At 34.6% G+C, this 72,089-nt stretch overlaps 3 protein-coding genes, 1 non-coding gene and 1 pseudogene across 10 annotated transcripts in view; 3 read left to right on the top strand and 2 right to left on the bottom strand.

The window, feature by feature from the left end:
- Positions 1-5,529: 5,529 nt before the first annotated feature.
- LOC102620518 (cyclic nucleotide-gated ion channel 1-like) lies at positions 5,530-10,399 on the bottom strand (annotated as a pseudogene).
- Positions 10,400-20,054: 9,655 nt separating this feature from the next.
- On the top strand, positions 20,055-41,372 carry LOC127900439 (uncharacterized). 5 transcript variants are annotated; one of them, XM_052435523.1, is made up of 12 exons: positions 20,055-20,520; positions 37,569-37,846; positions 37,939-38,151; positions 38,244-38,335; positions 38,442-38,558; positions 38,678-39,028; positions 39,121-39,180; positions 39,273-39,693; positions 39,790-39,968; positions 40,636-40,756; positions 40,845-40,943; positions 41,041-41,372. In XM_052435523.1, exons 5-9 carry the CDS (start codon positions 38,496-38,498, stop codon positions 39,849-39,851), a joined length of 957 nt encoding a protein of 318 aa, XP_052291483.1. In that variant the 5' UTR covers positions 20,055-20,520; positions 37,569-37,846; positions 37,939-38,151; positions 38,244-38,335; positions 38,442-38,495; the 3' UTR covers positions 39,852-39,968; positions 40,636-40,756; positions 40,845-40,943; positions 41,041-41,372. The 5 variants fall into 5 exon arrangements, with proteins under 5 accessions (XP_052291483.1, XP_052291484.1, XP_052291485.1 ...); XM_052435524.1 differs by lacking the exon at positions 20,055-20,520 and adding an exon at positions 21,088-21,278 and having other exon boundaries at positions 40,845-40,910; XM_052435525.1 differs by lacking the exon at positions 20,055-20,520 and adding an exon at positions 21,088-21,278 and having other exon boundaries at positions 40,845-40,914.
- Positions 23,699-29,887, bottom strand: LOC127900438 (uncharacterized). Its single transcript, XM_052435521.1, has 2 exons — positions 28,906-29,887; positions 23,699-28,499 (listed from the first exon to the last, which is right to left on the bottom strand). Exon 2 carries the CDS (start codon positions 28,488-28,490, stop codon positions 24,222-24,224), a length of 4,269 nt encoding a protein of 1,422 aa, XP_052291481.1. The 5' UTR covers positions 28,491-28,499; positions 28,906-29,887; the 3' UTR covers positions 23,699-24,221.
- Positions 41,373-55,141: 13,769 nt separating the features above from the next.
- On the top strand, positions 55,142-55,248 carry LOC112497413 (small nucleolar RNA R71). Its single transcript, XR_003064209.1, has one exon. It is a non-coding gene; the product is annotated as a small nucleolar RNA R71 (small nucleolar RNA).
- Positions 55,249-69,938: 14,690 nt separating this feature from the next.
- Positions 69,939-72,089, top strand: part of LOC112497270 (uncharacterized) — a 5,118-nt gene continuing 2,967 nt past the window's right edge. For 2 of the 3 annotated variants that reach the window (XM_052432999.1, XM_052432997.1), the window contains exons 1-2: positions 69,942-70,256; positions 71,038-72,089. The exon at positions 71,038-72,089 is cut by the window's right edge and continues 1,621 nt beyond it. In XM_052432999.1, coding sequence (XP_052288959.1) covers positions 71,473-72,089 — 617 coding nt within the window. In that variant the 5' untranslated portion in view covers positions 69,942-70,256; positions 71,038-71,472. Of the gene's footprint in view, positions 70,257-71,037 lie in introns of all 3 variants that reach the window. The other variant, XM_052433000.1, reaches the window with a different exon arrangement.

Genomic DNA, 72,089 nt, shown 5'->3' with positions numbered 1-72,089 from the left:
TGACAAGGGTAGAGTGGTAATGGGAAATAATGCTATGTGTAGACCATAAGGATTGGTAATGTCAGACTTAAACTACATGATGGGTCCATAAGGGAGCTAAAACGAGTTAGGTTTGTGCATGATCTTAAAAGCAACTTGATTTTCTTGGGTATGCTTGACCAAATGGGGTATAATGTTGAGATTGAATATGGCGAAATGATGATAGTCAAAGGCACTGAAACCATCATGAAAGGCTTAAGGAAAAATGAAGTATTTGTCTTAGATGAGGAAGTAGTTACAAGTGAAGTTGGTATGTCAACAAATACCAACAATGACAAAATCATGTGATGGCATTTAAGAAGGGCTTAAGGAAAAATAGAGTATTTGTCTTAGATGAAGAAATAGTTACAGGTAAAGTTGGTATGTCAACAAATACCAACAGTGACAGAACCATATTATGGCATTTAAGGTTAGAACACATAGGGGAAAAAGGGCTAAAAGAAGTAGATAAATAAAGATAGAAAACAAGGGCTAGCTTTAAAAGATCAATTCACAAGTTCAAGGCTAAGTTAGAATGTATTTATTCTGATTTGTAGGGGTCTACATAGCAAGTGTCTCTAGGTGGTAACAATTACTTATCAATTATTGATGACTTCTTAAAAAAGGTATGGGCATATGTCTTAAAGAGAAAGGACCAAACCTTTGAAAAGTTTATAGAATGAAACAGCTTGGTAAAGAATCAATGTGGAAAGAAGGTGAAGAAGCTCAAAACAGACAATGCCTTAGAATTTTACAATTAAAGATTCGATAGTTTCTGTGCAAATGAAGGGATTGTAAGACATAGATTAGTAAGGTTGACTCCTCAACAGAATGGCTTGACTGAAAAGATGAACAAGACTCTCATAAATAAGGTGAAAAGCATGTTGGTTCGGTCCAAGCTTCCCAAGGCTTTGTGAGCTAAAACACTAATGGCTCATTGTTATTTGGTTAATATATTTCCTTTGCAGCCATCGATTTCAAAATACCTCATGAGAAGTGGATTGATCAACCTGTAAACTATAAAGACCTGAGCGCATTTGGCTATCTAGCATATGTTCATACAAGCCAAAGAAAGCTAGCTTTTAAGGCTTTAAAAGGTTTCTTTATAGGGTATCCAGAGGGGGTAAAAGGTTACAAATAAATTCTGATGTACAAATTTAAATCCTCACCTATGTATAAAAAGTAGAGATGTAATCTTCAATGAAGAGGAATTGCTTAGTCAGAAGTCAATTTAAAAGCCAACTAAGAGTGATTCTAAAGCTATTGTTAAGCAACAGTTTGAGGTGGAGCTACTAAACCATGATGATTCACTTAAAGGTACATAGTTCTCGCTAAGGGATTCTGAAACCTCATAGCGAGAACTATAATCAGAGGCACAAGAGCAAGGTTGCTAATTAGCCAGAGATAGAGCTAAAAGGCACATTAAACCACCTAAAAGGTATGGATATGTCAATCTTATTGCTTGTACATTAGCAGCTGCATAAGAAATTAATAATGAAGAACAAAAAAACCTTGAAAAGGCATTCTAAAGCAAGTTTAAAAAGGAGTGGCAAGAAGCCATGAATGAAGAAATGTTATCTCTGGATAAAAACAACTCATGGGAACTAGTCATAAGACATGAAAATAGAAGAGTTGTGAGCTATAAATGGATTTTTAGGATAAAAGAAGGGTTGGCAAGTTTTGAACCAAGGAGATTTAAAACAAGACTAGTAGCTAAGGGTTATACACAAAAAGAAGGCATTGATTTCAAAGAGGTTTTAGCTCCAGTTGTCAAGCATAATTTAATAAGAGTGCTTTTAGCACTAACAGCAGTTCAAGACATAGAGCTTGATCAATTTGATTTTAAGACTGCATTTTTGCATAGAAGCCTTTAAGAAGAGATATTCATGGCTCAACTTGAAGCGTATGTAGATCCTAAGAAACCTTGACATGTGTGCTTGCTTAAGAAATCACTTTATAGTTTAAAACAATGGTATATTGGGTTTGATGAATTCATGTTACCACATCAATTCATGATATGCAATTATGATTGTTGTGTATGTTGTGTATATTTCAAATTATTAAAGGATAACTCTACATATATCTCCTTTTTTATGTAGATGACATGTTAATAACTTATGTTAATAGCTCATAAAAGAAGAGAAAAAAGCAAAGGAATTGAAGCTAATGTTGAATTCTGAATTTGACAATGAGGATTTAAGGTTTGTTAAGAAGATTTTGGGTGTAGAGATCAAGAGAAATAGAACCCAAGGAGAAATATTTCTTACTTAAGAGAAATATTTGACTAAAGTTCTCGATACTTATAAGATGCTGGATTCAAAGCTTGTTCAAACTCCCTTAGTAGCTCATTGCAGTTTGAATAATTTGTTATGTCCAAAAATGGAAGAAGAGAAACTTGACATGGAAAACGTATCTTATGCAAATGTTGTTGGATCCTTTATGTATGTTATGGTGTTAACAAGACCAGATATATCTCATGTAGTGAGTGTAGTTAGCAAATATATAGCTTTACCAGGGAAACAACATTAGAAAGTTGTTAAATGGATTATGAGGTACTTAAATGGTTTATTGAACTGCGGTTTGGTGTATGGAAGATCCAAGAGAAAATGTGATAGCTTGTTAGGTTGTGTAGACTCAGATTATGCAGGAGTCTTGGATAGAAGGAGATTATTGGCAAGATATATGTTCATATATAATGAATGTCTCATTATATGGAAAGTTACCTTGCAACATGTGGTTGCCCTCTCAACCACAGAGGCTAAATATATAGCTTCAACAGAAGCTGCAAAGGAAGCTTTATGGTTACAAGGGTTAATGAGTGAATTAAGAATGAAGAAGAAGTCTGTAACAGTCTATTCTGATAGCTCCAATGATATTCATCTATATGAAAATCCTACTCACCATGAAAGAACTAAGCACATAGATATTAAACTCCATTTCATTAGAAATAAGCTGTCTAAAGGAGCTGTGAAGATGTCCCAGGTGCATACTGATGAGAATTCTGCAGATATACTCACTAAGGTAGTTCATTCAACTAAATTTAGTGTATGTTTGGGCTTGGTTTGGTTGAGCAATCTCTGAATTACGTGTGGATAGAGAAAAAAATCAAAAAGAGGAGTTTTGATTCAAGGTGGAGAAGTGTAGACTAAAGTGCATTGAATTCAAAACTCAAGCACTTGAAACGGTTGTGTTTTGAGTAAGTGATTCCACTTACTAGTCACAAGCTGCCGACGTGATGCTTTCATTTTCATTAAGCATTAAACCGACATGAGTTTCAGCGATTTGGAGCAAAGATTAAGTGATTCACGTGATGAAGCATATGACATAAGAATCTAAGCCATTATAAGTCATTATACACATATCATAACCTGGTGCAATCTGGGTTTCTATATCAAAGATATAAACGCTGAATTTTAAGGCAGTTTTAGCTTGTTATTTGTGAGCTTTTTAGAGAGATTTGAGAGAGGGAGAAAGTATCTTCTTGTTCTTTGTAATCTTATAAGTTGTGTAAATTTAATCTTGAATCATCAATAAAGCTTTTTCTGTGGCTTCTCTCGCGGATGTAGATTATGCCTTCATGCACAGTTGAACCTCGTTAAATTTGTTTCTTGGTGTATTGTTCTGCTTCCAATTTAGTTTAATTTCTTGATGTTAATCTCCATTAACCTAGAGCTAAGAGTTGTGTTAACATTGAAGCATCAAATTGGTTGATTAGTTTATTTTCCAACTTGTATAGATCTTGACAGGGGTTCTTGGGTAATGGTTGATTGCTGGAGGAAGTAAGGCAATCTAATCATTATAGTTTGTTTAGTGTAAAAGTATAAATTACAATATTTATTAGATTTTTAGACAAAGTATACAATTTAATTGTTATCTGTACATTTTAGTCTTTAATTTTCATTCTTAAAAATTATTTCTCTTTTATTGTTGAGTTTTAGAATTCATGATAGATTTAGAGCAGATTTATATTTTAATTTTTTTTAATTAGATTTGGAGCAGAAGTAGATGTTTATTTTTCTTTTGGATCTGGATATAGAGCAAAAAAACATGGACCCATGACTCATGAGAGATTTAGAGCAAATATGGATCGTAATTTTTATTATGGATTGAGATCCAAAGCAGAGTAGATCGAAACCCATATTTGCCCGATTGCCATCCTTAGTTGTAGTTACACTCCAAATTTAATTCAATAATTAAATAAGATTTAATAGTCGGTAGTTACTCGTTTAAAAGTAGTGATTACAAGTGCATTTAATAAGAAATTAAATTTTTCGGTTACAGAATTTATAATAGTTGAATCTTGGGATGAAAATGTTCTCATAGAATTCTATAAATAGAATTCTTCTTCATTTCAGGTAAGTGACAAGGATCGAGACAAGAGACAAGGAGAGATTCTCAATAAGAATAGAAGAATAGGAATAGAAGATCATCAATTCCTCGTTTGTCTTTTATTCAATTTTGATAGAGTTCAAACATAACAAAAGCTCACTATGGAATAACCTAGTGGTGTACCAGAGCTATTCGTTACCATTGTATCTTAGGGAAAATAGATGTTGTTCAAATCCTAAAGCACCCGACAAGAGAAAGGCAAATCTATTTTAATGAAATTGTGGTATCACACATGCCTCGGTTTGCATTCTATTCTTTTGTTCATTATAATTTGTTGTTATTTCAATTTTGTTATTATAAACTTGTGACAAGCTTGTAAGTGGCGCATTCGTAATCTTAGGAACTCTAAGAAGGTTTTGTCACAAAGGCCATATATTGTTTGTGACCCCTCTCGTCTTTTTTGGGGACCTAAGTTGTTGTTTAGTTGTTTTTTTGAGTAGAGTTTTTGAAGATAAAATAAGTTATTTTGTCTTTACTAGCAAAAACTCAATATTTGGGGTTTTGTGAGTAGAGGTTGAAAAGCTTATTTAAAATATTAAAAAGTCTAAAATTTTTTTTATTTATTTGATAATCTTATTTCATTCTTTTTATAATAAACTTTAAAAAACTTGACTATTAAAGAAATTTTATAATTTTTAATATAAATTCTCATTTACAACCAAACAACTAAATTTTTTTAGTGAAACATTTACTTATAAAAGCTCTACTAATAAAATCTCTATTTAAATAAATTTTATTTAAAAAATTATAACAAACAGAGTCTAACTACTGTATTTTTTTATGCGACATGGGCTGTCTCATGTCACTGCTGTTATGTCATTGTTGTAATTATTGTTTCAGCTGTAATGTCTTATATTTTATAAAGTCCCAAATTATGATTTGTAATTTCAGAATTTGTTTCCCGTATATATTGTATACCATGAATTTTCTCCCACAGTTTCCTCATCAACGCGGGAAAGAACCGGAACTAACTTTTCAGTTGACACCAACTGATTTTGAAAGCCCAAGTAGCTACAGAGGAGATATCAACTTCGCCAAGGAAAACCATTTGGTTCCAAGGCAAGCAGGGAGAGCGTGCCTTGATAACATTGACATATATTTTTTTTTTTCCACTTTTAGATATGCAGCAACAACAAAGGTGCAAAGCCAAGCATGCAGATAACTGTTAAATTATGGGGAGTTCGTCTACTGTTCTTCAGCACTCACTTCTGAATTGTCATGGCAGCTACTCTCTCCAGTAAATGCTCTAGTACCAATACGCCGTGTAGCACGAAGCGTTGTGGCAGCGAATCGTGACGCATAAATGGTGGCTCCTAAACTGGGCGATGAATCGGGCAACCTGTTTATTTCTCCACGCATGGATTCTTTAAGCTTTCTCTCTATATAGCGGCGCCAAGCTGCTTGTATGAAACTAGCTGCCCAAGTCCTCCACTCCGGCGCATAAAACCTTAAAATGTGTTCGAGCTGTTCTCCGTTCATTTGCCTGAATCGAGAGGCAGCAAACTTCAAGTCATCTGCCATTAGAGCCAAGCCTTCAACTTCCGTAAGGGTTCTAACAGTCCTAGTCGAAATGGGAAGGTTCTCAGAAGAAGATTGAGTTTCTAGAGCCCACATCAAAAGTTCTTCTCCGAAAAAGTCCCCAGCCTGAAGATAGACTCCTGTTCTTTTACGATTGGTAGTCTTCATGGTCAATAGCTGTCCTCGTGTGATGAAGAACATCTCAGAAACTGGGTCACCTTCCTGTTGAATGTAGCTTTCAGCTGTATACAGCACTTGTTTCAGGCTGTCGCACATTTCACTCAGAATTTGTTCATTCCAGTCACTAAACATTGGCACCTTAATAAGCACATCCAAGAAAATGAGATACAAAAAGCATAATTAGTACGGTGAGAACAAAAACATTAATATTAGGGAAAATGACAAACACACCCCCAACGTTTAACTAAAAAGACAAAAACTCCCTTAATATTTTTAAAAAAATATTTACACCCCAATTTATTGTAATTTTATTATTATACCCTTCTATCATATACAAAAATATTAGATTATCCAATTTGTCTATATATTATTAATAAAATTAAAAATATACCCTCATTAAAAATTATAAATATACCCTCATTACCTCATTCCTCTATTTAAATTTTTATTAATAACCAACTTTCAAAAAAGACATCTACACACTTAAAAAAAATTGTAAATAAATTATAATTTTAAAAATAAAATTGGTTATTAATACCATAATAAATAACATAGAAAATTAGTTATAAATGTACAAGTTTAAATGATTGACATGTGGAGAATTGTTAAATATACAAGTTTAAAGTTTAAATAAAATTGGTTATTAATAACTAATTTTATTTACAATTTTTTTAGGTGTATAGATATCTTTTTTGAAAATTGGTTATTGATAAAAATTTAAATAGAGGAATTGGGCAATGTGGGTATATTTATAATTTTCTTTTGTAATATCCAATTTGTCTATTTATAATTTTATTAACAATATATAGACAAATTAGATAATTTAATAATTTTTTTATATGCTAAAAGGGTAAAATAGTAAAATTATAATAAATCGGGGTGTAAATATCTTTTTTGAAATATTAGGAGAGTTTTTGTCATTTTATTTAAAGGTTGGGAGTGAGTTTGTCCTTTTCCCTTAATATTAAGATAAAAAGAACTCACTCTCTTAAGCACATGTGAGAAGAGTTCACGGTTTATGTTCCTTTTGAGGTTCTAGGGGAGAGTATTCAGAAAATTTTCTACATCAACACCTCTGGTTTCTCGCCATACATATCCTTGGTGTTTCTTTACCTGCTGTTGGAGATCCTTAGAGAGCTTTTGGTAAGGCATCCATTGCTCTATTTCTCGCAACTTCAGTCTCATCTCCTCTGATCTCATTGTTTTCGACTGCAAATATATCTGTCTCATCGGAAGCAATTAATATTCATCTTAAACATATAATTCATAATGTATATTGGTTGCTAAGAAAGAATATATTGCACTATATATTAGACCAACCTGGATGTTTCCAATGAGAAAGAGGAACAACACCAAGCCTGAGATGGTAATAAAAACAGCAAAGATATTTTCCCAAACATAGCTACTTGTTTGTAGGTTCTGACCAAAACCACTACACAGAAAATAATAATAATAATAATCAAATTCAATTTATTACTTTGATATATCATGTTGAGAAACAACAATAATGCAATATTTGCATGTGATTGATGTTATATATACAAGTTAGATAATCACCAACGTAACACACTAACAAAAGAAAAGTTTTTGGCTTAATTATTATATATACCTAAGGTTTTGCAGGCCCCATTGGAAAGAATGAAAGAACTTTTGTGGAAAATCCATCACCTCCACGATACCTGACTGAAGAGCATCCTGGAAGATTCCAAAATTAAAGATCATTGTATTTCCTGTCCTTAGAGAGCAAAGGTCGTTAAGGAACTTGTAGTCTCCTAAATTGTCGTGACAGTAAAAAGAACTATGTTCACATCCATTATGATTCACGCAGAATTTATTCCAGCATGTAGTCAGTCTTGCAATGGCAAAAAAATACCATAAGGCTCCAAATACCTAACACACCAGCAGATCACTTTATCAGATTGGTTATACACTGTTAATGACAATAAAAGAAAAAAATTATTTACAATTTCTTTCTCCAAGTGTGTAAACATATATGGTAAATGGATCGAGCTGGGGTTCATTTGTAATTAATGGTAACTTGAAGAGTTATAATAAATTCCTTCTCCGAATTATTATTTTTAATTATTTTTTGGAACAAAATTTCTAGGGAAAAACCATCAAGACCCCTGAAAGTTTCAAATGTACACATGGTTCCTCATGATCTCAGAAATGGTCACACAATTATGCTAGATGCAATTTAATTGTCACTATAATCAAGGACAAAATTGTCCAAAAAAGGGTCTATCTGACCCACAAAAAGAAAAAAGAAAAAAAGATTGTGTTACCATTTCTGAAATCAAAGGAGTTTATGTATACATTTAAGTAAATCTTCGTGGTTTTTACATATTAGTACAAAAGCTAATTCATAATAGAGATCATTTACATAAATCTATTACATTAAAGTCCGTCAAGCCACTGCTATCAGCCTACCCTCTCGATAGCCAAAAAGAAATTGATGCACCAGAGATACCACAAGTATCTCCAACAAGAGTTGATGTGCACACGACACATGGACTGTTGGATCAAGATTGGCAAATAACCAATCCAGATCCCCCCAAAATTACAAACAAACGCACTGATAATTGATCAAGAATTACAAGCAATCAATCAAAAGAAGCAAATCAAAACTGAACACACACAAAATCAAAACTGTAGCTAGACTTTTGTTTTTATTTTATTTTATTTTAACTGGCTATATCAATGCTATTTAATGTGACAAGTAAATCATGAAAACAAATTTTCAAACATGCATGCATATGGAGAAATAAATGGGAATATAACTTACATGACCTGCAAGCATGTAAAGAAGAAGATTGAACACAGCTTTGGGCCATGTGGCTCCAGGAAGTATGTCTGAATTCCGTCTTACTTTTGTGAAAAATGGGTAGATTCGAATAATCCTTGGCACATATTGGAAAATAACAAAATATTTGAATAAGTTTGTTGCGTTTAAAAATGTTGTGCCTCTCGTAGTTGGAATGATTAAAATCACCACCTGCATATAGCACAATTCAAGAGTACGCTAATTATACCTAATTGTATTATATATATAAATAAGAAAAAAATAAGGGTGGGTAAAGTCTAAATTAATTTTTTTTCCAACCTTTTAAAGTCTCTCAAAATTTGAACTTAATTTCGCTAGTCAAAGAAAATTACTTAAAAATCTGCCAATCAGGCTTATGGGCCGTCTATATTTTTGAAAAATTATCAACGTTTGCACATGATAAAGTCTACTATATGTAAATAATAATAATAATATTGCGATCACCTAAAAGAAGTGAATTACTATTAACAACATAGGTAATTATCAGCTTCTAACAAGACGAACGGATAAAAGAGATTTATGTCTTACTTGTGGGAGCGGAAGAATCGCAACCAGGTCAATTGTGAAGAAGCCCATAAAATATTTGATGGCACTTTCTCTGACAGTCTTGTGTAAATTACCAGCTAATAAGGAACTAATACGCAGTCGCAAAATAATATAGATTATGTAAAACAAGTCCAAGACAGAACGAATGGCAATGATTGTAGTCCCCAAAGCTTTGTCCAATCGAAGGCACTTTTTATCATCGTTGACCACAGGAATGTAGAAGAACAAAGGATCTACTGAGATAGCAATCACACCCAAAATGAAAAATATCAAATTTCTGAAAGGCCTCTGAGGGTCAAGGATTTTCTTCACACGAAAACAAAAGCCACCACAAGTTTTTGGTGACTTTCTCCTGCTTCTAATATTCTCTAAATAGTCAAGTGCAAAACTCGGATCACTTTGGAACTTATTGGAGACTCGGCTCGTTCCAATCTGTCTTGATGTACCTTTCTCCCAATTCAAGTCCTGAAACCTGAATAACAAAACATGAGTAACGTAGTTCAAACTTCAGGTAATTAACGAAGTGTTAAGCCAAGAGATTGGTCATGCGTAGGGCATGCAAAGCTATTATTGTGGCAAGGACTTTGGGATGTTATTGAGTGCAGTTTGTTGACTACGTGTCCACTAGCTTGTTAGCTTAAAATTAGGTTGAGTAGTGATTATTTTATTTTGAATAATCTTTGGCGATTTTGTTGTCATTAACTACCGGTTAATGTTCTATTTCTTAGGGATATTATCTAGGAATTAGGAATAGTTGTTAATTTCTTTTGTATTTAATTTCTTTGATAGTCATTAATTAAAGGAAACTAAATCCAATTAAAATTATTGTGGTCTTTTTCTCACCCTAAGAGAATACTATCGTTACTATATAATTTACGGCTTTGATTGGGACCTATCAATTGGTATCAGAGCTACGTTATCCATGGCAACTAACAGAGAGAGAATTGAGCTCTTGGAAGCTGGACTTGGCAGTTTGCAGGATGGCATGAACCGAATGGAGCTTGGAATAAATGACAGGCTACACCACTTGGCAGAAACACTCAACAAGTTAACGGAAACAATTATGGCATCCAAAAGAGCATCAATTCAAATCGCCCATGATCAAAGTGGCTTATCATGCCCAAATCGTGAGAAGCATGAAGGGGGGCGACGATACTTTTCATCCCAGATGGCAAAACTTGAATTTCCACGGTATTCCGACGACAATCCAACTGAATGGTTTAATCATGTTAATCAATTTTTTGAATTTCAGGGTATCAACAATGAGCAAAAAGTATTTCTAGCCTCATTCCACCTTGAAGGCGAGGCTAATAAATGGTGGCAATGGTTGCGGAGATCATATAAGGAAGAGGGTAAGGAGGTGACATGGGAAATTTTTCATGAAGAACTGTGGGCAAGATTTGGTCCTACTGATTGTGAGGATTTTGATGAAGCATTGTCAAAAGTTGAACAAGTGGGCTCCGTACGTGATTATCAAAAGGAATTTGAGCGGCTGGGAAATCGGGTACAAGGTTGGACACAAAAGGCTTTGGTAGGGACATTCATGGGAGGACTCAAACCTGAATTAGCTGAGGACATTAGAATGTTCAAGCCGAAATTATTGAAAGAAGCTATTAGCCTTGCCCGGATGAGAGTTGAGCAGCTGATGCGCCAAAGGGAAACCACAAGACCCTTCAACCGAACAGTTGTTGATTTCTCTTCATCAACAAAATTCACACTTGCTTTAATTGTGAGGAGAAATTCACACTTGGTCATAGGTGTATGAGTCCACAACTACTACTCTTGGAGGGACGAAATGGGAATTTAGACGAGGTTGGTGAATGTGAACCTTGAGGACAAGGTTCCTATCAAAGGAGGGGCAATGTTAAGCCAAGAGATTGGTCATGCGTGGGGCATGCAAAGCTATTATTGTGGCAAGGACTTTGGGATGTTATTGAGTGCAGTTTGTTGACTACGTGTCCACTAGCTTGTTAGCTTAAAATTAGGTTGAGTAGTGATTATTTTATTTTGAATAATCTTTGGCGATTTTGTTGTCATTAACTACCAGTTAATGTTCTATTTCTTAGGGATATTATCTAGGAATTAGGAATAGTTGTTAATTTCTTTTGTATTTAAATTCTTTGATAGTCATTAATTAAAGGAAGCTAAATCCAATTAAAATTATTGTGGTCTTTTTCTCACCCTAAGAGAATACTATCATTACTATATAATTTACGGCTTTGATTGGGACCTATCACGAAGTTATTAATAAAAATAATTAAATAAATCGTATGCAAAACAGCGCAACCGACGGCTATTAAGAAGTCAAGCTGTAGTAATTTTCCAGAGCTTCTACCCAGGAAGAACTGTTTAAGTACCATTTGACACAGAAGTCACTTACATGATCAACAACGAAAAAAGGAGCAAAGTTTGGATTTCTGCTAATTTGATCGACTAAAATTCCTAAGAAATGAAGGAGGACCTTTCAGAAATCAGATCTACACATGTATGTTTAAAATCTTTGTAAAAGAACTCGAACTTATTTTGTCGGTAACTCAACAAACCAATCATAACTGTTAGTGAATGGAAAGAAAAATATGACAATTATATTTATAATTATTGCTCGACGAAGAATTAGAAAAATGAAGTTATATATTAAATTATCTGGTATCTAAATATTACATTAAATCTCTATTAATTTAGATTCGAGTCCAATAAGACTACTAAGATGGCAAAGCTCTCCCAACAAGTATTTCACGCACTTGCAATCTCAAATCTCGAACCACAAACGTTGTTATAAAATTCAAAAAATTTTATCTGGAGGCAAACATCTTTAGTCAACACTAGATCCGATATCTAGTAAATGTCGTATTTATATGTTTTTGCGTGTGTAAATACATATATAAATAATTTATTAATTTTGTATTATTTATATTACAGAATACAATACAATTACTAATAAATAAAACTCAGAACGCATGCAGGGACGCAGGGGCCTTGAAGCCCAACCTAATTCTTTTCCGAACAATAATGTATGCTGAGATCTATCTTGATATGTCAAATTTAAAGTCTAGATCAAAAATTTAAAAATTTTAAAAATAATAAATAAATAAACTCTCACACTTATGAGTAAAGGTGGCCAATGGGCCGGACGGCACGAGGCACGGCACGTGTCCGTACAGCACGGCACGGCACAAGCACATCTCGGTAGAGCACGCGGCATGGCACGGCACGCACGTGGGCCGTGCCAGGCTTAGATTTTAAGCATGCGGGCCTTAAAAGCACGGCACGATTAGAGATGGGCCAAAGCACGGCACGCGAAAAAGCACGCAATAAGCACGTTTCATTTTTTAATGAAAGTAAACTTAAAATTTTAGAATTTTATAAATAACTTGATATCATGATTTAAATAAATAAAATTATAAATATAATAATTTTATAAATATGTATTAATATTATTATAAACTATGATATATGACTCTAGGTAATTACAAGTTAACAATTAAGTTAACCCTTAAAAAAAAATTGTTATTATTGTTATTGTTAAGTGCTAAAAAAGAATTCTAATACCATAGAATCAAACTTAGCAACTAATATTACATTGTCTTATTATTATTGAATATGGACATGAGTTTTGAATTTTTTATTCTATTAAATTTAAATAAAGGCATATGGATCCAAAAAAGATACATAAGTTTGAAAAAAATAAGACAACAACTTGGCATACACTCTTAAAAAAAGAAAAAAAGAAAAAAGCTTAGTGGGCTATTTTTCCTAGGCACGGCACGACACGGCCCATGGCACGGCACATGTGGGCACGGCACGAGTGGGCACGGCACGAGTGGGCACGAGCACGAGCACGTGTGGGCACGGCACGAGTGGGCACGAGCACGAGCACGTGTGGGCACGGCACGTGTGCCGGGTTGGCACAGCACGACACGACACAAAATGAATAGTGAGCACAGCACGACACGAGCACGAGCACGCGTGAACTTCCTTTGATGGGTTTGGGCCGACACGGCACGGCTCGTTGACCATCTCTACTTATGAGTAGACTTAAAACTTTAATCTTCAAAATATGACCAGATAACTAATCAACTCAAAATTAATTTTTCTTACTTTATTTGTATTTTTTCATTTTAATTCTATACTTTTTCTTTTGTCTTTTCCCTTAGTCGTCACATTAATAAAATGAGTTAGAAAATTACAAAAGTGTATCAATTAACTTTGATCATTAATAACCGAATCTTTCTTCCCTCTAATCGGGACAAAACACTTGAGTGGCGGAAAATTAAAGAGATGAGGCAAGCAAATGGTTCGGGACACATTGTCGGATATTTGAGTGGCCTTATCGTAACACGTGGTACTACGAGTCCTAAAATTTTATATTAAGTTATGAGATATTTATCTGGTAAGATTATTTAATTAGTTTATTTAGAATTATATTTGCTTGTAGGATTACACTGAATTAACTTTGAAGATTCCATTAAATTATATAGGACTGTCTATTGTTTAGTATGTTGTTGGATATAGTTATGTTAAATTTAATTTAACGAATTAAAAATAACTATTTAAATAGTTTAATTATTTTTAAATTATATTCTTAGTCGTTCACATTAATGAATAATATACAATATTATTATAAATGAATAATTTTTGTTTAACATTATTTAATAGTTTATATAAATTATTGAATTAAAATTTTGATATTTAATCTTAAATTGAAAATAAGTTAAAAATAAATTATTGAAGAACGTTTTATTATTGATATCAAATTTGACTTAAAATAAGATATGGGAATTAGTCTCATCTACTAAAACCATGAAAAAATAAGGGCTAATAATCCCAAAATCTTTGGACAAAAAATTAGATTAATTTATTAGTCTAGACAGCCAAACATGACCTTACATACAATAAAAATATTTTATCTTAAAAATTATTCTAGTCCTTCCAAATCCTAGCTGCTAAACATAGCTTTAGAAATTGTGAAAAATAGCTTTAGAAATTATGAGAAAAAAAATCATCATTTAAAAAATAACAAAGCACTCACCACATAATTTATGATATAATTTAAAATAAAAATTTGGGATATGTATTATTATTTTGTTGTTATTGTGCCCCTCAATGACTTTGATTTGGTTAGCCATATCGAAGACTTTGACTTGGTTAGTCATCCAGAAATCTTTCAAACGTGTTAATTTTTTGTAATTACCATTCCAGCTAACTCTGATGCAAAATGATAAAAAGAGGCATCTGACAAAAAGGACTGTGGATGAATAATATATAAATGAAAATATTCCATTTATGATTTATGCTGCATTTACTAATCAATTATTAGAATGGATTGGGATTAGAATAGGTTGAAATCGAAATGAGAAATGAAAATTAGAATAAATTATTTATTTTAATTGTGCATTTATTTCTTGAATTGGAGAATCGAAATTCAGAATGTGGGTGATTAATAGTGCTCATTTGGTAAAATAAAAGTGGGAATTGGAATGAAACATGTGAAACCCACATATATTTTGAGATTAAGGAATGGAAACTTGATTCCATGGGAGTGGTTGGGAATCAAGTTTCCACCCCTTGAACTCTCCATTGTACCCTCAAATTTTATAATTTCATTTTTTTCCTCAATTAAAATGTTATTATATTATTTTTATTTTTAATTAAGGAAAAAATGAAATTATAAAATTTGAGTCACTGTAAAATGGAGAGTTCAAGGAAATGGGAACTTGATTCCCTACCCTCCGTGGGAATTAAGTTCACATCCTTACCTCTATTTTAGCAAGTAAATATCATCGATCATTCTTACTTTAAATTATGATTCTCCAATTTGGGAAGTTAATGCACCGTTATTGTTTATGATTTTTTCAACTAATTAGAAATTATCTACACGAAGATGACAAGTTCCATTGGTTAGAATAGATGCTTCGAATCATTCTGATTTCCTTTATAGAAGTCATTTGTTGAATTGCTTGAGCGATTTCTTACACAATGTGTATGTTGGAAAGAAAAGAGCCAAGGAACTGTGGGAGTCCTTAGAACAAAATTAAAAAAAAAAAACTTAGGATGTTGACACTAAGAAATTTATCGTAGGTCGCTTCCTAAATTATAAGATGGCGAACTTCAAAACTGTTACGAGCAAGTTCAAGACTTACAGATAATTATGTCAAAAATTCATATTGAGGGGATGGATTTGAGTGAGACTTTTCGAGTGGCTGCTATCATTGAGAAGCTGCCTCTAACATAGAAAGATTTCAAGAGTTGGCTTAAGCACAAAAGAAAGGAAATGAATCTTGAAGATCATATTATTAAACCTCAAATTAAAGAAGGAGATGAAAATAATGATAAGAAAAAGTATCATTTCTGCGGGTATGGCCAATGTTTTGGAATATAGTCAAAATAATAAGAACAAAAAGACCGATAAGAACAAGCTGGGTCCAAAAGGAGAGGTCTCTAAAAAGTAAACTAAATTTCAAGGAAATTCTTCAACGTTAACAAAATAGATCACAAGGCTTCGAAATGCAGATTGCCAACAAAAAAGAGAAATCAGGAAGCTAATGTTGTAGAGGACATCTCAAAAGATGTGTCAGACATTAATCTTTCCCTAATGATTTTTGAAGTGAATACGGTAGGCTCAAATGCAAGAGAGTAATGGATTAATACTAGTGCCACTTGACATATATGCTCAACATTTATTTCCTTTGAACCTACTGCAATTGGTGAAAAGCTTATATATGGAATTCAGCCACATCTGAGATAGAAGGTTAAGGAAAAGTGATTTTGAAGATGACTTCTGGGAAAAAGTGGACTCTAAACAATGTAACCAAAAATTCACAAAAATCTCATATCTTGTTTACTTTTTAACAATCATGGACTCCAGATGGTGTTTGAGTCAGATAAAGTAGTTTTGTATAAAAATAGAATGTATGTGGGAAAGAGATATGTATCTGACGGGCTGTTCAAACTAAATGTAAAACCAAACAATAACAAAGCTATTTCTTTTGCTTATTTTCTTGAGTTTTCTAATTTATGGCATGGTAGATTAGGAATGTTAATTATAATGCCTTGTGCAATTAATTAACATGAATCATATATCTACTTTTCAAATTGTTACTAAACATAAGTGTGAATTTTGTGTTGAGGCAAAACTAGCAAGGTCACATTTCATAGAATTGAAAGGAATATTGAACTATTTGACTTAATATATAGTGATATATGTGATTTTAAATCCATACAATAGAGGAGCAGTAACAAATATTTTATTACCTTTATTGATGATTGCACAAAATTTCGTTATGTGTATTTGTTAAAAGGCAGGATGAATCTATAGAGAAATTTGTACTCTATAAAAATGAAATTGAGAATCAAGTAAATAAGAAAATTATGGAGTTGAAAACTAATAGAATTGGTGAGTATGCTGTTCCATTTAAGTCAGTTTGTGAACAATATGGAATTATACATCAAACAATAGCTTCTTATTCACCTCAATCCAATAAGATGGTTGAATGTAAAAATCATACCTAGAAAGAAATTATGAATGCAATGTTGATAGGTTTTGGGCTACCTCATAATATATTGGGAAACTATTCATCAGCTAATTACCTTTTAAATAAGGTATCCCAAAAGGAAGTAGAGAAAACCCCCTTTTGAATAATGGAAACTAGAATACCTTTCTACAAATAATTATGAGTGTGGGATTGTTTTGCTAAAGTGGTTATTCCTTCATTAAAAAAAAAAGTAAAGATAGGACCAAAAACTGTAGATTGCATTTTCTATGGTTATGTACATAATAATAGTGTTTATCGATTTCTTGTGTATGAGTCGAATACCAGATATTCATAAGAATATGATAATTTAATTTATAAATGCATTATTTTTTGAACATGTGTTTCCATATAAATTCAAGGAGTATTCAAGTTTGAATAAACAAATACATGACACTATGACTACAGATAGAGAGGACCAAGAATAAGAAGAAGTTGGAGATAGTGAACAAGAGGTTAATTTTAAGCCGCTATTAGTAAAAGAGCTATAACAAAAAAGTTTTTTAGTCTAGATTCTTTGACCTTTTTGCTAGAAAGTGAATCACAAAGCTTCATAGAAGTTGTAAGTTCACCAGAAGGCACTTTGTAGAAAGATGTTATTAATAATAAGATTGAATCTATCTTACAAAATCATACTTAGGAGCTAGTGGATCTTCCTCTAAGATGCAAACCTCTAGCATCCCAATAGATTTTCATAAGGAAAATGAAAGCTAATAGATCAATTGATAAGTACAAGGCTAGATTTTTAATTAAAAGTTATAAGCAATGGGAATGCCTTTATTACTTTGATACTTATTCTCCGGTAATAAGAATAAATTCCATTAAGATGATATTAGCAATTGCAGTACTGCGCAATTTAAAAGTACATAAAATGGATGTACAAACTTTCTAAATGGAGATTTAAATAAAGAAATCTACATGGAACAGTTTAAAGTTTATAATTCCAAGATAAGAAAAGAAAGTTTGCAAATTAGTTTTAAAATCAATGAATTTCATAAATGTATAGATGTCAAAGAGACAAAAAATGACTATGTCATTTTGTGTCTTTATGTAAATGACATGCTAATTGTTGGGAATGATGACAAGATGGTCAGATTTACCAAGAATATGTTGAAGTCTAGTTTTGACATGAAAGACAAGGGTCCAAAAGTTTTCATTTTGGGAACAAAATTCTCAAGGACATCTAACAAAATTATTCTGAGTCAATCACATTATGTGGATAAAATTCTTGAAAATTTCAACAAAGACAATTTTTCCCTTTAAATACAAGTTTGCTCCTATCTAAGAATAGAAGTCAACTAGAATACTTTAGAGTGATAAGCAATCTAATATATCTAACAAGTTGTACAAGGCTAGACTTAGCTTATTCAATAAGCAAACTTGCTTGATATATGAGTAATCTAGGAGCTGATCACTGGAAAGGTATAGTAAGAGTACTCAGACACGTATGCTATACTCATAATGATGAGTTACACTATACTAGATATTTTGTTGTACTAGAAGGATGGTGTAATGTAAACTAAGTATCTGATGTAAAAGACTCAAGGTCTATCAGTGGTTACATGTTTACATTAATAGGTGCTGCCATTTTATGGAAATAATCTAAACAAACGGTGATAGCCAGGTTAACAATGGAATCTAAATTCATTGCATTGGAAAAATATGGTGAAAAGGTAGAATAAAGGTAGAATTTCTTGGAAGGTATTCCAAAATTGTCAAAGCTTGTGCCAATAACTTGCATACACTGTGATAGTCAATCTACAATTGGAAGGGCAAAAAGCAATATGTATAATGATAAGTCTAGACATATATATCATAGACATAATACCATTAGATAACTAATCCCTACTGGAGTTGTTTATGTTAACTCTGTAAAGTCCAACGATAACTTTGCAAATCCACTAGCCAAAGGGGAAACAATGAGTAAGTAGAAAAATCGTCGAGGGAAATAGGACTAAAGAATAAAAGGCATAATTTTCGAAGGAAAACCCAATCTACCTGACTGAAGATCCCAAGAACTAGGTTCAAAAGGACAAACTAATTGTAAAGTACCTTGTTGGCTTACTATGGGATTACCGTTTCGATAACAAATATAATGATGCTCGTAGAAAGAAAAAGGGTAAGCTATGCTTTTAATGATTTCTTATGCTTTTGGAATCCAAGCAAAGTAAGTAGGTTACCTTTGATTAGGAAATCACCTACGTCATAGGGAAGTGGGGTTGCTTTAAAGGAAATTGTCAAGGGCTCAATTCTCAGAAAGTCTTGGAGAACAAGGCAGATGTTCATGACCAAAATGAACAGAACCATGAGAACTCAAAAGTGTTAGGAAAAATTCATATTTCAAATATATATCATTGGTTACATAAATGATAGAATAGTTCAAATACATCGCATCTACTAATTAGGCAGTAATGTAAATATATTTTACAAGGGATGGTTAAAAGGTTGAGATCAGCCTATTCTATGCAGGTTTTGATCCATTGAATTCTATCACCAAAGTTAAAATAATTTTGATATCAAAACAATCGTATTTTGTGTCTTCCACCAATTTCATTCATGTGGGGAATTGTTAGAAAAAATAGCATAAAATGACTATTTTGAGGCCAATCTTGAGTAAGATAAATATTGAAAAAATATACTCACATAGATGATTCGGAAGCTCCTTCGTTAGTTTTTCGCAAAAAAATATAAAATGCTCAAATTGGTGATTAGGTGAATGAGAAATTGGTTCTTAAAGAGCACCCATTGGTTTGAAAAAAATTAAGAAAAATCCCACATAGGATTTTAAGTAACTAATGCCCTCTTTTGAAAACTACACATATCAGCTTTTCCATGTTCATTTTTAAAACACACCAAAAATCCAAGTGATTTTTACTCTTTTCTCTTAAGCAAACTCTTTTCCTTTAGGCTTTAGTGTGATAGAATTCAAACATCTATTTGAAGTTCACTGGAATAGTCACTAGTAGAAAAATGATGTTCGTTGATACTAAGTTGCTGATAATAAATTAAAAAGGAGTGTCAGCGGTTGTTGATACCTTAGTATCATAACATTGTACTAATTCTAAGGGGTGTATATTTTGATTTTTTATTTAATTTTTTATTATTTTAAACGGCTGCGCTTTTATTTCACTTAAGCTAAACGACAATGTTTTTATTTTATTTTTTATTTCACTTAAGCTAAACGGTAGCGTTTGTTGTTTCTAATAATACAACAGGGACTTTTCATTTCCCTCGCTACCGTTTTCGTTTCCCTCTAGCTTCAGAAAACCTAAACACTTAACCAAAACAAACATGAAGGCAGGAGTCAGAACAAAGCAAAACAAAATTGAAAGCACAACGAAGCAAAACCCACAACATGAAATAAGCAACTTGAGCTGACAAAAAAAGGTAAAAGGCACAAGAAAACCTTGAAGATCGAAGAATATAAAGCCCACATTAAGAAAGAAGAGAACCAAAATTATTGAAGCAGAAAAGAAAGATCGAAGAAAGTCAAAGCAAATAAAAAGTTGTAATCAGGTCAGAACACTCACCCTCTCTCTATATCGGTTCTTGCACTTTCCTCTAATTTTTTGTAAAGCCCTCATTGTCAATTTGTTTCAGATTTTTCTATTTCTTGACTTGATTTTAATTTAGATAGGCTTGCATGCATGAATCATTTGTTTATTTACTTTTTGACTGGCATGCACACATGAATCGATGATTTGCAAATATAACTAAGAAAATTTCATTGGGTGTTTATAAAATATGATTAAGAAGATGTGTTATTTGTTTATTAGTTTTGATTTTAGGAACAATGATTTAAAGTTTTTAAAAATTATGTATTTGTCCTTTTTTGTTATATAGTAGCACATGGTCAGACATGTTGCATAATTTAATATTTTTTAGCATGGAAGTTCCTTAATTTTGTCAAAATTTTATCCTTATGGCAACAAAGTTTTAATTATTTCATGACAAGTTGACCTTAATTATTAAAATTATTTATCATTAGGACGTGCTTTTGTGTGTCTTTATGTGCCGACTTTTAGTAAATAAATAATTTTTTAAATGTGGTAATTGTGTTCATTTGCTGTTTTGCAAAATGTTATTAAAGTAATTATATTATATTTGTATTTTGTTATTTTTTGTGATTTACTAAGTTAGGTTTTGTAGTAATAAAAGTATTAATACTGTTATAAATTAAATGTGGTTGGCATGTTTTTTTATTTGTCTGATTCGATTACTGCTGTGGTTAAAAGTTTTGTTGAGTGGCACAAAAAGGTGTTTGATTGGTTTAGGTACGAATACATTGTCATTTCAACTGTAATCGTGTGGCTTTGTGACATGTTACCTCAACTTTAATGGTTCTTTGAATGCAAATGTGTTGTTTGGTCTATTATTACTTGATTTTGTGAGAACTACATGCACGACTGCTTTTATCATTTGGTTTATGTTGGGAATGGTGCACAACACTAACATTCCTTTGTTTATTGACAATTTTGTTTATTTTCTTATATGTTTACATTTATATAAGTCTGGTTCATGCAAAGATAACCTCCAAAGTCATAGGCCACAACACCATATACTAGATTGCTACTAGTCTATTTTGTTAGTTGTATAATTAATAAGATTTTACTATTAATATGAATTTATTATTAATATTTTGAATTGTATTGGTACAAATAAAGCATTTAAAACTTGAATTAACATGTATAATTATATTAACAGGCATTATTGTTGATATGGATAAATCTTGGATATGGTCTGCTAGTCGATTGTCTGTAGAATATGAAAACGGAGTAGAAGAGTTCTTGAGATTTGCTATGGTTAATTCTGAAAATCGTAGGTTACTTAGATGTCCTTGTACTGACTGTTGCAACATGGAATTTTATGCTCCTGAACAGATAAGAGATCATTTGTTCACATACAGTTTTCTGCCATCATACGTAGTTTGGGACAGGCATGGAGAGGTTGAGCAAAAAATAGCCTCCGTAAGTTGCCATAACTATTATGAGAGTCATCAATTTAGATTCAAAGATCAAAGTAACATTGAGGACATGATCCATGATGCTTACGAACAATGTGATAATAATCCTAAGAATTTTAGGGATATACTTGAGGACGATGAGAAGCCATCGTATGTAGGTTTAAAATATTCTAGGTTGTCAGGGTTAATAAAATTGTATAATGTGAAAGGCAAGTATGGGTTATCTAATCAATTCTTCACAATTTTGTTAGACGTTCTTGCTGACATGTTTCCAGAAAATAACATCATTTCTAAGTCAATGTATGAGGCAAAAAAAATAATGAAAGTGTTGGATTTAGATTATGAAAAAATACATGCTTGTAAGAATGATTGCATTCTCTACCAGAAAGAGTGTGCAAATCTGAACACATGCCCTACTTGTGGAGAGTCTAGGTGGAAGAAAAATAAAAAAGATGTCAAAACAAGTGGTAAACAGGTGCCTACAAAGGTGGTCTGGTATTGTCCTCCTATTCGTAGGTTCAAACGTATGTTTCAATCACCTCAAACTGCCAAAAACTTATCCTGGCATCCTAATCACTGAATTAAAGATGGAAAACTTCGCCATCCAGCAGACTCCCCAGCATGGCATTTAGTTGACAGCAAGTGGCCTGACTTTGGCCAAGAACCTAGAAATCTGCAATTAGCTCTCTCAACTAATGGGGTTAATCCACACAGCACACTTAACACTACTTATAGTTGTTGGCCAGTCATGTTAGTAATTTACAATCTTCCGCCATGAATGTGCATGAAAAGAAAACTCATCATGCTGTCTTTATTAATATCTGGGCCTAAACAACCTGGAAACGATCTAGATGTTTACCTAGCACCCTTGATTGATGATTTGAAAGCCCTTTGGAATGTCGGTATAGAAACTTATGATGCTTATAGAAAGGAAACCTTTAATCTCCAAGCTGTGTTGTTGTGGACTATTAGTGACTTTCCTGCATATGGGAACCTCTCCAAGTGTTATGTTAATGGCCACTATGCTTGTCCAGTTTGTGGCCCAAACAAGCGTTCAAATTGTTGTTGCATGGCTTTGAGCATGATTGATTGGTCTATAGCTTCTTGATCTTTTGACATATTTGTGATCTGAAAAAAAAATTGTTAGCAAAAAGACCTCACAACACTCCCTCACGTATTTCACTCAATTTTGATGTCACTTAACTCTCGTGTTTAACACACAAATTGCCTTTTACCACACTTAATTCTCTCTTTCAGTTCTTTATTGAACTAAATAAACAAAATCAAGAAAAAAAAAAAACCCAAGTGGCACACCAAATATGACAATCCAGCACACTAACAAATAAAAGAAATTAAGAGGACACAAAGAATGAAAAGGAAATTGAAGAAAGGAAAGCAAGCAAGCAAAGCAACACAATTGATATGTGTAAACTATGAAAGTAGAAATACTTGACTCTTTTTTTGTAATCTTTTTTTTTTGTACGTTTTTTTTTCTTTTTTTTTTTGATAATCAAAATAAATAAGACATTCAAACCTGATTAGAAACTAGCTCTGATACCAAATGATACGAATCCCACAATGAAACTTTCAATCCTACAATTAATTTGTAGTTTCAACTTCCCAAGAAAGTTCTAAACAGATTTATGGCAAACAAAAACCTTGACCCAATGCTTAAGAAAACATGAACCAAAGGTATAGAGAAGGGTATTGACGCCACACTCAAGAAAGAGATGAGAAGGTGAGTGATAAGTCTAAATTTGGAACACCACAAGAATGTAAATTCTTGATAAGTTCACTAGTTCTCAAAAGAACCAAAGAAAGAATAATCTTTCAAATTCAAAATAACATTCATCTCCTTACATACCAAGGTTGCTGAATTTAAATAGGCTAAAAGGAACCCAAGATCCTAAAAATACAAATGGAAACATTGGAACAATCCTCCAAGTAAGTTTGTCAAAAGATGTTTCAAAAGTCTTCACCAACCCACCATGATCAATGCTATCTTTGACAAACTTAATGCTAGCCTACTATAATTAATGCTATCATTGACAAACTTGAAACAAAACAAACAAATAAGTTGAAAAACAAAGGATTCGTTGAAAATCCCAAGTCTGAACAAGCTGTAAAGAATTGGTCATAACTCCTTCTAGAGAACTCCAAATCCAGCTCTGTAAAATTTATTGGAAAGCTAACTTAATTATCTTTCCAACGGTATATAGCTTGCATTTTAATTCTGGCTCAATCAATACAGTTTTTATTCCGAATTTGACCTTTCTGCATTTGATACAACTTGTGTATTTGGCTGCCCAATGACTTGAATAATGCCCACAATGCCTTGTCTTCTCTTCAAGCCCAATTCATGATGTCTTGCATCTTGAATTGCATTTTCAATCCATATTTTCTCAATTAATCCATTTAAAGCAGCTTGCATCTTTTTGGCTCTTGCTCTTGTAATTGGGCCTCCATGAATGTGCAAAGGATCACTTGAAGTTTTAATGGTCCCTTGATGGTTCTCATCATTCCCCCTCTCTTCAAAAGGATTCGTCCTCGAATCTTCACCTACATCGAAAGGAGAAAGATCAGAAACATTGAAAGTAGCACTCACATTATACTCACCAGGAAGATCCAATTTGTAGGCATTGTCATTGATCCGTGCAACCACTTGAAATGGACCATCTCCCCTTGGAAGTAACTTGGAACGCCTTTGTGCTGGGAACCTCTCCTTTCTCATATGCACCCAAACCCAATCTCCAGGCTGAAAAACCACTTGCTTACGTCCTTTGTTGGCTTGAGTAGCATATTGTTCAGTTCGCTTTTCTATGTGTTGACGTGTTCTCTCATGCAATTGCTTGACAAATTCAGCTTTCTTTTTACCATCCATACTAGCACGTTCATCAATAGGTAAAGGTAATAAATCCAAAGGAGTTAATGGATTAAAACCATATACAATCTCAAATGGTGAGAATTTAGTAGCTGAATGGACAGTTCTATTGTAAGCAAATTCAACATGTGGCAAACATTCTTCCCAAGTTTTCAAGTTCTTTTGAATAATGGCACGCAACAAAGTAGACAGAGTTCTATTTACAACCTCAGTTTGTCCATCAGTTTGTGGATGACAAGTAGTAGAAAACAAAAGTTTAGTACCCAACTTACCCCACAAAGTTTTCCAAAAGTGGCTCAAGAACTTAGCATCTCGATCTGAAACTATGCTCCTTGGTACTCCATGCAACCTGACTATTTCCTTGAAAAACAAATTAGCTATGCTTGTCGCATCATCAGTTTTATGACATGGAATGAAATGCGCCATCTTTGAAAACCTTCTAGATAATGCATCAGCCACCACATTCTCCTTACCTTGTTTATATTTGATCACATAAGGAAATGGCTCAATAAATTCAACCCATTTGGCATGTCTCTTATGTAACTTACTTTGCCCTTTCAAATGCTTCAAGGACTCATGATCAGTGTGTATAACAAACTCTTTAGGTAGAAGATAATGTTGCCAAGTTTCCAAAGCTCTCACCAATGCATACATCTCCTTGTCATAGGTAGGATAGTTTAGGGCTGCTCCACCCAATTTCTCACTAAAATAAGCAATTGGACGCCCTTCTTGCATCAAAACAGCTCCAATACCTATACCTGAAGCATCACACTCAATTTCAAAAGTTTTAGTAAAATCAAGTAAAGCAAGTAATGGTGCAGAAACTAATTTCTCCTTAATTAGATTAAATGCCTTTTCTTGTTCACTACCCCACTTAAATCCCACATGTTTCTTCACAATTTCAGTTAATGGTGCAGCAAGGGTGCTAAAATCTTTCACAAATCTTCTATAAAAACTAGCCAAACCATGAAAACTTCTTACCTCACTTACACTTTTAGGTGTAGGCCACTCTTTAATAGCCTTTACCTTCTCTTCATCAACCTCAATTCCTTTAGCACTTACAACATAACCAAGAAAAACAATCTGATTTGTACAAAAGGAACACTTCTTCAAATTAGCATACAACTTTTCCTTCCTTAAAACAGTCAATACACTTTGCAAATGTTCAATGTGTTCATCTAAGCCTTTGCTATAGATCAAAATATCATCAAAATAGACAACTACGAATTTGCCAATAAAAGCACGCAAAACATGGTTCATTAACCTCATAAAAGTGCTAGGTGCATTAGATAACCCAAATGGCATCACTAACCACTCATATAAACCATATTTTGTTTTAAAGGCAGTTTTCCACTCATCTCCCTCTCTAATCCTAATTTGATGATACCCACTTTTAAGATCAATTTTACTAAACACACAAGAACCATGCAATTCATCAAGCATGTCATCAAGTCTAGGAATAGGATGTCGATACTTTACAGTGATTTTATTAATTGCACGACAGTCAACACACATCCTCCATGTTCCATCCTTTTTGGGCACTAGTAAAACTGGTACTGCACATGGACTCATGCTCTCCTTCACATATCCTTTTGCCAAGAGTTCTTCAACTTGCCTTTGAAGCTCCTTTGTCTCCTCGGGGTTACTTCTATATGCAGGTCTATTAGGAATGGTAGCTCTAGGGACGAAGTCTATTTGATGCTCAATTCCCCTAATAGGTGGCAAACCGTTAGGGACTTCATTTGGAAACACATCATCAAAGTCCTGCAAAAGAGTCACAATAGCACTAGGCAAAGAAAAGTTAAGCTCATTAGTGTGTAAACAAGCCTCTTTGCACAAAAGTACAACGATAGGCTGTTTTGAAAAAAAAGCCCTCTTAACCTCACTCTCTTTTGCAAACAAGTTCACTTGCTGCCTCTCTTTTCTCTCAACAATATTTTTTTGTATCTTTTCACTTGCTTTTCTCTCAATCTCTCTTTCTTTTGTACTCTCATTTTCATTTTTTGTATCACTCTCTTTTTTTATTGACATTTGATCCTCATACACTTGCCTAGGTGTTAATGGTACAAAAGTGATTTGCCTTTTATTCATTACAAAAGAATATCTATTTAAGTATCCATCATGTGTCACACGCCTATCATATTGCCAAGGTCGACCCAAAAGAATGTGTCCAGCATGCATGGGTACTACATCACATAGAACCTCATCCTTGTATCTCCCAATAGAGAATGAAACCAGCACTTGTTTATTTACTTTAACTTCCCCACAATCATTCAGCCATTGTAGCTTATATGGCCTTGGATGTTTCAAAGTTTTCAAATTTAATTTTTCAACTAAACTAGTGCTAGCTACATTAGTACAACTTCCTCCATCAATTATCATACTACATACCTTATCTTTGATGTGGCATCTAGTATGAAAGATGTTATCACGTTGTACCTCCGCATCCTCTTTAACTTGCATGTTGAGAGCACGCCTAGCAACCATCAACTTACCATCAACAGGATATTCTACACCATCATTAGCATCCTCCAAAGGTGGCATAGGATCATCATCTGATTCACTCTCGGTTTCAACATCACCATTATCCCTCAAGATCATTACTCTTTTATTTGGGCATTGAGATGCAATATGACCTGTCCCCAAACATTTAAAACACTTAATATCTCTATTTCTAGAGTGTTGGGAATCAGATTTACCTTTACTTTGGTTGCCTCCCTCTTTATGATCCTTGATTGGCTCAATCTTAGGCTTTGAAACAACCTTTTCATCTTTGCTCCATTTTGACTTCCATGAGGAAGATGAACCCAAATTGGTTCTAGTGGAACCTTTCTTTTTCAATTGTCGTTCCACTTTCATGGCCATGTGAACCATGTCTTCCAACTCAACATAGTGCTGCAAGTCAACCACATTAGCAATATCTTGATTTAACCCATGTAAAAATCTTGCCATAGTGGCCTCTCGTTCTTCTTCAATGTTGGCTCGAATCATGATTATTTCCATCTCCTTGTGGTAATCTTCCACACTTCTAGAACCTTGTGTAAGACTTTGAAGCCTTTGGTGCAGCTCCCTATAATAATGACTAGGAACAAATCTCCTCCTCATAATGGCCTTCATCTCCTCCCAAGTGTTTATAGGCCTTTCACGATTTCGTCTCCTACTCAAAACAAGTTGATCCCACCAAATAATAGCATAATCAGTAAATTCAACAGCAGCTAGTTTTACCTTTTTCTCCTCAGAGTAGTTGTGGCAATCAAATACTAGCTCCACCTTTTTTTCCCACTCTAAATAAGCTTCCGGATCATGTTTACCTTGAAAAGAAGGAATTTTCAGTTTTATACTCCCCAAATCACGATCTATACGTCTTGCCCTTCTATTATCTCTTCCACGCATGTCAACAGTGGCCTGGTCATCAAAATCATCTACGTCATCGCCATCTTCTTCTCCCATGACAGCACGCCCTTGATTACCTCTTACATTAGGAGCTATTGGTTGTTGCCCCCTTTGTAGATTGGCTATGGCAGTGTCTTGCCTCTCCAATTTGTCACGAATCTCTCCAAACATCAGATTCATGTGCTCAAATTGTTGTTGCATGGCTTTGAGCATGATTGATTGGTCTATAGCTTCTTGATCTTTTGACATATTTGTGATCTGAAAAAAAAATTGTTAGCAAAAAGACCTCACAACACTCCCTCACGTATTTCACTCAATTTTGATGTCACTTAACTCTCGTGTTTAACACACAAATTGCCTTTTACCACACTTAATTCTCTCTTTCAGTTCTTTATTGAACTAAATAAACAAAATCAAGAAAAAAAAAAAACCCAAGTGGCACACCAAATATGACAATCCAGCACACTAACAAATAAAAGAAATTAAGAGGACACAAAGAATGAAAAGGAAATTGAAGAAAGGAAAGCAAGCAAGCAAAGCAACACAATTGATATGTGTAAACTATGAAAGTAGAAATACTTGACTCTTTTTTTGTAATCTTTTTTTTTTGTACGTTTTTTTTTCTTTTTTTTTTTGATAATCAAAATAAATAAGACATTCAAACCTGATTAGAAACTAGCTCTGATACCAAATGATACGAATCCCACAATGAAACTTTCAATCCTACAATTAATTTGTAGTTTCAACTTCCCAAGAAAGTTCTAAACAGATTTATGGCAAACAAAAACCTTGACCCAATGCTTAAGAAAACATGAACCAAAGGTATAGAGAAGGGTATTGACGCCACACTCAAGAAAGAGATGAGAAGGTGAGTGATAAGTCTAAATTTGGAACACCACAAGAATGTAAATTCTTGATAAGTTCACTAGTTCTCAAAAGAACCAAAGAAAGAATAATCTTTCAAATTCAAAATAACATTCATCTCCTTACATACCAAGGTTGCTGAATTTAAATAGGCTAAAAGGAACCCAAGATCCTAAAAATACAAATGGAAACATTGGAACAATCCTCCAAGTAAGTTTGTCAAAAGATGTTTCAAAAGTCTTCACCAACCCACCATGATCAATGCTATCTTTGACAAACTTAATGCTAGCCTACTATAATTAATGCTATCATTGACAAACTTGAAACAAAACAAACAAATAAGTTGAAAAACAAAGGATTCGTTGAAAATCCCAAGTCTGAACAAGCTGTAAAGAATTGGTCATAACTCCTTCTAGAGAACTCCAAATCCAGCTCTGTAAAATTTATTGGAAAGCTAACTTAATTATCTTTCCAACGGTATATAGCTTGCATTTTAATTCTGGCTCAATCAATACAGTTTTTATTCCGAATTTGACCTTTCTGCATTTGATACAACTTGTGTATTTGGCTGCCCAATGACTTGAATAATGCCCACAATGCCTTGTCTTCTCTTCAAGCCCAATTCATGATGTCTTGCATCTTGAATTGCATTTTCAATCCATATTTTCTCAATTAATCCATTTAAAGCAGCTTGCATCTTTTTGGCTCTTGCTCTTGTAATTGGGCCTCCATGAATGTGCAAAGGATCACTTGAAGTTTTAATGGTCCCTTGATGGTTCTCATCAGTATCTATTTGAGAGAAACATGAAAATGTTAAAGGGTTATGTTCATAACCACTATTGACCCGAGGGTTGCATTGCGGAATGCTATGTTGCAGAGGAAGCACTTGAATTTTGTGCTGAATATCTCTCAAACAATGATTTCATTGGACTGCCACCTGATTGTATAGTTGATTATACAATTGAAAAGCCTTTAGGAGGTGGAGATGTTAAGATGGTTGACACTGTACTACTAAAGCAAGCACATCTTTGCATTCTAAAAAACACCTTAGAGTTGCAATCATATAACTGTAAGTCATAAATTTTCATTAGTATTTACGAAAAATTTTTAAAACCTTATCTAACAACAATTGACTTTTTCAATATTGACATGGTAGGGAACATAAGATATTCTTGCAATCAAAATTTCTAAAGCAATCAAAACAGGCTCATTGGTTAGAAACAGAGCATGCTCGTAGCTTTTCTGATTGGTTACAAATGAAGGTTAGGATTTGATAATTTTATCCTTAACAATAGTGTTAAGTTTGTCATTAGTAACTCGTGATTTGTTCTCGAACTGTAGGTAACAAACATGATAGCAAATGGTTTAAATGTTGATGAAATGTTAGGATGTTCGGAAACAAACCTAGTTGCACTGTGATTGCATATTCAGGGTACCTTATAAATGGTTTTAATTTTACAACAAGGGATCGAGATAGCAACCATGTTACGCAAAACAGTGGGGTTAATGTCTCAGCAACAACCTTACAAGTCTCAAGCTTAAAGGATAAAAATCCTTTCACTGGTATAATGGAGTATTATGGGGGTCTTTGTTGAAATTTGGGAGTTGCAATATCTCATGGCTAAGAAAGTTGTTTTTAAGTATAATTGGGTTGATAGTAGATGGGTTAAGGTGGATGATTTAGGTTTCACCGTTGTTGATCTTAATCAAGTTGGTCATAAGTCCGATTGCTTCATTCTAGTTTCGCATGCAAAGCAAGTGTTTTATATTCAAGGCCAAGTAGATCCAACAAAATCAATTGTTTGTTCAGTGGGTCAAAGAGTTAATAAATCAATAGGTGTTGATGGGAGTATTGAGATGGTGATACATGAACCTTTATGTAAAGAATATCCATCCCCAAAAATAGATATTGATAAAGATAATGTTGGCATATATGAAGGACCAGAGTGTGATGATGTTCTAATTGATGATGACTTAGCAAGGGAATGACAACTACAGCAAATTATCCGATTTTAGTGTCTTCATTCTTTTGTATATGAACTGAATGCAAGTTATTTGAAGGTGTCATATGCTTCTTTTTTCATATACTGAATTCAGTGTCTGTATTTATTTTGATATGGCAAGGTAAATGTAATATCTCATACTATTACATGCCTTTTTTTTCTTGTATTGATTTAAGTCTTTTTATTTGTTTACTCTGATACCATAAATGTACGTGGCGTTGTTCTACCTGATCTACGACAGCACAAGTCTGTCTGTAGGACCAGTAGCCCGCAAGTTCTGGTTTCTAGTCGATATACAGATAGGCATAGTAAAACCTAAAATGATACTTTGGAGGTTATATAACCCAAAACAGACTTTCCTTAGTCTTAAAACAGGGTACCAAACTGTTTAAGAAATCATCATAAGTTTTCTGATGCACAAGATCCTTACTGGAAGGCAAGTGCAAAGCATACTTCCTTAAATTTTCAAAATGAACAAATTCAATTATTTATTCTTTTCCTTTCTTTAGATCTTCATTTGCAGAGAAAGAGAAGAGAGTTTAGAAATTCATGGGTTTTGAAAACACACGAGAGTTTATTTCTTGGAAAACTTCTTATCTTACAAGCGAGGGGAGAATCCTTTATATAGGAGAATTCTCGGGGAGATAGGACAGGACCCCTATCTTTTACAAGAGGAAAAGTAAAAGATACATCATGACACAACTTTAATTATTACAAAGCGACAAAGTGAGCTTTAATAATTAAAGCATGACTTTGACAAAAGTAAAGCTTAAAGGAAAAGCAAGCTTTAATAATTATACAAGACAAAAGCATAAAGTGAGACATAATTATTACAACAAGATAAACTACTTTATGGAGAGCGGAGATTCATGTAGTCGTCTTCAGATGAGCTATCGGTTTCATTAGGATCAGTGTCACGAGAGGTTGGTGGGAAAAAGGTTTTGGGAAGCTTTGGATACTTACAGTGGGGACCACGGCAAGGTGGATAAGGGCAATCTTTTCGGCATCCTGGTTTGGAGGGTGATGATTGGGACTTAGGACTGGGCATTTGAGTGGCCTTGTCAACTTTGGAAGGTTGAGATAATGATCCTGGTTCATACATGGTTGGTTGTGGAAATTGTTGGAGATGTCGACTGAGGGGAAGGAATTCTTCCCATGGGTCTTGGGAGTCTTGGTAAAGGAAGTCAGTGTAATCTGGTTTTTCTTCTTTAATGATGATGCCTGTGGACTTTGGTTTAGATATGGCGGATGGAGTGGGGATCATGATGAGATCATATTGTGGTCCTAAGGAGGTGTGGAAGATGTCTTTGTGTGGTGGAGTTTGGTGGTTTAATTGACAAAGGTAGTGGTGCAGGTTGGATTGAATTTCATTGTCAATGACAGTTGGGTGAGGGGCGGTAAACCATTCATATACCTAGTCTTGAGTCCAAAAGAAATTTGTGTCTGGATGTTGGAAGTATGACCTGTGAATGATAAATACTGATGTGAATAGTTGTGCTTCAGAGGCAGGCATACGTTCAAGATTGTAAATCTCTGAAAATTGTTGTAGCTTCTTTCTCCACCATGGGATGAGGGAAAACCATTCAAGTAATGTCCAGGTAAGAGAGGTGGCTTTTTCGGGATTAAGAAGATGTTCCAAAGTGGGAGTAATTGGTAGGACTAACTTGGTTGCATAAAGGATAGTTAGGCACCAGATGTACCATAACACGTCTTCAGTGGTTTCTCTGGATGGATCAAGAGTTAAACTTGTAAGGAACAAATTTTCTGGGTGGAATGTGGAAAAGGGAAAGGAGTCTGTTACAAGGTAGGCTTTCATGAAGAAGCAAAAGAGAGCTTTCCTTGCAAACTCTTGGATGGCAAAGCCAGAAGAGAAGTTTTTGTCAAAGGGAAAAGTTTTCTTGGTGAAAGCTTCTGGGGGTAGTGATGTAGCCATGGAGATGATCGGAAAGTGGTATGTAGTGGAAAATAGGGTGAGAGATTTTTCTAGTTTTGAGAGTCTGGATAGCATATCAGGGATGAGGTTCTGGGATCCCTTTATATGCTTGACCGAAAAATCATATTTAGAAAACCAATCTTTTAATCTGAGTAACATTTTTTCGGGAATAGTTTTACCTTTGAAATTGAGGATATTGGGAAAGGCTGAATTGTCCATTCGGATAAGAAAATGGTATCCAATCAGATGATACTCAAACTTTTTGATGCCATTCTTTACCGCTAAAATCTTTTTGAACACACTATGGTAATGCTTTTGTGTGTCAGAAAATTGTCTACTAGCGTAAGTGATAAAGTGTTTTTTTCCATTGATGTCTTAAAGGAGGATGGCACCCCGTGATTCATCACTTGCGTCTGTCTGCAAGATGCGCTTTCCATCAGTAATCAACTTTAAAGAAGGCAGATTTTACGCAATTTGCTTAAGAGTAGTGACAATATTCGTGTGGTCAGCATTCCATTCTGGGAGCTTCTTTTTTAATAAAGCTGAAAGGTGATGAGTGTAGTGGTCCACATGTGGGATGAAGTCTCGATATAATTGATGATGCCGAGAAACTGTTGAACTTGCTTTTTGAAAAGTTGCTGATCTGGAAAGTGAAGCAATTCGTAGGCAATGTGTGTGCCTGGCTGATAATGGCCATCTTTTATGATCATACCAAGGAATTCAATATTTTCTGTAGCAATTGTGCTTTTCTTGGCCGATAACATGATTCCATGACTTTGGACAATATCATATAATTGAGTTAACAGTTGACGATGTTCCTTATGTGATCCTGAAAAAAACAAGATATCGTCAATGTAAATCAATGCATGATGTAGGATTGGCTGAAAGATTTGGACCATGGATTTTGGAAAAATGGATGGGGCAATTTTAAGGCTGAAAGGAAGGACTGTCCATTGGAAATAGGCATTTGGGATACAAAAAGCAGTTTTGTAACGCTCAGAGGGTTCAATACCTAATTGCCAGAAACCTGATTTTAAATCAAATTTTGAAAAGATCTGGGCATCTTTGAGAAAAGTAAACATGCTTTGTCTACGGGGCAAAGGAAACTTGTCATCTTGCAAAAACATGTTTAATGGCTAGTAGTCAATGACTAGGCGTTTCTTTCCTCGAAACAATTATTTTCGAAAATGCCTTTTCTTTTTAGAACTGCAATCACAATCCTTTTTCTTCTGACATTTGATCTGCAAATAAGGCTTTTTGCAAGTACTCCAGAATAGTTCTTTATCTTTCAACAGTTCTTTGAAAAACTGTTTCTGCTCACAAAGTTTGTCAAGACAGGTTTTGGCAAGTTCGAAGATTTTACCGAGAGAAATGTTATCAAGAACCAGATTGGATGCGGTGAGTTGTCTCTGTATGTCTGGTTGGAGTTCATCTGGGAGAGAAGCTAGAAAGACATGCTTTAATGTCGGCTCATTGAATCCATTAAGCTTATAGAACAGCAAAGACATTCGCTTGTAATGGAAATCAAGATCCTTAGCATTGAGGGAACAACATTTCATGTTGAGATAGTCTCGGCGTGCAGCTTCAAAGACTGCAGAGGGGTCTCCAAGGAATTGATCATGGAGAACCGCAAGAGCACTTGAGACTTCTGGGAGATCAACAAATTGTAATTGGCGGTAGCGCCCTAAAGAATCAAACCAATCTCTTAGAGCACCCGTAAAACAAGTAGCAAATTCTCTAAGGACTGATTGAGTTGTGGCTCCTGGCCGTAGCATTTGGAGGTCAATCCAGGCGGACATTTCATTAAGTCGGTCATGTCATTTATGAGATGGAAGATCATCAAATGTGAACTATGGACCATTCGACGATGTTTGACTTGTAGAACCGATCTGGGCTTGAGTTGGAGGGGGTTGGTTTGTGGCAGAAGATTCGGACATTTCTTCTTCAACTTCAGAGGGAATATCAACATATGGTTCTGTATGAGAAGTTTGGCCTTGGGCAGGTTGGTCAGGTTGAGCCATCAAGATTCTGGTGATATCAGCATAGGATTTTTCAGAGTCACTAGTGGATTCTGAGGAGTCTGTGTCAGTTTCAGTATGGCTATCAGAAACAGCTAGATTTGAATAAGAAGTTTGGGCATCTGTAGTAGAGGAGTGGTCTACTGTGTGGGCCCTAAACTGGTGCATGGGTTCTTTATCTTTGGATTGGGTAGGAGGTTGGGATAAGGGTGCTGATGGAGGAGCTGGCGGTGATGCCGGCGTATAACCAGGGGATTGTTGGCCAGGGATAGAAATGGATGACTGATGAATTGTGACGGGTCGCGGTTGTGGTGGCAATGGATTATCCCGAAAAAGAGTATGAGTCATACCAAATAACTTGGAATGATCATACTGTCGGATAGGGGAAAGCATAGAGGCAAATGGATGATAAGTTGAACCGATGGAAGGGATAGGAGGTAATGTGGTAAAAAGGGTAGGTCTCTGTTTTTCAGATTCAATCGATCAAGCTCAGCTTTTAAGCGTCTGATTTCCCTTTCTTTTTGGTCGAGCCATAGCAGCGCTGGGCAAGCATAGTTCGTAACTCATAATCAAGTTGAGCAATTCTAGTCTGGAGATTGTAGTGGATCTGCTACATCTGTGCTGCGATAGAGTCAACTTTTGTCTCAAGTTGTTCAGTTCGTAAACTGATTTTTTCAACTTTGGAATTGATATTCAACAAAGTGTCATTCTGTGCTCTGGCATTTTGGGTTTGCTAGTTGAGGACTGATTCAAAATGTTTGGGAGGTTCTAGGTGGCCAGATGAGGTAATTGGTGAAGGGATAAAGGGTTTAGACACAACATTTCGTTGGGAATCTATGTGAGTGTCTAAAGGAGGAAAAGAAGAAGAATAGTCTAAAGAAGTAGATGAAAACATCATACAAGTCAGTGGTGGTGTTGGAAGTGGGATTGGTGATGGAGTCTCAGAGTTGCAATGCTTTGCAATCCATTTGAGTTCCTTTTTGTAAATGGGTAATGGAGTTGGTGGAGGTGGAGGATCTTGTGGTGGTTTGGGATCATAATGGTGGCATGAGACTGGAGATTTTTTCTTTTTGGGTTTTTTTTCCTTGTGGTGGAATAATCATCATCCTCTTCCCAATCATCCCAGCAGGGACAATTTGGGTCACACATGCCTGAGCCTGGGACATCCCATAGGAAATGGCCATTGTGCTTGGCTGGATAAACAGGGTAGCCTTCAGAATTGAACCTTGTAATGGGAAGGGCTTCTTGGGCTATCTGAACAGCTGTGATCATTGCAGAATAGGTAAAGGAAAGCCGAGAAGGCTCTTGTGGAGCACTTGGAGGTGGTTTAAAAGTCATTCTGACTGTGCCATCTTGTCATCTTTCAAACATGCTTTCAGATGTCTGAATTGGAGTTGTATTGTTATGGAACTGTTCATAGTTGGAGATCCATTCAAGAGGCATAAGTTTGATAAGTTCATGATGGGGAATTTGTCTCGGGATTTGGATTATGGTTGGGATATGGTCAAATTCGGCTAATACCATGAAGGTATCGGAATGGTGTTCTGGAGTGGGGAGATCTAAGGCATGATTTTAAAGCCTATAGACCAATTGGTGGTGTAGGGTGGCAATTTTGGCAGAAGAAATTTGTTCAGCACCTTGGATCTGAACTTGGACTTTTAAGGTTATGGGCAAATTGGGGTCTTGGAGAGAAAGGTTAAAGTTTGGATAAAAGGTGAGTAAAACACTACCAGCATGAAGAGTTGTGAGGATAGTGCCAATAACAGTATCTTAGTACTATTTAAACCGGGTATCAAGCATGGCAAGGCGAGCTTAACCGGTAATCCCTTTCTTCCATGAAGAGTAAGGATTTATCAGATGCCTCCAAGATGAAGATGAGTATAACCTTCGCGTTTCCAATTGGAAAGCAATTCTGAGGGGATTTCGAGAGTAACATATTGCTCAGCCGAGGTTGCTTGAAGAGCACATTGATCCAGGCGAGAGGACTGGATATATTCTTTGGGGTGAGGCCTTCTAGTAGATATAAGAGTACGGATACTACGAGTAAAAGAACTGGGGCGTTTGTACAACTGATAAGGGCTAATGAGAGGGTAAGATGACTCACTAATTTGGCAGATTCAGGGATGTATGAATATTCGACAAGGTTTTCGATCTTATTAGTGGTATAAGTAGTGCAAGATCTGGGCAAAGAAAGAGTAGAAGAAAGAGTAACAGGAGTGGAAGATGAAGTAAAAGCCATGAATGAGAAGTTCTCTCTCTGCGCCTGAAGACTAAAGATCAAAAGAGAAAAAGACTTAAATTATACCATTTTGATCAGGAAAAGAAGAGTTTTGAAAACAGAAAAGTTTCAAGGACTGGTATGGCTCTGGTATGGCTCTGATACCATAAATGTGAAGCTGTCATGTGTATTTATTTTTAATATTTTCCTTTGTTTATAGATTTGTTTAAATGTAAGTTATAAGGATAATTTTCAATTATTAATTTGTCTATTATCTGTCATAATTTATAGATATGGCTGACATTGAAGAACAAAATGAGACAAAATTTTCTAACTTGGATGGGAGACCAAAGAGGAGAAAGTAGACAAAAAAGAAACATTTGCTGAAAAGATCAGTTGACCATAAAGTTATAGTGCAGTATAACCACTATGGAGTTCCTGTTGGAGATGGAGCGAATGATTTTAGAAGTTATATCGGTGTTCTCGTTCGAGATAATGTTTCAATCTTGTATGATGATTGGCAACATGTTCCCCTAAAGATTAAGGACAAACTTTGGGACCACTTACAGGTAATCTATCATTTCTTCTTCACTTTTGTGGTTTAATTCATCTTTATCTCTTTACTAATATTAATATCGTTTCTGCATATATGCTGGGATAGACAAAATTTGAACTTGATATAAGGAGCAAAAAACATGTGGTTCAATCAATGGGAATTGCTTTAAGGAACTTCAGCTGTGCTTTAAACACTAAGTTTATTCAACCTAACAAAGATAATCGCAGTCAATTAAAGCTTCCTCCGTGGGAGTATCCCAAAATTAGAAAATTGGAGTGGAAATAGTTTGTTGACAAGGTTCTTGGTCCTGAATTTGAGGTAAAATGTTTTACAACAATGTTCATTCTTTGTTACTTAGAAAACTTGTTTGTTTTAATGTATGATGATTGCTGTAAACTGTTTTTATGAAGGATAAGAGTAATAAAGCGAAACAGATGCGTGAGCAAATCAAGTACAACATCGTTTGGGTAGTACAGGTTATAGTGGCATATTGCACAGAAAGGTATCATATGACAACCTCCTCAAATCAATTTTGTCTATATAATTCAGAAATTTTAGTTTTATCTCATAAAGTTAAGCACTCTTTTGTACTCGTTAATATGAAATAGAAGGATGAGATTACAGTTTCTGAAAAAGAGCTTGACCAAAGTCAGTTGTGGTTGATGGCCCGAAAGAACAACAAGGGTGGTTACGAACCTAATGTGTTGACAGTGGTAGAGAAAATTGTGAGTGTTCATTATTTATTACTTAGGTTTACTTCAATATGAGGTTTGCATATGTATGTGTATATTTGAATAGCAACTTTTTTATTTTAAGGCTTGAATTTGGATGTGTATTGTTGTAGGATGAATTAAAGAGTGAAGTCGACCAAGGGTTATTTCAAACTCATGGGGTAAATGACATTTTGTCAGCAGCCCTTGGGAAGCAGCCGAATGGTAGTAGAGTCCAAAGATTGGGGAAGTTAATCACCCCAACACTGTATTTTCATATACCCAAGACTGCAAACTTGCTTGAGCAAAGAATGGCCATTGAAAGAAAGGTATATGAAGAAAGGTTTCAGATGATGATGGAGATGATGGATGCAAAACTAAATGGCACTAGTCGTACAGAGATTGGCAGTTGTAGCTATGTTAACACTAAATCTCCAACAGTTGGAGATGATGACAAGAATGCTCAATCAAAGGCAAAAAGAAAGGTTATTATCTTACCTTAATTTACTTACTTTGTATTACACCTAATTTTTATTTTTTTCAACTAATTATTGTGTTGTGTTTACATATTCAATAGGCTGCAGACATTATAGAGGAAGATTCCCCAAAAAATGGTCAATCAACTGCCAAAACAAAGGTTATTGTCTGACTTCTATTTTTTTACTTTATGTTACACTTAATTATTATTTTATTGAACTAATTACTGTGTCATTTTTACATTTTGAATAGGTTGCACATATGATGGAGGCAAATTCTCATAATGAAAGAAAATTGGCAAAAACTCCTTCAGTTAAAACTGAGAAGAAGACTCCAAGGAAGTCTCCAAACCAGCAAAGGAAACAAGAAGACCATTTTGTTTTCTGTCTTGGTTCTAAAGCTCCTCCTCCCATGAAGCCAAAGGTGATTAAAGCAGCTACTAGTAGAAAACTAGTAATGCGGAAGAACACTAGGCTAGTTGCGCAGGAGAGAAAGAATAGCAGTGCAGCAATAAATATGTTCTCGGTTATAGTTGAAAATTTTTTACAGAAAGAAATTTTGATTGAGCATGATGAATCCATTTTTGGTTATCAAACTGTAACCCTATTGACAAAGGATGTTTGTCAAGTGATCATTGATTTTGCTGCATTGCGGAATAAAGTGATTGAGCAAGGTAACTCGCTGTCTTATAATCTTACATTATATAACTGTCATGTTTTATTCATCGTATAAAATTACGTTCAATTATTAATATTTTACCATATCATAGGTACTTACATGAATCAATGGAGAATGATGAAGAGATATTTCCCGTTGGATTTGGTCAGGTGATGCTTGGTAAAGCCAATCCCCGCAAGAGGAATATCTAACTCGAAAGTCTCGGCACATATCTGAAATGTTGCAAGTAGCTCCACCTGGACAAATTACATTAATCATATATAATCCAAGGTAAGGTTTTCTAGGTTTTTCCTACACTAATAGGCAATAAGTTATTTTTAATCCATTAAAATTTACTTTCCATGACATAACAACATGCACTTTCTTTGCCATTTTATTTTAATTTGTCTTGTATTTGGTATTGAGTTGATGACTAAAAGGATGATTGCTTTCATAGCAAGGACTATAGTCTAGTTTTGGAGTTTCATTTAATAGAATTCCAATGAAGGCTATTCATATGCAATTTCACTTCATTTATTCTAATTATTTTTGTTGATTGAGATAATCAATTTATCAGGCTACTAATATTACTATTTATGTGTTGAATTGTAGTAATTATTGGTGTTAGTTGCAATTCATATGTTAGTCTCTACTGTCTAGTTTTTGGATTCAGCAATTGGAGAAAAGATTGATGTGAATTTGGAACAAATAATCAATCAGTTAAGTTTTTGTAGACTTCTATTTTAATATTTCATATACCTTACTTATTAAATTATGGTTATTATGTTGATCTCTATATTCATTGTGGTTATTACCTTCAGAGGAGTTAGAATGTATTATTCAATCAAGTTCAAAACTAAGTTACCTGAAATTGGTAACTGTTCAAGTAAGTTAAGGGCTTATTACATTTTTGTCTATTTTGTTTCAATTTGTAACTTAACTTTTTTATGTTTTTCAGTTGTGAAACTAATTTTATAAATGTACAATACCCCCAACAAATAGGTGGTTTTGAACGTGGGTACTTCGTTAGGAAGTACATGCAAGATATTGTGGGAAATGTGAACATTTTGAAGGAAAATGTAAGTTTGAAATCTTATCTTTGTTACTTGGCTATTTTTAACTATGACCATATTATTTACGACATTATTTTCATTTCCTTAATTGAAGTTTAAGGGGATAATTGAGTATTCAGATGACGATCCATTAAAGGTTCGAAATGAGTGGGCTGCCTATGTGGGTAACTTAATCACTCAGTTAAGAAAATAGGTACATATTATTGTTGAATAAATAAATTTCTTGTTACCAAGCTTATATTAGAATGATATTTAATGTTGCTGTCTTTATTTTTCCTGTATACTTTCAGGGAATGTTGCTGCTGTTTTTCTGACTTGAAGTTGGTTGCTGCTAATTTTTGCTGATTTATGCTGATTTAATTGAAGATCATTGCTACTGATTTATGCTGTAACTCATTCAAACGATTTGTTTTTTGTTGTTTCTGGTTTTAAGATGAACAAATTTGTGCATGTTTGAATGTTTATGATACTTGTGGTCTCGTTTGGCCAAAAATGCATAGATTTGGTTATTGTTTGTTTTAGTTTGTAATTCTAATTCTAATCTTGTTGAATGATACTATGTTGTTGGATGATTATGATACATTGTATGTTTGAAATGGAGCTCACAATAGCAATCATAATCAACTGCAAATTTGATTTATGTATCAAAAAAAAAAATTTTATTTTCTCAAATAAATTGTGACACCAAATTAGCATCCCTGTAACATTATTGCTATACAATCAGAATTTGATTAATACCATTACATTAGAATTTCTTTTATACAAACGAGTTATAAATTCTTTGATACTATAAAATCACAATTGTTTTGCTACTTTCGAATCATTATGTGTGTGATGTCTTAGCATCAAATTTCTTTTGATACCATAGAATCAATATGTATCTGATGTCTTGGCATCAACATCTACGTGATTTCAAATAATCAAAATTTCTTTGATACCATTGTAACACAAACTTGCTGATATTAATAACTACTGTCAGTGTAACACTGACACGGGCTATGCTGACACTATAACTCAGTGTTAGCAAAACATGTTTCTGATACCATAATAGTGTTAGTGAAGGTCATTTTTCTACTAGTGAGTGAGGTTGCGCTACCAACACTATTTGGATGCATTGTATCTTGGGAGATAGAGCAATATAATTTAAACACCATTGTGAAAGTGATGAATCTATTTTAGGGACACCGTACCTTTACAAGCCTTGGGTTAGTGGTTTTTGTATTATTATGTATTGTTAATATGTTATATCTTTGCAATTTCAATTTATTATTATTATTATAAACTTGATAAGTGATATGTGTGTAAGAGACTTATCAGTAAGCTTAAGTGCACTAGAAAGATTCTGAGACCAAATCTATATACATTACTAAAGAGTTTGTATTTTAAGCTGGACCATTATGACCCTTTCAGTCTTTTCTCGCAAACCTAACTAATATATTTTTTTTCATACAAATTAAGTGGGTGGTCTTATTTCACTTGCTAATTAAAAATAATCTATACAACAATCCCTTCATCTACTTGCATGCCTTGTACTCTATTTTGATTTCGGTTTCTTTGCCATTAATCTGATGTCAAATTCAGCTTAACAAAACCCGTATTACGTGAAATTTGACCTTAAGCTATCCTGCCTATTTTGGCGAAACATAGCTTGTCGTCGGATACTCTTTTTTATTATAAAACAATATACCAACAAACAATTTCGATCACTCCTACAAAGATGAGCAGGATCAGTTCACTTAGAATCTTTGATACAAGGGATGAGGGTTGAGATATCTCAAGTTCTGTTGACATTGTTTATATACTAAGGTGCTAATTTAATGTATATTGTTTTAGTGCTTTGTTAATTTAAATATACGTCTTTTATTATTTTATTATAATAATTTTATCTTTTTTTTTAATTTTGTTATCGTAGTTATATTTTATGAGAATAAAAAGAAACCAATTGGAGTTTAGAGAATAAATCAAAACAAGACCATTGAATTTTGGAAATAAATCAATTAAGCATGTACGTGAAGCTCATAAGAAGCAAATAGCCATAATGTAAATTAAAATAATGGGCTTAATAAAAGTAAAGGATGGCACGTGCAAAGCATTATAATGAGTTAAAAATAGGAATATTACATTGGCTAATTAAATGTGGCAACTTTGTTTTAATCCTTTTCACTTAAGGATTCAGATGCCGAGCATTATTATAAAAAGAATAGTTAAGAGCCGCATAATTGAGAAGCAACAGAACCCGAGAGCAAAGAGGCGGCAGCCGTGAGAAACAATAGCCGCAGTGTGGAACCAGAGAGAAACCAATCGAAAGCAGCAGCATTTTCGAGGAAGAAGACGCCGCCACTGTGTTTTTCTTTCCTTCAATTGTCTTGAATATTCCCAAATTAAAGACTTTGACTTAGTCAGTCGTCGTCGTCCAGACAACATATTTTTCAGTCTGGTCACTGTCATTCCAGCTAGCCAAAAATACAAAATGACACTGAAAATTAATTCGTTAGAAAATGAAAGGATACCATAATCACCTGCGTGAAGATTGTCATTCCCAAATTAAAGATTTTATGATGGAGCGGAAGTTTAATATTCGAAATATTTCGTTGATTTTAGATAAATACTGAAATAAAGAACAAGTTAAATTTATGTTGATCCAAAAGGCTACCGTATATTTAAATGTTAAGACTTGTTGATTCTGCAGAATACCGAGAATTAACTAAATCAAATGCTCACACAAAAATTTGAAAATTAAAAATATTATTGAAATTGAATACAAGAGGGAGCTATTTATATTAATAGTAATTATCCTAAATGATGAAGTAAAAGAAAAAAAAAACTCTAAATTGCAAAGGAAATAAAATTCTAAATTGAAAAGGAAATTAAAAATAATAAGGAAACTAATCCTAATATAATATAGATTACTAATCTGCATCGATTCCTAATCTGCATCACTTTGACTTGGTCAGTCGTCGTCCAGATAACATATTTTTCAATCTGGTCACTGTCATTCTAGCTAGCCAAAAATACAAAATGACACTGAAAATTAATTCTTTAGAAAATGAAAGGATACCATAATCACCCATATCTAATTTATGTGAAATTCTTCAAACTTTTAGGCAATATTAGAAAATGAAATGATGCCATAGCCACACACGTCTAATTTATGTGAAATTCTTCAAACTTATAGGCAATCTTGTTATACAGTAATCTGAGAAGTTATGATATACAAAAAAAAAATTAAATTAAATGAAGCAAAAATTAATAGTGGGTTAATTTTGGGCTTCCCCCTTGTGAAGTAATAATTTTCAAACTATCCCCTTACTCTTGAAAATATTAAGTTACCCCAAAGCTTGTTATCTTTAACAATTGACCGTCGTTAACTCATGAAAGTATGAAAGTGCAATTATCCTAATAAAATATTCTTGTAACGACATTGTGAGACTCAATAAAAAAAGTTGATGCATGACTAATCATTGAAAATGAAAAAAAAACTAACGATTAAATATTAATATGTAAACAGTGAAGAATAAATTAAAAAATAAACTTGTAGAAAATACTTAATGAGTCTAAATAAATTGATAATTTCCCTGAATTAGACATGTTAGTTAATCAAATTACAAGTCATCACATCATATGCAAATTACGATAACGCCATAAAAATCAAATTTCAAAATTTTTGGGCCCATGTGTAATCGTGCCATGCTATTCAAAATTTTGTCACATCATTGTCTCATGATTGTAAGACCCCAGTACACACACTACCAACTCCAAGGTATTTAAAATCCAACCATTTCTTGGAAAGCTCTAACAAACCAGTAACAATGCCATCCTCAAGAGGAAGCTCCAATAACTTTTTTAATAAAGTTGAGGAAGAGAAATTGCAAGTGAATGGCAAGGTCATGAAGTTAAGAAACAAATCATGTGGTGAACAAGCAACAATTAAAGTTTCTGAATCTACTGCAAATCCTAGGAGGCTTGAATATAAATATGAGAAATCGAGATGCGACTACTTCAGGTGGTGGGAACCATTTGGCTTTGAGTACAAAGTTATTGTAAGAGAGTAGATTACGTAGCAAGATGAAGAAGAGAATTATACTTCCCATCATGAAAATAAGAAGTTGACAATAATGGCCACCAAGCTTGTAGCAAAATCAGACAAGATGAAGAGTTTGTTGTATATCATCATCAAAATAAGAAGTTGATAACAAGGTACCTTGGGTACCCCCATTGCCGACCACATATTACAAACACTGAAGAATTAAAAAAAACAAATGAAATAAATAAAAGGAGGTAAAATGCTATGCCTTTGCTAGCAGTATTTCCTCAACATGGCAACATTCCACGAGTGCTTCGATATCATTTTGTCCATGTGAAGTAGCTTGTAGGCTCTAGATCGGACTGGCCTATCCATGTGCTAGGGTTCCTCGAATTGTTCTTCTTCTACCATAGGTGTTACTGTTGGTTAATTTGTATAAGCAATTATTACCAATGCCAATGTGCAAGTATACACAACAAGTAACAAAGTGATAAGTATTTAAGATCGTCTCCACAGGGATTGATGTTACTTGAAATGCTAAAGCAATCACAATAGTGCAAAATCAACTTAAGACCGAAACAAATAATTGTTAAGCAATTCCTATCATAATTAATGACTGCAAGAGATTTAAATAAAATAATACTGTAATGAAATACTAGATTAAATGTGTCTAAGATTCAATTGAGATTATAGTAGTTGAATGATCAAACTCTCCTAATGGGGTGACTGTTGTCTATCAATTTAGCACCAGTTGTTACAATAAGTGCTACAGCACTGGACAGAATAAATCTGCATCCGCAGCTATCGCATGTTGGAAGTCTCATACCTGTAAATCTATTAACAATGACCAGTTGCTAATATACTTATGGTACGACATTATAACTTTTAATCTCTCCACCCTACAAGGTGAACACCTATGTCTAGTGTGTCACAAATCCTGACTTCAAGTATTGCCCTTATGGGATTCAAGATAACTTAATCGAGGAAATTCAACTTAAGATCAAGTAGTACTCTAGTAATATCCGCTAAGACATGCCCTTTTGCTGCTCTATCTTAACTGAAACTATTAAATGAGTGGTCAACCGAAATAACAGTTATATTCATAAAAGAACTGCTAGAGTAAAATGCTACAGCAATAGCATAACAACATATAAGAACAGTCAAGAACCCATTGGATTATTTGTCACTCAACTATAAGTAAATTTAGTTCATATTCTGAAAGAGAAAAATAAACATAAATATATTAATCTCTGAATACATCAAAACAATTAAAGGAAGAAGATAAATATAAGTGAGCACGGTGAAAGACAATTCCCAAGTAATTCTAATCGATTCTCCAATGTTGCCTTCAATTCTAGTCTTTTTCTTCATTCCTTTTAATTATTCTAATGATAAGTCCTTCGCCGCCTCTCTATGTGGTGCATGCCTCCTTTTTATATTGCAAATTAGGGTAAACAAAAGCCCATTAGCGTGCATGCGTTAAATTAGGAAACATGCACCGACCCGCGCCTAAGTTTTTTCCCGCATTGCTCTCAGATTGCTACAGCACATGTTGCTCTAACATCCTCAACAGCACTGCATTATTCCCAATTGTGCTTTTCTTCTTTTGTGGCCATCTTCTTTCCTCCTCTTGCTTATCTACTGTTTGAACACCCCCTCATGAATTAAGACTTTCTGAGAACCTACAATTATGCACCTGTTTTTAGCACAAAATACTTCAATTCAAACAAAACTTATTAAGACGCAACTAAAATGAATGTTTATGCAAAATGTAATCAAAATGTAATAAAAAAACCTTATTTGTTCTCTAAATGATCTTGATTCAAGTCTATAATTGATGTAATAACTCTTATTTCCTAGAGTTATCACACCCCCAAACTTAAATCATTGCTTGCCCTCAAGTAATGACACATACTAATATTTCTCGCAAACAAACATGCACACAACTTTAGCTCTTTTATCAAATTTGCAAGGATTCTTCCACCTTCAGATCACAATCCCAATCATACAAAATGCCCATAGTAAACCAGTTCTAGACTTAAGCTTCTTTCTATTCATAGTGTGTGTGTGCTTCCTTTGATTGAATTCCAGATATGTTGTAACATTACCAAAGGATTTTATAACTTTCAGTAGTGATATACTTCATTCATAAATGGGGTAGTATAAATTTTACATACTCAAACTGTGATTGTTTTAACATTGATAAATTGGGAAATACTCAACCTCCTCACTGTAACATTTATCTTTCATGTGAATGTCAATCACTTGTAATGATGACACCCAATTACTCAAACCATGCCCAGATCAGAGTTGTTGCAGCAATATCTGTGGTATAATATTATCTAGAGGTATCTTTTACTCAAGGCTGAACATGGGGCTCATGAACAGACCTGGCTACTTAATGCCTTAGACAGAGGACTTATATATATATATATATATATATATATATATATCGTCATTTGCTACAACATTGCTCATAACTCTCGCCACCTTTTACACAATTCTGCATATGGGGTACATACTCAGATCTGGTTACTCAGCAACTTTAGCCATTGGAGCAGAGTTTTATTTTATAAATATCACAGTCAATCAACTTGCTTCTCCCTTTGAGATATTTTCTATTCTTCTGGCTCTACTCTAGCAGTCTCATACAACTCAACCAAAGTCTAAGTGTTGGGACAAAATTTCACTTCTATCTATAACTATCTCTACTGGGCATTCTCATAAATATTGAATAACACTCAATTTATCTTCTTTAGGTTTTCAAATCCATACATAAATAACATATAACAGAGCTTCACACAGCACAAACATAGACACATACATAAACACATGAATTCGGAAACAACCCCCCCAAACTTGAGAGATCTTGTGTCCTCACAAGCATACATAACAAATGCATACAAATTGACAAGGATATGGAAGACCTTAGAAAATACCACACAAATTGACAAACATAATTTTTTTTTAATAGTCATTTACTAGTAAATAAAGAGTACTCCCCTGTGGTGGGGACTGCAGCACATGACGGGATGTTATCAACGCTTCTTGGATGCACTGCGCATCTTGTCCTTTGGTGAAGCTTGTGGGGAAGTAGCTAGCAATGTCTTTGCCTTTTTCGGTGTGGGGCTGGTGAGAGGAGTTATGGTTGGGGTTGTTGTAGCATTACCTTTAGACATACTGCCTTTGTGTTTGCTGGATTGTCTCGGACTGGTGCGAATAAACTGGCTAGGAGTTTGCTGTGAAGGAATTGGAGTTGATGCATCAGCTGCCAGGCCCTCAACTGTGATGGCCGCAATGACTGCAAGTAGTTACTTGGCTTGCTCATGTGTAGGCATAGCTCTAGCTGCTGCAGCAGCCAACTCAGCATCGACTTGCTCCATTTCATCTTTAGAGGCTAGAGGTGTTGCCATTTTTGCTTTACCCTTGTCTTTTCTCTTGCCCGTAATGACTGGAATAGACGTCTCCTCTTCAAGGTCTTTCTCCTCCTCTTCTTGAATAATGTGCTTTTTTTTTGTTTTGGGCTGGGTTGGGATGGTTGGTTCCTCACGTTCTTTCTCCGAATTGTACTCTGCCTCTGTGGGTGAGCTATCAGTCTCAGACTTGTCACCTTCTTCCTCAGGTGGGTCAGATGGTTCAGCATCTTCTGATTCTACCTCGGCTTGTGGTTCAGCTGTAGCTTCATCTGCTGGTTCATCTGTGGCAGTGGCTTCTACTGGAGCATCTGTGGTGTTGGTGTCAAAATTGCACTGCTGAAGCAGTGAATCAGGGAAGTTTCGGTGAGTGCGTTTCATGTACAGAGCAAATTGGTGTAGTTGGTTGTCCAAGTGTTGTAGATAACTCCAAAACTGATTATTTTCCCTCTGCTGAGCTTCCACACATTGAGTTATACTCGCGTTGAGTGCCTGGATGGTCTGTTCCAAGCCAATAGCTCGTCTTACTCATGTTACAGCAGTTGGTTCAGTGGTTGTTCCAGTACTCTCACCAGCAACTCTCTTAATGGTACGAGCTGTAAAGGCACCATCATTCCTGACATGGTCATCTCTAGCATTAAGACGAACACTAAAAATGACACAAATGCTGGTGATGAGTGAAGGAAATAACAAGGCAGCAGTTCGGTGAGTCTTGACTGCACAATCCCGGATTTCTTTTGCGATAATGCTACCCACATCTATGGGAAGCCCTCGAACAATGATATATAACAAGACCAACCTCTCTTGTGAAACCGTAGTAGTGTGAGTGGTGGGCATAAGCCTAGATTTCAGAAATTTTACCCACACCTTAGCAATGGGCTTCAAATCTATCCTATTAACTACACGCCCTTCCTCATTAGCCCATGATGCCCCTTCTATTGTGAGAGTTGTGAAAATGGTATTCTACTTTTTCGGGGTCAATTTCTCACACAATTTGGCATATTCACAATTAATTTCAGCAGGTAAATTATAAAAAGCATTTATAACTCGGGAATCTAAGGGAACAACTATGTTTCTTACCTAGATGTTGTGTTGATCAAGGCTTTATCAAATTGGCATAAAATTCTTTGACTATGGGTAGCACAGGATCTCGAGGGTGGTTGCAAAACTCTAACCATCCTCACTTTGCTGCAGCATTATGAAGTGTTTGCACAATTCCAGTGAGTTGTTCTAGAAATTAAAACCTTTTTTCTTCCAGAATCTTACGTCGTTCTATGAATTCCTCATATTTTTCTTCGGCATGATAACTCTGGAAACGTGACGGATCTTTGAGACGGCTGGCTGGTTTCTTATATCTCGGCATTGCTGTAGCAGTCACAAATGTAGGCTTAATGATCCTGAGAGTAGAACGAGAAGAAGAGTTTAAAAAGTATGAGAGTTGTACTTGTGAATGAGATGCGGAATAGTGTCGTAGAGCACTAAGCATAGTGAATCCTTTTTATAGTGGACTTTAATTTAAGATAATTACGGTAACCAAAGATAAATGAGGGAATAAAATATTTTGAAATTAATGTGCATATCCCAAAAATATCGGTTAGTAAAATTAAGGCATTAATTTCAGAGATTTATTCACAATTTCCATCCACATCCATGTCGCCATCTGTCATGATTTATCTCCAATGGTAAGTGATAAGCTCCATCTTTTAATTCACTGTAGCGGTAAAATTTTCTGCTGCAGCATCCATTCGCGTACTCTAGCAATGGTACATACTCCACAATAAAGCTTCTGACACGCGGCACGCCTCTGCACTCTGCACCAAACAACCTCACTTGTCAATATGGAATTCAATTGTCACTTATACTTCGCATAAACTAAAATTAATTTTAAAATTAAAATTAAATAGATCAAATGATAGCAAAAGTAAAGAATGCAATAATTTGAAAAGATAAAATTAAATAGCTAGAATGAAAGAACAAAATTAAATGAAATGGTAAGGAGGGAGAGCTTGTCAACAAAACCAAAGGAGATCACAATTGGTTTAACGTGGTTGTCCCCTCAATGGGCTGCCTCCCATGGAGCGCTTGATTTAAAGTCCTTCAGCCCGACCTTCTTTTATTGTTCAATAGCTGGGTTCTTTAAGGAGTAACGCCTCCTTTGAACATTTTGTTGCTGGATGTATGTAATGCTTAACCCTGTGTCCATTAACTTTGAATTCGTGGCCTGTTTGTTCATCCAGAAGATCCATTGCTCCATGAGGATAAAATTTTAATAGCTTAAACGGGCCAGACCATCGTGACTTGAGCTTTCCCGAAAATAATCTTAGTCTTGTATTGTGGAGCAACACTGATTGACCAGGGTTGAATTGCCTGTGCTGAATATGCTTGTCGTGCTAGTGTTTTGTCCTCTCTTTATAGATTCTTGCATTCTCATATGAAAGTAGCCGTAATTCATCAAGCTCACAAAGTTGGAGCTTCATGTGCTCTGCTGCAGCATGCATATCCCAATTTAATTTTTTCAGTGCCCAGTGTGCTTTATGCTCTAGCTCTAGTGGAAAATGACAAGCCTTTCCATAAACAATTCGGTAAGAGGACATGCCGAGTGGAGTTTTGTATGCTGTCCTGTATGCCCAGAGAGAGTCATGTAAATGTAAAGACCAATCCTTCCTCGTTGGGTTCACCATCTTTTCTAAGATCTTTTTAATTTCTCTGTTGGACACTTCAGCTTGACCATTGGATTGTGGGTGATATGTTGCGGCTACCTTGTGTCTGACTCTATATTTTACCATTGCTGCAGCAAAGACTTTGTTGCAAAAATGTGCTCATTCGTCACTAATAATTGCTCTAGGGGTTCCAAATCTGGAAAAAATATTTTTCTGAAGAAAAGTCACAACTGTTTTAGCATCATTGGTAGGTAATGCTACAGCTTCTACCCATTTGGAGACATAATCCACAGCAACAAGGATGTATAAGTTCCCAAAGGATGGTAAGAAGGGTCCCATAAAATATATTCCCTAGACATCAAAAACCTCCACTTCTAGGATGTTGGTCAATGGCATTTCATGTATTTTAGTTATGTTCCCTATTCTTTGACACCTGTCACAACATTTAACAAATTTATAAGCATCTTTAAAAATAGTAAGCCAGTAATAACCTGATTGCAGAACTTTAGCAGCTGTTCTATGACCACCAAAGTGCCCCCCATATGCTGCAGCATGGCATGACTCTAGTATGTAGTGTTTGTCTCCTTCGGAAGCACATCTTCGTATTACTTGGTCTGAGCATAACTTGTATAAATGTGGATCATCCCACTGATAACTCCTAACATCGTGAAGAAATTTCTTTTTCTCCTAAAATTTCAACTCATGTGGTAGCATTCCACTTACTAAGTAGTTAGCAAAGTCTGCATACCATGGGGGTCCTGACTCCTGCAACATATGTGCTTGCTGTATTGCCAACAGCTGTTCATCAGGAAATGTTTCAGTGATGCCCTTCCTTGTCAATGTACTTGTGTCTGCTTCCAGCCGTGACAAGTGGTCTGCCACTTGATTCTCAGTCTCCTTTCTATCTTTAATTTTCAGATCAAATTCTTGAAGCAATAAGATCCATCTGATTAATCGTGGTTTGGCATCCTTCTTTGAAATTAAGTATTTGATAGCTGCATGGTCTATGTAAACAGTTACTTTAGTACCCACCAAGTAAGCTCTGAATTTGTCAAAAGCAAATACTACCGCTAGCAACTCTTTCTCTATAGTGGTGTAATTGATCTGAATTGGAGTGAAAGCTTTGCTTGCGTAGTATATGGAATGAAAAACCTTATCATTTCTTTGCCCTAATACTACTCCCACAGAATGATCACTAGCATCACACATTAGTTCGAATGGTAAAGTCCAGTCTGGAGATATAACTACTAGAGTAGTGATCAGAGCTTTCTTTAATTCTCCAAATGCTTGAAAGCAATCTTTGCCAAAGTGAAAAAAGTTGTCATGCTCCAGCAATGAGCATAGTGGTTTAGCTACTTTGGAAAAATCCTTAATGAATCTTCTGTAGAATCCAATATGACCCAAAAAACTCCTAATACCCTTTACTGAAGTTGGAAGTGGTAGTTTATCTATGACTTTTATCTTGGCTTTGTCCACCTCAATGTCATTCTTGGATACCTTGTGTCCCAATACTATTCCTTCTTGCACCATGAAGTGGCACTTTTCCCAATTGAGTATTAAGTTGGTCATCTCACATCTTTTAAGAACTTCCTCCAAGTTGTGTAAGCAATCATTGTATGTTTCTCCAAAAACTGAGAAGTCATCCATGAAAACTTCTAAAGTCTGCTCTACCATATCAAACAATATAGACATCATGCATCTCTGAAACGTTGCTGGAGCATTGCATAACCCAAAGGGCATTCTTCTGAAGGTAAATGTTCCATAAGGACAGGTAAATATAGTCTTCTCCTGGTCTTCTGGAGCTATAGCAATCTGGTTGTAGCTATTTTCCAGCAAGTCTGTCCAACATCTGATCTATGAATGGAAGTGGGAAATGGTCTTTCATTGTGGCTTTGTTGAGCTTCCTGTAATCCATACATACTCTTCATCTGGTCACTGTCCTTGTAGGAATAAGTTCATTCTTCTCATTAGCTATGATTGTTATTCCTCCTTTCTTGGGAACACATTGAACTGGGCTCACCCATAAACTGTCTAATATTAGGTATATGATTCCAGCATCCAATCATTTGATGATTTCCTTCTTCACCACTTCTTTCATAATAGGGTTCAACTTTCTCTGGTGCTCCACTGATTTGCTAGAGCAATCTTCTAACAGGATTTTATGCATGCATATTGATGGGTTTATCCCCTTTATATCTGACATGGTCCATCCAATTGCTCTTCTGTATTTTCTAAACAAATCTACTAGGCTCTGTTCTTGACCTGCATCCAAAGTAGAAGAAATGATTACAGGTTGTGTGTTATTTTGACCCAAATAAGCATACTTCAAATGTGAAGGCAATTGTTTTAATTCAAGACTATGAGGTGATTCAATAGATGACAAAGTTGTTTTTACTTCCCTGTCTGAAATATTCAGGTGTTCAATAAATCTGTTGTGCCTGTCAGATTGCTGTTTGTCCATCCAATCTGTCTGAATTGCTGCAACATCTTCCTCTTTGACATCCTCAAAGGTGGTGACTTTGTCAATTTCATTACTACAGCATCTGTCCATTCTGTCTGCTACAATAAAATCCACTACACTTAGAAAACTACAGTCTTCTACTTCATCAGGGTTCCTCATAGCCTCTAGTACATTAAATGTAACTTGCTGATCATTCACTCTCATGGTTAGCTCTCCTTTCTATACATCTATCAGAGTCTTTTCAGTTGCTAGAAAATGTCTTCCAAGTATAATGGGTACCTCTTTATCAACATCAAAGTCCAGTACAATGAAATCCACTAGAAAGATGAATTTGTCAACCTTCACCAGTACATCCTTTATTTTTCCTTCAGGGTATGCATGAGATCTGTCAGCTAATTGCAAAGTGATTGTTGTTGGTCTGCATTCTCCTACTCCAAGCTACTTAAATACAGATAATGGCATCAAATTAATACTAGCTCCCAAGTCACAAAGTGCTCTGCTAGCATATCTAGTTCTTATAGAACAGGGTATTGTAAAACTTCCTGGATCTTTCACTTTGGTAGGAATCTTACTTTGGAGCATATGACTGTTTTCCTGTGTTAAAGCAACAGTTTCAAACTCTCCCAGCCTTCTTTTTCGTGCTAAGATATCTTTTAGAAATTTCACATAATTTGGCATTTGCTCCAAAGCTTCCACAAAAGGTATATTTATGTGCAGTTGCTTAGCACTTCCAGAAATTTACTGAACTGCTTGTCTTGTTTTTGCTTCTGGAACCTTTGTGAGAAAGGTGGTGGATGTCTAAACTGCTGGGTAGCTTCAGGAGATATCAAACTCTGTTCGTATGGTTTGGTACAGGTTGTGACTATTGGTGTTGCAACTTCTTTTTCAGCATGTTCTGGTTGAACTTTCTCTGTAGTTGCTGTAGCTTGGACTATGTAACCAGTATCTTGAAAAGGAGGTTGTTGTAACATGCTTCCATTTTGAGATAATTTTTGTGCTGAATTGAATTCCTTCCCATTTTTTGTTACATCAACTGGGATATCAATATTCTTTCCAAACCTCAAATTAATTACTTTGCAGTGTTCTTTGTTCTCTCTTCTAGGGTCTTCTGTATTGCTACGTAGGCTTCCTTTAGTTCTACTGCTTATTACTGTGGCTAGTTGTACCATTTGGTTTTCCAAGTTTCTCAAGGAGACTGTTTGACTCTGCACAATTGCTTCATTCTTTGCAATATATTCCTTAATCAGTGCTTCCAGCGAAATGATTAGATCCTGACTGATTTGCTTTTGCCCTTGACTTTGCTGATGAAAATCAGGTGGTTGTGTGTTTCTATTTTGTCCATTTAATGCTGGAGCATTTCGATTATGACTGCTCCATGCAAAATTTGGGTGTTGCTTCCAGCTAGGATTGTAAGTATTTGATTATGGGTTATTCTGAGGTTGTCGATTGAAATTACCCACATAGTTTACTGAAGCTGGGTTTCCAGGACAATTATCAAAGTCATGCTCTTCACCACAGTATACACAAGAAAGTTCAACAATTTGCTTTACTGTTGCTGGAGCAGATGTCAAGGCCTTTACCATGTTAGTCAATGAGGTTACTTGTGCTGATAAGGCTGTAATTGCATCAATGTTATGTACCCCTGCTGATCCTCTTGCTGCTGGTTGCCTGGCTGAAGGCCAATGGTAATTATTATTGGCAATTCTTTCCAGAATTTCATAAGCTTCAGTGTAAGATTTGGATAACAGAGCTCCATTTGCTGAAGCATCCACTATTAACCTTGTACTTGGATTCAACCCATTGTAGAAAGTTTCCAATTGAATGCAACAAGGAATACCATGATGAGGACACATTCTGAGCAATTCCTTGAATCTTTCTTAAGCCTTGTACAAACTTTCATCTTCCAGTTGGTGGAAAGAAGTAATCTCCTTCCGCAACTTTGCATTTTTTGTTGGTGGGAAATATTTCATTAGGAATTTATCACCCAATTCATTCCATGTAGTGATGGAATCAGATGGTAACGAATTTAACCATGCTCTTGCTCGATCTCTTAAGGAATAAGGAAAGAGTCTCAGCCTTAAGGCATCTTGTGTTGCTCCAGCGATCTTGAAAGCATCACTTACTTCTAAGAACAATTTAAGATAGAGATGAGGATCTTCATTTGGCAATCCATTGAATTGCCCAACTGTTTGCAACATTTGAAACATCACTCACTTTAACTCAAAATTTACAGCGTCTACTTCAGGTCTGATGATGCCAGGATGTACAACTTGAGGAGTTAGCACAGCATAATCTCTTATAGCTCTGTCTCTGTCATCAGCCATGTAAATAGTATTGTTATTGCCTGGCTGTCTCCCGTCAACCTCTACCCAATTGACCTTTTGAGACAAAAAAGCAGGCACGAACTTAACAACCTTGCAGGATTGATTATGCTCTCATTCCTTTTTGCTAATTTGTTTAAAATCAAAATAAAAAAGTTTCATAAATTACTCACTTATGCATGTCTTCTCTAGTACAATTTTTTTATTGTTCTTGACCACTTTTGATCATCAAACAAATTATTCATGTCTTTAACATAAGTATCAATTAAAATTTATGGCCCTAAGTGTTATTAACCATCTAAAAGAGACATAATGTACTGTTAGCATTATTTGTTTTACTTGATTTTGATGATATTATTCAAATGTACTCGATTATACCTTTCTGTGATTTATTTTACTCTTGACTATTTTTCTTTTCCCATTTTGCTATTAAGTTGGCTGAATGAAAGGATTTGACATGCTCTCGTAATCAGATTTCTTATAGTGAGATTAAAGCAGCAACTACAAATCCTAGTAAAACGTCACCTATAGCTCATATCTGATTATCATATTTTTCTCTTTCATTTCATTTATTTATTCATTCATTATATTAAATGAAAGATTGAAAGATTAAGATTAAAACATTTAAATTTAAAGATCCATAACAATGTCACTATCAATATTGAAAAAATGTTTGCAACATCATAGGGAAATTCCTTTTTAAATGTTTTGTTGGCATTTGTTTGTAAATGAAATTATAAACCTCTATTAGTCTATCAAGTGTACTAAAAAATTAATCAAATAAAAAATTTCATTCATCCAAATAGTTTTATTAAAATTTTTCACAAGCTTGAGGTCAGAGGCGAAGGTAAGAGTTTTTTTTTTTATAGATAAAACCACCAAGATGTGGGGGCTTAAGCGGGACCTCCTACCTATAATATAGATCAAAAAAAGAAACAATACATACTGAGGGGAACATGAACCAAAATCTCCTAGAACAAACTGAAATACAAAAAAGAGCATAACTGAACAATAAAAAATCTATAACAACAAAGCCAAAAGTCTAGCTCTTGAAATGGGTGACTACCTGCGCATCCAAATGAAGAACACTAGGTAAACCAATAGGAATGTCCCAAGGACCCAAAAAACATTGACAAACCCAATAAGTGCAGGCTCAGGTGGTCAAGTAACCAACAACAGAAGTAGCCTTTCAAAGCATATGCCTGACCAATATAGTATAAGAAGAAACCAAAGCACGAATATGATGCAGTGCATCAGTATAATCCCTACAAACACGGGCCCAAGAGAGGATCCAAGAAACCATAGTGGCGGAATCAAACTCTATCTCAACTACAAAGTACCCAAGCTTAACCACAAGCACTATACCCTCACAAATAGCCATAAAATCCACATAAAAGATCAGACGATACCTAAGAAAAGAACCAAAAGTAGCCAAAACCACACCCCAAGAATCACATAGAATATCACCTAAAGCGGACATCCCAGGATTGCCCCTAGATCAACCATCCATTGTTAGCTTCACCACCACAGGCGGCAGTCGCAACCAAGAAACCAATCAAAGTGGGCTCCACATTGGAGCAATAACACACCAGCCCTCTAAAAACTAAGAACCTAAAACTCCCTTCAATTAGGATAACTTAAAACCAACGGCAAAACTAGCAAACCTGAGATCCGAAACCACCCAATAAATAACCGCATCAATAGAAAAATTCATCAAGTCAAACCTGAAAGCATTATAAGCCTTCCAAACTTGCTATAGATGAAGCAATTAAGAAGAGCTTGAATATGGCTCTTAAAAAGGACATATCGTTGCTGATGAAGAAGCAAAGCATGGAGAGACATAAAAATAACATCTTGCAAACCAAAAGTATGCTCAAAATGAACCCACACCTGCTAAAATCATGGGCAATCAAGAAATAAATGCTGAAAAATCTCAATAGCCTGACCACAGAAGCACCAAGAAATCATGCAAAACTCTTTCGAGCATACGGCATCAACAGTGGCAAAGAATCCATGCAACATTCGCTAGAGAAAAGAAGAAACCCGAGGAGGAATATGCCACTTCTAGATAGGAGCAAAAACTTTATCCTTCTACCTAGATCGACACACGAGCTCTTAAGTTATCCGGAAATGAAAAGCGACATATGAGAAACCACCCCACCGTAGTAAGTCAAGTTCCGTACTAGTGACAATGAGTCAAGGACCAAAAGAATCTGCTCGACAATCGAAGAAACCAGCACAGCTTGGAGCTTGCCTCTATCTTGTATGCTTGCTTGCCAGTAAAAAGAAACTAAGACCAAAGAGGCCACAACAACATTATAAAACACTAAGGGGCATGAACCAAACCAATAGTCATACCAAAAGCTACACTCGCCACAGCCAAGCAACCAATGCATATGAGGCGCAGCAACACACCCAATCGAGCATAGTTAACACCACAAAGGAAAAGAATGATAGTAGAATTGAACCAAACTTAAGCTTAGATTTCATGTAAGAAGCCCATAAAGAATGCTAATCCCAAAAATGCCACCATAGCTTAACCTCTTGAGCCATTGCTAAATCATCAAAAGATCGAATACGCAGGCCATCTTTCTCGACGGGAAAACAAACTGACGACCATTGACACTAGTGAATCTGCCTTCAAGTCTTAGAGTCACCCCTTAAGAATCGAGGAAATAAGCTCTCTAAATGCTGCACAACTAGTGCAGATGGTTTAACAACATGAAACAAATACAGCGACATAGAAAGTACATGACGGATAAGCATCAAATTCCTATAAAAAGAAAGCAATTTGTTGGCCCAACCCGAGATCCTATCCCTAACCTTCCAAACCATCTCATCAAAATAAACAATCTTAAGGTACCTCATAAAGATTGGGCTACCCATGATAAATGAAATAGAAACTGATGTTGCTGAAAACCATTAACAGAGTGTTTAATAGTTTGGCATAAAGTATAAGCCAAGCTTCCAATATATAAATTGTTCTTGGCCTGACTAATCAGCTACTCCAAAATCACCTCATAATGATGTAGAAAATCCAAAAGTTGTGTAAGGCTTAGCCGACTCTTATTTGTAAAAATAACAATATCATACGCAAAGCTTAAATAAGAGACAAGAACGAGCGTAGTAGTGCAAATCGTATAGAAGGAAGCCGAGAATACAGTCGGTCCAAGCCCTAAGATAAAAACTCAGCAATAATGATAAATAAATACAAGAAAGAAGATTGTCTTGCCAAAGACCACTTTGACACTTAAAAAACTCATGGGTGGGCATGTTCACTAACACCAAAAACCAAAGAACAAAATATAGCTCACTGGAATGAGAGCCACTGTTCCAAAAACCCAAAACTCTACAACATTTGAATACTATAAGACCAAGTTATCTGATCATAAGCCTTAGTCGTGTATAGCATCAGCACCACATTATTCCCCCGAGTATGACGGTTAAGATCATGGACCAGCTCCTGAACCAAAAGCATATTACCATGAGTTACCCTACTAGGAACAAACCTACTCTTAGAAGGAGAAATAATATGAGGTAGTAAAAAAGTCAATCGTAATGCAAGCAATTTGGTGAAAATCTTGTTACTTCCATTACAAAGACTAATTGGTAGAAAATCTACCCAAGAAGCTGAAGATGTCTTCTTATGAAAAAAAAAAAACCAACAAAGTGCTCTGAAAACACCTGGGCATAGTTGAACCTCTGAAATAATTAAGGACTGCATCTAGTAAATCACTGCAAATAACAACCCAAAAAAATAGATAAAACCGACTTCAAAACTTATTTGACCCTAGAGAACTGTTAGGGTCAATAGAGAAATCCATCACCAAATCTCATCCAGATCTGGTTCCCTGTACAAATCTACAGATCTCAGACTGCTAAAAATTGACTAGCACCACCCATCAATAACCCCTAAAAGAAACCAACCATGGAAGTAGCAACGACAGATGGCTTAGAGATCTAATTAAAATAAGCATTATGAATTTTATAGACATGGAACAACTGTATTTCTTCTTAATCATCAAATGAAAAAAAACGAAGTATTGACATCTCCTTCCTAAACCCAACGAACACTGGATTGTTGTATTAAAAAAAAAATCTCCTTACAATGTTGTGTTGCAGCTGCGCCCTACCCTAAGAGAAAACTACCCTATTCTCTACAGAACTAGAAAGATCATACTACCTCTCCTTCTAAATAACATCCTCCTCAGCCTCTTTAACTAGGTGAAAGACATTGCCAAACACTTCATTATTCAAGCAGAGCTTCAACCATACAAACGTTTGCGGAAACACTCTTATTTCATAACCAGAAATGGAGCAGCCCTAGACTTCCACACAATAAAGCCAGAATGATTGAGCCAAGCATGTAAAAACTTAAACATAGCTGGCCCTCTAGTCGTATTCCTGTCATAAGATAATAACAAAGGAGAATGGTCTAAAACGGCACGATTCATATGTGTAACCCAAAAAATGGAGAAAAATACATACCAATGGACATTACTAATCGCTCTATCAAGATGCCTCTAAGTGTGCCCATTAGTCCAAGTGAATGGACTACCAACAAATCCAAGATCCTTTAAACTACAATCTGATAGAGCTAAATTAATAGCATCAATAGCCCCCTGTGGTTGGGCATGCCCACCAGAAATCTCTAAAATAGACTTCAGGACATTAAAATCCCCTCTCTACAATCCATGGGCAATCATGACTATCAGTAAACGCCACAAGAGCATCCCATAAATTCTCCCACACAGGCATAAAGCAACTGATTTATATATAAAAAAGAAGAATAAGGTCAGGAAACAAAGAATGGATAACCTAACAATGACTAACCTAGCATATATCCTAAAGTAACTCCACCAATAATAGCACACACTAAAACACTCAAATCTTCCCATACTGAGAAGACAAAGCATGATCTATCCCAAGGTGAATTTGAATAACCTCCAACCGATCAACTGTAACAAAAGGCTCTAATACATGTCAAAGATAACTTATGTAACTGAATAACCTACGTAACTGAATTAATTTCCGCAATCTACGAATCACAGGGGCCTTATCAGTCCCCTTGAGGTTCCAAATGAGAGAATTAATCATAGAGGGTAGAAGCAGTGGTCCGCATCAACTGCCAAGTGTTACTATACTTTTGACCCATAGTTAAACATAAATCCTGAGATGAATCATCAATCCGCTTACCATCAAAGCTATCAATCATTACATCCAAAGCCAGGAGGATATAAGCCTCATTAGGGTTAATAAAAAATTGACCCTCATCTCCAGAACCAAAATCCACATAGAAAATAACATCTCTATCCGAGCGAGATAAACCCAAGACATATAAAGCAAACAATACCATCAACAACTGAAGCCAAAATAGTCTCTAAGTGCTGACCAACAGAAAAATGTGCACTATGAGCGAAGAAAGTCCCACCAGGAGTTATAGGCCTTGACGGCCGAGTCTTTGTAAAAGGATTTAAAGTAAATCCCTAACTCTGCCCTAATCCATTGGGGGCTGACTAGGACTCTGAGGCCAATTATCGGTGATGACAATATATTGTGTAGCAAGAGACACCTGAGGCAGAACAACAGTAACAGAAACTAGTAATTTACCCTTATCTGGAAGCACGGTACCCTAAGACTCACTAACAGGCTATTAGGTTTTACAAAACCCAGGAATAGTAACATAGCATGCATCAGTAGTATTCCCAAGATGCGTTCACGATGCACAATAAGCAGGGATCCGCTCAAAAATAACATCTTACTAAAAACTAGAATGTCATTTACTAATCCAAATATGCAACAACAATGGCGGTGAAACATCATACTTAAAGCACTCTAGCAACCGATCGTCTATTAACCAAAGTCGTAGTATAATCAACTTGTAAAGCTTTGCCAATAGCAAAAGTAAATTGAAAACAAAGCCGATTTACAATGAATAAAATGGATAGGTAAATAAGGAAAACATACCTAAACTAGCACAATCGGAGACTCCTTTAAACACCAAAAAATCTATAATCCACTTAAAAGTATGCATCTCTCTATCACTAATGTAACAGGTCTACCGAATCCAAATTTAGGAATAATCCTCCTCTAGTAATCATAAAATACGGGTTATCCAATAAAGAAACCTCGGAGTGCCCTCTTAGCTGGAGGTGGTACTAATGACCAAGCTTCATTTCTTATTAAAACTTCATACTCACCAAGTTCCATTTCTTATTAAAGCTTCATACTCATCTCTCATGTCTTGATTCTAGTTCTGATTATTAAAAGCTTCTTAGACTGTATATGGTTCTTTATTGGTTAAGGTGGATATATAGAAATTTGGTTTGAAGATTCCAAACTTTGATCTAATAACCATTCTATGAAAAGTTTGTAGAGTAAGGTTTATATTTGAGTCTGCTATATGTTGTTGTTGTTGGATGGCTATTTATAATTCAAGTTACGGCTGAGTAAGTTCGAGATATTGAGAGGGTATGTGGAATGATGATGATTCTAACACTAAGTGATTAGGCTACTCTAGTTGATGCAAAGTATATGTATGTGCAGATAATGAAGGTATCTATTCATGTCTTACTGACCTACTGAGCAATTGTCTTCAAAGCAGCTATTAAGTAAGGATAATATTGAAAGAGGATAGACTTGTTATTGAGAGAAATTTGACACTTGAATTTCAAGTGTTGAGATGTTTTCAGAAGAAGAAAAGATATTATTTATTGAGTATAGAAATATAATTTCATAGAAAACAACATGTCTAACAATGCGTACTTGACCTGAACTCGTTAGACATTTGTAACCTTTATGAGAAGAGCTATATCCAATAAAGTCGCACTTGCTTGTATGGAAATCAAATTTGTGTTTCTTAAAGTCTCTCAAGTGTAGATAACACAGACAACCAAAGCACGTACAGAAGTTATAATCTGGTTTATGCTTGAACAACTTTTCATAAGAAAAAACAAGTTTTAGTACAGGGGTTGGGAGCCTATTTATATGATATTTGCTACTAGACTTGAAAGGAAGATTAGCTTGAGCTAATAATTGTTAACATGTATGTGTCTATAATGATGATTTTAATTATTACAAACAAGATCAAGAATGATTAAGTTTTTAAAAGCTCAAATTATTTTTCATGCATTTTAAAAAAATCATTATTTTGATAATATAAAAGTTTTATACTTAAAGGAAAAGTGATTTCATGAAATTGGTTGTTTTTTAAGTTCATTGTCTAATTGAAAAGGTTTTGAGAACTTTGAAATCAAGTAGTATTGTCTCGAAACTCTGGAAATGGACTTATTTGTAAAGTTTTATGAAGCTTTGGGCCATAGTATAATTATATAAATTTTTAGGAAAAACTATAATTTTGGAAAATAGTTTCACTGTAGAAACGGCTAACCGTTTATAAGATAACGGCGAACCGACAGATAATAGAATTAAAGATTAGCTTTTGGACACTAACATCTGGAAAATGGTGATCCGACAATTTGAAATTATAGCACAACGGTCAGTTGCTCAAGTCAAAACAACGATCCGATAAAGGTTGAACGACGATTCGATTGCATGCAAAAAGTCAATAATGGCTAATTTTCAGCTCCAACTATAAAATAACTCAATCAAATTCAAATCAAAAGACATCCAAGAGTTATCATTGACCTTACTATTGAGTATACAATTATTGAAGCTTTAAACTTGTTTTTGTTTCATTCATTCACACATTGAGCTTTCATTTGAAATCAAACACATTGTGTGAGAAGAAAACTCACTTGTAATCTTGATTTTTGAGTGATTGTAAGTGTTGGGATACACTTGCGTTAAGAGATTAAGGATAATCTCTTATTGTAAAGGTCTATTGACACCTTGGAAGTCAATTGTAAGAGTTGTTGAAGTGTTGGAGGCTTGTTTAGTAAAATCTTTAAGCCCGGTGAGCTTGGAGGCATAGACGTAGGCACGGTTAGCCAAACCACATAAAAATCTCGTGTTTGCTCTCTCTTACCCTATCTTTTATTTTTCATTGCCCATTAATTTGTTTATTTCGATTTTGGTTGCTTAGTTTAAATTGCATTAATTTTTAGTTGCTTAAATTTTTAGAATCTCAATTAACCCCCTCTTAGGTTGCCTAGTTAGTATTTTAATAATGTCAATCCTAGCTCTACTATATGCCTTTGTTTTCTTTCCACTAAATCATTTTGATGATAAGTGTACAGGCATGAATGTCTAAAAATGATCCCATTTTGATTTAAAAAGTCAGTGAACACTTTATATCTCCCTCCAGTCAAATTGCAATATTTTAAGTGTTTTGCTGAATTGATTTTTTACTTGAAACTTAAACAAGTTAAAGACTTCAAAGGCTTTTAATTTGAGTTTGAGAGGTTAAATCCAAATGTATCTGTTGTAATAATCAACAAAACTGATATAGTATTTGTATCCATTTCTAAATATGTTAGGTGAAGGTCCCTAATAACTCTATGAAATGAGAGTTATCATGGCACTTTTAGACTTAAATCAATACTATTTAGAGAGAGATTTATGTGGTTCTATTGCATTTTTGTTACATTTTGCATAAACATTCATTTTAGTTTAGTCTTAATGAATTTTGTTTGATTTAGAATAATTCGTGCTTAGATTGTGTGCATAATTGTAGGTGTCCGGAAGCTAGTATTTCAAGGAATGAATATTGATGCAATAGGATTGTAAAAATAAGGAAAGAATATGGCTATAAAAGAATTGAAACAAATCTGGAACAGTGCAGTTGTTGTAGCCGTTGCTGTAACAACCATTGTTGTATCAATCCTGGAACAACAACAGAGAAAATTCCGCACGGGATACTTGTAGAATTGCGATCTGCAGTTTCCTAATCTGACTTATGCCCGCCCTAGGCTTCTGTTTACCCTAATTTTCAGCTATAAAAGAAGCACACATCATAATGAATAAGGGGGGCTGTCATCCAAGGAGAAAAACACAAAGAAACAAAAGAAAAACAAGATTCAAGAGAGAGATTAAGGGCTTCACAAGAGGAAAAATTACATAGATCAATTGGGAGCTCAATCTTTCTTGTCTTTCTCTTGTTTTCGTGTTTTCTATTTATTCATGGGGATGTGTTTCATGGCCGAAACTTTATTATTTATTTTTCTTTTGCAAATCATGAATTAAATTTATTTGTAGTTTAGTGATCAATAATCTTAATGGTTTATTGACTGAAAATATGTGTTGCTACATGTTTGCTGTAGCATTTTGTTTTGATAGCATTTATTTTTATTCATTATTTCGGCTGATCACCTATTTAATGATACAAGTTAGGAGAGAGCCACAAAAGGGCCTATCTTAGTGAAACATATCAAAGCAATACTTGGTTTTAGATTGGGTTTCTTGAATTGAGTTTAACTTAACCTAAAAGGGTCATGCTTAATCTAAAATTAATGATGAACTAGATATAGGGATTCACCTTGTAATGTAAATAAAACCTAACAACTGATCATTGTTAGGTTGCATATAGATATAAGATATCCAACATGCGATGGCTGAGGATACATAAGGATTGCCCAGTGCTGTAGCAGATGCTGCAGCAACCGAGCCAAACATTAGAAAAATAGTCAATACTATTAAGAGAGTTTATTCACTCAACTACTCTATATTCTCATTGGTTTTATCCTTAAGTTTGATGTGATAATTTACTTTGTTGCATTTTATTTATTGCGCTTTTATTTTAATTAGTACAATAGTTTCATTAATTGTTTTATTTTAATTTAGCACAAAATCTGCACTGTTAAGATTGTTGTAGCAAATCTGATAAGATCAATCCTTGTGGAGACGATCTTGAATACTCATCACTTTATTACTTGTTGTGTACACTTACACATTGACACCAATAGCATTAGTATTTATACCCAACAGTCCACAAAGATCAGTGTGTATCAATTCTAACACCTATGTAGCTTTGGTTTCAATTGTAAAGAAATTTTGTTTATAAGCCTTTCCTAACTAACAAGTTTCTCATTTGGAGTGCATATGAGAAAAGATAGTTTTATGAAAGACCTTAAGTTGTTTACAAGTCTTCAGTAATTGCATAATTATTATTGATTTTGGATGATCAAACCTTCTATGTAAGAAAGTCATTTAATCAGGTTTCTTACTATAATTATTTGAAACAGAATGATAATAAGCCTTAGCAAATGCATTGTAGTTTTGAAGAGCAGAGGACATGTTTGAAAAAGACAGCATAGAGATTGGTTTACTCAACTAAGACTAAGATAGGTGGGATGCAAGTGATGAAGATAGAGGATTGGATTTTGATAATAGCTTGTAAAGACCTTTCTCAACAAAGCCCTACAAAAGAACGTGCCTCTTTATGTCCTTTATAAAACAAATGTTTCCACAAAATTCAACAGAGAGAGAGTTATCAAAGGGGAGTTTATAAATGCTTATTAAGTTCCTAGAGATTGAAGGAACAAGTAAATGACAGAAAAGCATGGCCAACATGAGAAATGAGCAATCATTGACTATTGTCAATAATGAGATGAACAATACCTTCTTGTTCCTCTTTGAGATACATATTCTCGATATTTTTGGTCAAATGATGGGCGGCTCTACTGTCCAAATACCTATCATCATCAACAACTCCTTCAAAGTTAGCCATACAAGCTACTCCAGGAGTACAAGCATCAATTCCAAAGTAATAGTTAGTTCTAAAGGCAGGATGAAAGTTTGGTGGCATGCAACTGAAGTTGTCATAATCATTATAACTTTGATGTGAAAAAGCAAAACCATCAAAGTTAGCAAAATAGGCTGATTTTTATTCTTTGCATTTACCAAAATCCCTTGAATAAGAACATAATCTTTCACAAATCTATGCCAATAAATGTCAGCAGTATGACCAGTTTTAAAGCAAATTTGATAGATTAACTCTTTTATATTGCCAGAAGGTCCTCAAGATCCATTAATTCTAGCAAATCCACTTCTAGTAAATAGAAATGGATTCCTGGGTGCTTAGAAAGAATAGAGACTATTTTGACCACAGGCTTGTCCCCTGCCATATCTACTTTTAAAATTACTATTGAACATTCTTTCATGATTAATGTTCCCTTTATCGAAACATGACTTTTACCACCAACATTAACAAAGTTACCAACAGTAGTGTGTCCCTCTCTTCTAATATTACCTCTGGTTAAGCATAGCAAGCCTTGGGATAATATGCATTAGCTAATGCTTAATTTCCATTAAACACATTCTTATCATCTTATTCTTGCTCTAATTTGGTTTCATATGTAAACAATAATGCATATACATCATCATGTTACATTTTAAAACCAATTATAAAAGTAACTATATCACAATAACCTAGTCCTAATCAATTAAGTTTTGTTAACATAAGATCTTTTTTTGTTATATAGCTTCCAGCACTAGCAAGTTTATTAGCTATGGATTTCATTTTGATATAATAATCTTCAACACTTAGTGATTCCTTCCTAAGTATATTCAATTCATATCTGAGTTGAATCCAAATTTCCTTTCTAAAGTTTTTCAAACATCAAAAGAGCTCACACAGTTTATAATAAGGGTTAGAGTACCTTCGCTAATTGATGACAACAGCTATCCAAGTAGAGTCTGATCTTGTCATCTCCAATTCTGGTACTCAGAATTTTTAATTTCTTGAGTAGATCCATGAAAAAGTTGTTCCTCAGGTGATGGTTCTAATTCATTTATGAAACCTTCCAATCGATCGCCTCTAATGAAGGCTAAGACTTGCGAACGTCATAGCAGATAATTCGATCGATCTAACTTGATCAAAGTATTGAAAGAAAATTTGATTTGAGTTTGTTGATTTGCATTTTCTACTGTTGAATTTCTAGAAGTTGTTTTTGGTTCTAATACTATGTTTGAAAACTTAAAAGAACTATAAATCTTGTTTGGAACCTAAGAAAGTAAAGATGCATATTATGGAAACTCTTTATTTCTTTTCTTAATCATAAAATGATTATTACAACTGTATTTATACTAAGCTTCGTACAATGAAAACAGAATACGGTAAGCTTAAGAACTAAACATAATGAATGGCATGATTAACAAACTTGCTGAGTTGGCATATTCTTTTAACTAACACTGTTGACCGGTCTTTGACTCACGTGCCTAGTGTGCCAGTCTCTTGTGTGCAATATGTGCTTCCTTAACACCAAGAAAAATCAAAAATCAATTTTTGTTTTCTAGGTATTCTTTCAATAAATGGGGAAATGAAATATTCCAATACCTTAAGTTCTTCAAACTATAATTTGACTTGCCTAGCAACCCAATAATATTACATGTTAAAACTATAACTTGTATAATATATTAAAAAAACATATAACTCAAGGAAGAATTAGACAAAAATAACATATTTGGGATCCTGATCTCATTATAGCACTCAAATAAGTGCTTTTGGTAGAACTTGTTTTATCAGGAATACATGCATACATCACAATTTGATTCACCTCCAAAAGCCAATCAGTCAATCAAAAATGGAAGTTGCAATTCAAAAGAAAGACATGCAAATAATTGAATATTTTTAAAATGGAAACTTTTATAAGAGAAAAGCTACAAAATGTTACCTTAATAATTCAGGAGACAAGTCTAAACACAAGACGAGACTGAAACAAAACAATAGTAGACTTCGGTTTTAATGATCAGTACAATTTCAAGACTAAATAATTAGAAACAAAGACAATAAGTAGTTCAATTCAAAGAAATCTTAATTGAAAAAAGAAATTAATGAAATAAAGGTAACGTGGGAAATTAAAAGGTATATACACATATCCTTCCTTTAATAGAATCTTGGTGCCAACATTAACTAGGGTAAGCATAATGGCCTTAGTAGAGTTCAAAAAAAGGGTATGGTTTATATTTCTTTTCCATGGACTAAGCAACTCTTCATATTAATAGCCCTTTCATCAGTTGTACCAGCAATTCTACATTAATTGAAAAGCTTATTGCAGGATAATAAGCAAGAAATAAAAAATCAAAACCTCAAAATCTTAACATGTTCACAAATAAAGAACAATAAAAAATTTAAAAAAAATCTAGTTATCAGAGGAGAGCTCCATCCATTGCAATCTATAAAAGATCATTAGATGATGCATGAATTGGGTAGGAAACTTTCCTAAGTTGCTAATGGTGTGGAGCAATGTCGTGACTATAGCCTTGAGGGATACAAACAAGTGAGGGATGCAAACAAGTTCTTTGCATTCCACAAATAAATTTATTGTGACTATTCAAAATCTAAAAATTCATTTTTGTAATTTGGTAAATAATATTTTCATTAAGGCATTAATTTGCCTACCAAGATGAAATTATTTTTATGCAAAAATTTTACATAATATATATAATTTTTGTGCTGATGTAAAATTAATTTCTTCATTAACTATATTAATAATTTAATGTAGATACATAACTATATCACAACTGTGTAAATATATTAATAATCAAATTGTAGGTACTAGTTAATTTAGTTGTAAATCATTTGAGTTAAAAACAAAAGAGTTGATGTTTGAATCGATGAGAGTAAATTTAATTGTTGTTAACCTAAACTAAAATTTTTTTATTCATATTCAATTTCTTTTAACACTAGAAGAAAATTATATAAAATTAAATTTAGTGAGAAGTACAAAGAAAACATATCTCATGTTGCATAAGATTATAACAAGCTCAAGACGCATAAATAAAAATAGATTCATAAGATTATTTTTCTCTCTAATTGCATAGAAAGTTTTAAAATTAAATTTAGTAAAACAAACTGCTTAATATGAAAATGGGAGATGAAAGAAAATGTGATATAAATATCGCCAAACAATCGACGCGACCCTAACTGATTTAGTCTCTAAGATCGAATTATAAGCCTAGAATTGTATCGAACCGAGAACCGTTGCTTAGTGAAGGCAAAGAACTTTGGTATGTGAGGATGCAACAATCAACTATGAATGGACTGATTAATAAGTTAAGGGCTTGAATGCCACATAAATATGGTAAGTTCAAAGAGTTAGTTTAAGAATCAAAGAGAATTACATTGTACTCTTAAGCCAATTGCATCAAAACTTATCTTTTTTTGGGTTATTTTTCGCCACCCCCCATATGTTTCGACAAATATTACCGTGCACCCACTTGTTTCAATAATGATCTCCGTGCACCCATTCCGTTAAGTTCTCCCGTTTAATTTAACAAGCCAAGGGTAAAATAGAGATTGTGTTATAAACAAATAAAAAATTAAGTTAAAGTTGTTGCACAGAAGAAAAGAAAGAGAACAAGGGGTGTTATAAACAAATAATAAAAAATTAAGTAAAAGTAGTTGCACAGAAGAAAGAGAACAAGGGGTGTTATAAACAAATAAAAAATTAAGTTAAAGTTGTTGCACAGAAGAAAGAGAACAAGGAAGAGAATAGTGTTGTCATTTCAGAAAAACAATTTCATCTCTGCAAAACGTAATCTGTACAAGCAAATATCGAAGCAAATATGGAGGGAAAATCTTGCGTGTTGGAGACAATTTCGCACCAATTGCTTGATCTCTTACCTACCACATGTTCGTTTTTCAAGAAGCTTGAGGATTACACAGCTTATTGGATTGTGAGAGCGGGATATACTGGGTTTTGCAGCTTCAGCCTGCACACATTGAGGTGAGGTTTTAAAGTTGTTCATATGGATTTTTTTGTTGGAGAATTACTCGATACATGTTAGATTACATGCATGCGAGTGATAATTATGTGGGATTTGATGAGGTTGGTCATGGGTTTTATCGGTTTTACGTGTTTCCTGTGTTGAAATTGTTCAGACATGCTTTGTTTGGTAATTTATGTCAATAATGTACAGATTGATTGCTTCCATCTTATATCTTAATAATTGATTCTTCATATTAGTTTAATGGTGAGTATTTAATTTTTTAAATGCCCAAGTAGTATTGATTACTTGACATGAGCATATACTTGTTCTGGATATGCATGTTGTAGACATTAAAGTCATGGTTTGCAGACTCCAGTGGATCCAAACTATATTTATTAGATAATGATACATTAAGTTTATACATTACTTTTTTTTTCCCTATTTCGTACTCCATCTGTATATTATAATTGAATCTTTGGCTATTATCCTTTGCCTGCAACCCCAGCTCGTTAATTAAAGAACGTAAAGTTCATCTCCATTTACTTAGTTTTTTAATTTAATTCCATGGATGTTGAGATGAAATTTTGATTAAAGAAAATTGTCAATTAGTGCGGCATGTCAATGATTCTTTCTGTTGTTAATAACATCAGGTTATATAAATTTTCACATTAATATAGTTTATTTAGTGTTTATGCCTTGTTCTGTTATACAGCTTGTGCATGGTTTTTTTTGGCCAATATTAAAGAAATTTTTATATAGTTAGCCTTAGCCTTACATTATGCTCTTTTTTAATTGTAGATGGATAAGGATGACGATAAGCGAACCACTGTATTCGTAAAATTCATAGGAGAGACACATAATATGGGAATAATTGATCTAGAGAAAATTAGCACCATTGCCCTTGTCAATAGGGTTATGCACATGGTGTTGCAAAGGAAGTTAAGCTTTGAAGAGAAATTCAAGCTCACTCTAACATAGCCATGGGATAATGACTGCACTAACATTCGTAGTGATGATGATCTTTTTTCAATATGGTCCTTGTACAACCACTATGGCTACTATGAAATTCATCTTGACTTGGAGATTATCTCAAAACCAGCTACCTCATCAGCTAGAAAGTCACTTTTCCAGCAGCCACTTATTAATGCCACAACAGAAAACATTTCACCAGAAAACCCCATAGCTATCAACCTCAATGTTCCTGTCAATGAAGCCCAAACCAGTGATATCCTGATGAAACTTGTACCACCTGACCAATTACATACCCAGCCAAGTCCTATTCACTCTAGTGCATCCCTATACGAAGACTTTGTAAATACCTTTGAAAAATCACCAACTTCCCACCAAAGGAGTACTCCCTGTAACAGTAATGCCACACAACAAGTGCATATTGAAGAAGGTGATAATGAAGATTCTAATTTGAGGCTCTGTTTCCCTTCTGATCAGCAGCAACAGACTTTCAATAGTTATGACTCTAATGACAGTATGTACAACATGTTTGACAGTGACAATGAGTTTCAGCAAAATACAGAGCAACCTCAGTTACATGTCCAAGTTATTGATCCAAATATTGGTGAATCTGATGATGATGTTGATGATTGTTTGTTATCAGATTATGAGAGTGACAACAACGAATTTGGTCCATGTGCTGATGAAGATGGTGATAGAGTAATGGAAGTGATGGATGCTGAGGTGAAGGCTAATATGTATATTTCTAGTGATGAGCCTGTTGAGTTCTTTGTTGGACAGTACTTCAGAAACTTCACTGAACTTGCAGTTGCCTTAAGGAAGTTTGCTGTATACGAGAGGTTTAAGACCAGGAAAGACAAGTTTGAGAAGACTAGGATTTC

The sequence above is a fragment of the Citrus sinensis genome, chromosome 2, assembly GCF_022201045.2.
Source record: "Citrus sinensis cultivar Valencia sweet orange chromosome 2, DVS_A1.0, whole genome shotgun sequence".
NCBI lineage: Eukaryota > Viridiplantae > Streptophyta > Magnoliopsida > Sapindales > Rutaceae > Citrus > Citrus sinensis.
The sequence above is the reverse complement of the archived record's forward strand: the minus strand, read 5'-3'. Positions and strand labels throughout refer to the sequence as shown.

Excerpts from the sequence above, each read along its gene's own strand:
- LOC127900438 (XM_052435521.1), bottom strand. The coding sequence starts at position 28,490 with ATGTCAAAAGATCAAGAAGCTATAGACCAATCAATCATGCTCAAAGCC.
- LOC127900439 (XM_052435523.1), top strand. The coding sequence starts at position 38,496 with ATGGCCCGAAAGAACAACAAGGGTGGTTACGAACCTAATGTGTTGACA. Across the intron at positions 39,181-39,272 it reads AATCAACTGCCAAAACAAAG|GTTGCACATATGATGGAGGC; the intron begins GTTATTGTCTGA and ends CATTTTGAATAG. Across the intron at positions 39,694-39,789 it reads GAATAAAGTGATTGAGCAAG|GTACTTACATGAATCAATGG; the intron begins GTAACTCGCTGT and ends ACCATATCATAG.